General features: G+C 44.6%; 4 protein-coding genes across 5 annotated transcripts in view; 2 read left to right on the forward strand and 2 right to left on the reverse strand.

The window, feature by feature from the left end:
• The window catches only part of ccdc22 (CCC complex scaffolding subunit CCDC22), a 12078-nt gene extending 6910 nt beyond the window's left edge, over positions 1 to 5168 (reverse strand). The window contains exons 1-7 of the mRNA XM_084436435.1: positions 4774 to 5168; positions 4253 to 4430; positions 3019 to 3151; positions 2646 to 2752; positions 2148 to 2232; positions 1855 to 2024; positions 33 to 248 (exon numbers count right to left, since the gene is read on the reverse strand). Of these exons, the coding sequence (XP_084292561.1) occupies positions 33 to 248; positions 1855 to 2024; positions 2148 to 2232; positions 2646 to 2752; positions 3019 to 3151; positions 4253 to 4430; positions 4774 to 4823 (939 nt within the window). The 5' untranslated portion in view covers positions 4824 to 5168. The remainder of the gene's footprint in view (positions 1 to 32; positions 249 to 1854; positions 2025 to 2147; positions 2233 to 2645; positions 2753 to 3018; positions 3152 to 4252; positions 4431 to 4773) is intronic.
• Positions 5169 to 6252: 1084 nt separating this feature from the next.
• LOC311307066 (sodium-coupled neutral amino acid transporter 3-like) lies at positions 6253 to 25810 on the forward strand. 2 transcript variants are annotated; one of them, XM_084435814.1, is made up of 16 exons: positions 6253 to 6414; positions 12269 to 12438; positions 12776 to 12845; positions 13011 to 13126; positions 14008 to 14081; positions 18246 to 18338; positions 18821 to 18902; positions 19051 to 19133; positions 19645 to 19703; positions 21142 to 21258; positions 21582 to 21661; positions 21924 to 22024; positions 22278 to 22402; positions 22701 to 22845; positions 23594 to 23697; positions 23947 to 25810. In XM_084435814.1, the coding sequence occupies exons 2-16, from the start codon at positions 12377 to 12379 to the stop codon at positions 24049 to 24051; spliced, it is 1416 nt and encodes a 471-aa protein (XP_084291940.1). In that variant the 5' UTR covers positions 6253 to 6414; positions 12269 to 12376; the 3' UTR covers positions 24052 to 25810. The 2 variants fall into 2 exon arrangements, with proteins under 2 accessions (XP_084291940.1, XP_084291941.1); XM_084435815.1 differs by lacking the exon at positions 6253 to 6414 and having other exon boundaries at positions 12269 to 12401.
• A 708-nt stretch (positions 25811 to 26518) lies between these two features.
• LOC311307257 (actin nucleation-promoting factor WAS-like) lies at positions 26519 to 33136 on the forward strand (the record flags this gene model as incomplete). Its single annotated transcript, XM_084436054.1, has 10 exons — positions 26519 to 26623; positions 27957 to 28097; positions 28427 to 28513; positions 28809 to 28905; positions 29699 to 29894; positions 30275 to 30317; positions 30835 to 30988; positions 32121 to 32563; positions 32807 to 32912; positions 33078 to 33136. The coding sequence occupies 10 exons, from the start codon at positions 26519 to 26521 to the stop codon at positions 33134 to 33136; spliced, it is 1431 nt and encodes a 476-aa protein (XP_084292180.1).
• Positions 33137 to 36291: 3155 nt separating this feature from the next.
• On the reverse strand, positions 36292 to 55534 carry LOC311307258 (semaphorin-3F-like; the record flags this gene model as incomplete). Its single annotated transcript, XM_084436055.1, has 17 exons — positions 55414 to 55534; positions 41969 to 42129; positions 41784 to 41846; positions 41461 to 41580; positions 41148 to 41241; positions 40910 to 41029; positions 40585 to 40730; positions 40087 to 40201; positions 39878 to 39947; positions 39633 to 39777; positions 38972 to 39194; positions 38756 to 38844; positions 38610 to 38651; positions 38311 to 38468; positions 37114 to 37181; positions 36854 to 36984; positions 36292 to 36726 (listed from the first exon to the last, which is right to left on the reverse strand). The coding sequence occupies exons 1-17, from the start codon at positions 55514 to 55516 to the stop codon at positions 36292 to 36294; spliced, it is 2283 nt and encodes a 760-aa protein (XP_084292181.1). The 5' UTR covers positions 55517 to 55534.
• Between the last annotated feature and the right edge of the window lie 16217 nt (positions 55535 to 71751).

Below are 71751 nucleotides of genomic sequence, written 5' to 3' on the forward strand. Positions count from 1 at the left end.
ACCTGACCACACAAATGATACCGAGTGTTTACCTGGGTGAAGGTGAACTTCTGTGTGTGTGTGAAACGGGAGCCTTTGGCTAGGATGTCGTCGCCGGGGGCGGAGCCGCCGAATGACTGCAGCAGCTCTGATAGGTCAGAGCCAGACCGCTGGGCGCCGCCGGCGCCATCAGGGCGTAGCTGGGCCGCCGCGCGGAGCTGCTCTTCGATTCTCTTCCTCAGACGGGCACGCTTCCTCAAACGGTACTCCTGCGGAAAGATGAGGACACACGGATGGAGTCCATTCAGTGGCAGTTTGCATCTGCTGTATGGGATTGTTTACATATCTCATTATTAAATTACACATCATTATTGCTATTATCAGCACCATAGTGGCAGCTGGTGACTCAAAAAACTGAGGAGGAAAGGAGGAAGAGAGGCGAACTGCCCATGGGCGCCGGGGGGCACTTTCCCTCAGGTCAATTATTATTTGAAATATCAGCTTTAAAGTGGATTTACAGTCAATTTAGCATATGAAAAACTGAATAACACTTTCTTTAACTACATGCAGCCTGTATTTATCATATTCATGATAAAATATTACAAAACAACAATAAAACATTGTAAGCAATAGTTGTTGTAATGGATTGTACTCTTCTCTAAAGAGAGAAAATAATTGATATTGGTGAGGTACTGGAGAGGTTAGGTGATATATGATTAAAAAAATTGATTAAGGGACACTGAGGTGTGCTGGCTCTCAAACAGTTTGTTGGCAAACAGATTTCACAACTGGACAATGGAATACGTAGCACAGCAAATGCAGTATCCAACAGTTCGCTCATGGCTAGCTAGCAATGGTACAGCTATGGGATTAGCTCATTTGGGTTGCTGTCAAAGCTGCCACTCTTATGTTGCTATGCCTGACGTGCACCTCGTAGCTAACGTTACCGGCTATAGCCAGCCAGTGGAACTGTCGTGTTCAGACGGCTCTAGCTCAAAAAGTATTTATGTTATCTTAGATATTTAGATGGCTAGAATCAAGACAAATAGACGAACAGTTTGATGTATAATATGTCCCATAATACTTTCGGATGTATTATATTATGGAGCTACGAACACACAAAAAGTCTCCAATGGCACAGGGAAGAGAAACACAGACATCAACGCCGACTCAATCGGCCTTCACTGTGGTAAATCTGGAATCTGGAATGTGATTGGACTAACAAAATGTCAATATCTGAATCCTGTTCAGACAGGGCCAGAGTACTAGCCTCCCTTGCGGTAATTTTTCAGCGTTTTGGCCAATCACAAATTAGCAAGAAAAAAAACCTGCTTTATGAACAAAACTGAGATAATATTAATTATGAATAAATAAAATTCATATATTTATATTTGAATCCCTCTCTTCTCTCCAAAAACTGAGGAGGACTGTCCTCCCCTGCCTCAATGGACGAGCCTCCACTGCAGTACACCAAGTACACAAGCAGCAGAACACCACACTAGCCTGGCTCCAGACCCTGAATCTGAATTATAGAAATGCGATTTAGGGTCTGGAAAGGCTCTCATCCAGAGTGATTTCTCGGTTGGAATTACAACCAGGCCAATCAGCGTCCTTTGAATGTGATCACAGAATTAAACTGCGCAACGTGATTGGTTAGGGGATGAACTAATCGCTGGGGACTCCTTTGGCAACGCCCGTCTCGAAAAACGGCTGCAATGGGAGTCTGTTCAGAGTGAAGTGAAAGAAAATGGCAACGAAAGAGTGTCAGGCGAACACCACACACTATTGACAGGGGCATAGGGACAAGCCTCCTACCTCACCCGGCAAAAACACTACATTTGACCACCGTTTGAAATATTTGTTGTGTAAGCGTACCTCTGGTGTGAGGCGCGAGAGGAGACCCTGGCTGTTCCATTCGTTTTCCCACTCCTGGGCAGCGCTCAGATCGGCTGTATGCTGCTCTAGAAGGGAGGCTGCCACTGAGGCATGCTGGGAAGGCTGGGCGGTGACAGGAAGGAGGAAGTCTCTGTAATAGTCCTTTACCTCTGAGGTACAAGAAAAGAGAGGGAAAATGGATATACATTACATGCATTCATGCGTGTCCCATACAGGAAGCCAACCCGCGACTCAAGACGGCCGAGGCGACTGTGAAAAGGATTGTGATTTACCTTTCGGTTGCTTTTTCCCCTGGCCTTTCACACAGTGAGGTAGACTGAGGGGCTGAGCATGGAAGCTATGGGACGGTCCTGGGCTCTACAATGAAACGGAATAGAACTGGGTAAGAAACGACAACACACACTCATAATCCAACTACTCCAAGAACTCTGAGTGGTTGAGTAGTGCTGCATTAGTGCCAATAAAAAGGCTCGACCAAATGCTCGTCATTCTAGCTGAATCCAGACAAGTTTATCAGAAGCAATGATTCCCATTGTTATTGGACCAACATTTGCTGGTCCAGTGACACAGTTTCGTGAGGATGCCACGCTGAGATACTCCAGACTGAATAGCTGTTTTGGTGTATAATTGTTTTATGTACTGTTGACTGTTGTATTGTCTGTACCTATTGTATAGACCTACTGCTGCTACCCTGGCCAGGTCTCTCTTGCAAAAGAGATCTTAATCTCAATGAGACTTCCTGGATAAACGAAGGTTGATTGAGGCCGTACCTGTGTTTTGCAGAGCAGGGGCAGTCTGCAGGAGGGAGGGAGCCATGGAAGGGCGAGCTGAGCTCTGACCTGGGCCGCGATGGACCTCTGGAGGACCGCAGATTTGCCTGGGAGCAGTCGTAGTGTACATGAGGAAAGAGGATCAATTCATTTTTCGTTGAGAGTCTACAGGAAACTTTCCTTCACATTTAAACTGTCCAGTTTTGACATTTTTGTGACAAAAGTGCCTGGTCATGGGCCCTCCCACCCAATCTGCTCCCGGTTAAGTGTGTCTTTTTATTTGTGACAGGAAAAAAAAGTACAAAGGTGATTTGGTCTAATAAAAGACTAGAGATGAGGAATGTGCGGAGCCAGGGAGTGAGTAGGCGTGTACCTGCCGGCTGGTCCGAAGCTTCAGCGCTCTCTCTGGGCAGTTTCTCCACCAGAAACATGAGCAGGGAACGGATCTCTGGCTCGTTGCTGTACAGAAAGGTCTGGTAACCAATCTCTCCCTTGTAGCCAAGATCCTGCCAACGAATCCATGTCAGATTCAGCATGTTGACGTTAGCATAAATCCAAACAAATGAATCTGTCAAACACAGCTGCCCTCCAAATCCACATGTTTTCCCTATACCCTTCAAAAATATTTACTCAGTTATGATGACATCATTTCTAATTTAGGCACTGTATGGTTTTGATGCCCTGATGAAGATCCTTAGTGGGTAGAAACATGTTGGCTTTTTAACTTTACAAGCCATGTATTAATAAAGGCTTAATCCCTCCGTGAGTGCCTGAACCTACCGACTTCATTCACAGCAAGGTTTGTATTCAGACCCCACTGGCCGGGGATTATTGGACTTGATAAAGACTGTGAGAAACAGAACTTCATCTGATGGTAACTAGGCCCATTTCTGATTGCTTGTGGGCATATGTATGCACAATATCAAAGAGGAATCAACATGATTAGGCATGCATTGTTTAGGCCTGTATCCACTCACTGTTTACTGCTCAACTCAACAGTTATTTAAGCTGCTTCATGTGACCAACGAGCCAGATAAGTGGGGGAAAAGCCATATTATCCGTTTTTTTCTTCTTTGATACAAATAGCCCTTTATCCAGTCATGACTACATAGAATAGGAAAAGCGCACAACAAAATAACAACATTAAAAGTCTAAAAAGTCTAAAAATCTGAATTAAATGTGCCTCGAAATGCTGTTGGACTAAATGTCCCTGCTTGCTGTAGCATATTAGATAATCCAAATTTCTGACTCAGTGGTGTAATAACCACTGTGGTATTGTAGTGTTATAACCACTGCTGTATTGTAGTGTTATTACAGTGAACATCGCCCATTCCCATAGCACAAGAAGCAATACAATTACACAAAGAAATAAGCAGCCTTGCCATCATTAGCTTATTGGAAAATATAGGTAAACATAGGTACATGGAACATAGGGTTCACAATATGTCCTACATCAACCAGATGTACTATATGGTTTGATTACAATAGGGTTGACAGAGGCAAACTCATCCCTCTATATAGGGGTTAGAATCACAGAAATGAGAACTGGGGACCCACACTACTGGACAATAATGTGACTGGACCACTGCCCCCACCACCACACTCACCTGGCAGGCCTGCGCCAGGCTCATGCCCACTCGGAAGCGGGCCGACATGCCAGGGGGCAAGGACGGGGACAACCCACTGCTCAGGGCAGGGTCGATCACTCGCAGACATCTCACCACCGCTTCCACGATCAGCTCACTGGTGAACTGCTTCACACTTTGGACATCCTCACCCACATCCCTATGAACAAAAGAAGCACGAGGGGCAGGTGAATGGGGTTGACTTCATCATCATCACTTTCACTAACTGTACTCCCCCCACGCCCCCACCACCACCCCACCCACTCGCACGAGAAATAACTTGTCAATGGTCATATGACTCACTGATTAGCTGCTAGCAATCTGACAATTGACACAGCTAGCTACCTACCGTTAGGCAACTACCAGCCTGCCATAGTCTGAGACTATTAGCTAGCTAACAGGAGACACGGTGCAGTCAATGTAACGTTATAGCTAGGTAGGTAACTTAACGTTACACATCAAACTAGCTAGCCAATGTTAGCTACAGAGGTTTGAATGCTTACGTGCCAGTCTGTCTGAGCGAGTGAATTAAAATCTTATCAACTTCATCCATTGTTGAAGCGTCTTCAAGTTCCTTAAGCAAGTAAAGTCTAAACTTTCGTCAGAGACACGCGTAGTTCCTATCTCCTTTCAAAAACGTAAACCTGATTATGGCTAGCTAGCTCTCAAAACCACAGGATGAAAGCTAGCTAGCCTGTTGTTAGCTGGCGAGGCTAACGACACGTAGCTAGCTAGCTGTAGATGTCACTCTTCATCACACGAACTGAGAGGCGAGGCAAACGTCCCATCGTCGGTGATTGTCGAGCTAAATGTCTTGTAAATGGCCTTTCATCGTATTAAAGACTAGTGCAGTAATTAAATATTTACTACAGCTATCTAGCTAGCAACATAGGTAGGAAGCCTGACATTCTGCATAAGCAGGAAGTTGTATGGGAGGAGTAGCTGTGGTGTCTTATGGGATGAGGAGTTTTCCTGTTTTACGACGGTAGTGGAAAACAAGGTTGAGATTGTAGCAGCTAAAACTCTAATTCCCATGACATATTTACGGCTATAGTCGCATGACCAGTACGTTTTGGCACGTGCATTTTGGGACCAATAATATAATATAATATTATTAGACGTGTGTCCCCAGATTAGACGTGACAGCAGCCTGGAGGACCCGTGCTTTTGTTTTGAGCATTCCTGTTTCAATTTAGAAAGACATTAATCAGTGTACAGGGTATATAGACAGGCTTCGGTCGAGCCGTGAACATCCTGGAATCTTCACCTTGTTATAATGTAGCAGTTTTGATTTGAGATTCGGGGGTTTGCTCCCAAATATTTGTCACTCCACAAATAGCACTACGGGGCCAAGAGAAATTCAGATAGGCCTGATAATAAATCGATTTACTGTCAATCTAGCTTAGTGTGTTGTAGGCTGACCTAAACTAATGGTAGGCTATTCAAGGTGGTTTGATCCACATGCCTTAATATGATGTGGGGTTATTCTTAAACCACCATCCCAAACAACAGAATAGCCATGAGAATGTCTTCGTCCCTGACATCTGTTGCTGAAGCAGTCCGCGCTGACAGCAGTTTTCCGTATAGCGGCGGTGCCTTGGCATTTTCCCTCGCCAGTCTCTTGGGGGTCTGCCGTAGACTAGCTCACATACCGCCAAGCCAGACTGTTATGTAACGTCAGGTTACAGTAATAGCCTTACCATAGGCTATTCACCTCCAATGTCATTTAAATCCACAATAAGGGGCAATGAGTAGGCTAGTATCTAGGCAGGAAGCCTATAACCCTACCGTAGTTCTAAATAGGCTAAAAAAAGATTTCCCACTGAGCAATCCATCAAGTGAGATAGCAGCCCTCGCTTGTTTGTTTTTTTGACAGGGCAGGAGTGACTGTGTGACATCACAAGAAATCTGAGACCATCATTTGAACAGCCCTCCCTCTTAGTGCCTTTTGCTTACATTTGCTCCCCTCCCTATCCCCAACCCTTTCCCTTTAGGAGACGGTCCTCTCTCTCTCTCTCTTGGCTCCAAACTCGGGCCAATTACAACTCTGGAGCTATAAACAACACATTGGGCCAAGAAATAATTTCATTTCAAGATCCGCCTCACCATCTGAAGTTTTCTGAAGATCTCTTCTGAATTAAAAAGTAAGTTATTTGGTTGAGTGTTGTATTCACATGCCACGTGGGTCATACAAGAACCTGAGGCTTAAATACCAAGAAGACCATAGCTGTTATTGGTACAGTAGCATTTGTGGTACTTTGTCAATGTCAGTTTCAAAGCTTTGTTTTGTATTATATTTCAACACTTAAATAATTACAGAAGTGGTACATAATTAAGTTTATCTGCATGCGTTTCTCGCATATCGGTAGTATTGGTTTTCTAGTGACAGAGCTTGCAGTTTTGGAAGTATTTTTATTCCAATACAGATTGAGTACGTATAGCCTTGGTGTCACATGGCAAGTTGGAAGGCTCTTTTGTACATGGCCATTTATAGAAGTTACTGTCTAGTAGACTGATAGGTAGGCATAAGCTGATGCTCAATTCATAAACTGAGGTTATTTCAGAAACTACTACTAAGTTGAGTTATGCAAGTTCAGTCGTGTGAACTCAGTCCACAATACTCTGGGTCGTCCATGGACTCTTTGGATCACTGCTTATGGAATTACAATCTCACAATCACAAAATAAAACAAAAATATTACATAAGACGTACGTAACACACCTACGTACGTACGTATATAGCTTAATGGCCTTATGTTCTCTTTTTTTCCGTTTGGGCAAGAACCAGCTAGTCAGTCATAAACGCTGTTTTCTAATACTTTATTGCACATTAGCCACATTAGTACATTATGCCCCTCTCACAGGCATATGAGTACATTATGCCCCTCTCACAGGCATATTGAGGTACATTATGCCCCTCTCACAGGCATACGAGTACATTATGCCCCTCTCACAGGCATATGAGTACATTATGCCCCTCTCACAGGCATGTTGAGGTACATTATGCCCCTCTCACAGGCATACGAGTACATTATGCCCCTCTCACAGGCATATGAGTACATTATGCCCCTCTCACAGGCATATGAGTACACTATGCCCCTCTCACAGGCATATGAGTACATTATGCCCCTCTCACAGGCATATGAGTACTCTCACAGGCATACGGGTACATTATGCCCCTCTCACAGGCATATGAGTACATTATGCCCCTCTCACAGGCATATGAGTACATTATGCCCCTCTCACAGGCATACGGGTACATTATGCCCCTCTCACAGGCATATGAGTACATTATGCCCCTCTCACAGGCATATGAGTACACTATGCCCCTCTCACAGGCATATTGAGGTACATTATGCCCCTCTCACAGGCATATGGAGGTACATTTCTGCTGGTTTCCTTTCCAAACTGTTTCTTTACAGCTGCATGATCTCTGCAACAAGATTTCCCAGAAACCAAAGAAAGAGCAGATCTGATGATGATGATGATGATGATGATGATAACATTACAGGCTATGGAGTTTTCTATGACTCCAGGCTCAATACTCAAGATATGTTAATTTTCATGTATATGGTTCAAACACTAGGAATTTGATATATTGTTGTATATCCAAGTGAATTGGAAAACCAATTGATTTTCCATGCTATAGTTTTTTCCCACATTTTTTCAAAAATGTAATCTCTGACCAACACAATAGATTTACACATGGACTTCCTCCTGCACTCAGCGCGTTTCCTGGTTGGCTGCATTACAGCCACTGTAGTATCAGGTCTTCAACAGCAGTCAAGCTAGAGCCTGCCCAACCGCTTCCAAATACTAACGAGGTGCCATCATATAACATGAAGTTATAGGGTCACTTTAAGCCAGGGGCTGATAGAGAGAATAGGGACTGATAGAGATACATCCACTCATAGGGAAGCCCACATGTAGCCTACTTTAGCAGAGAAGACGTGAAAAAGGAGAGGAATGTTTGTTGGATGGGTGTGGCTACAGCCAATAGACACCTACTAGAATTTGGGAACAAATAATGACTTAATGTGGACATTAAAATCATTCCAGACGTTGAACATATTGATAACTCTAAAGATATTAGAACTGGAAATAAGTGGTATTTCAGCATAAACTCTCCTGAAAGCACTCACTTTCTCCATCACTTGCTCGCTCACTCCCTCTCTCTCGTTAGCTCTCCACCTCTTTCTATCTATCTCTCTGTCACACACACACACACATGCATACAGACATAGTGTATTTAGAGGAGGAGAGGTACAGTAGAACGATCAGTAGCTCTGAAAAATGATACATTGCCAGAAGACATATCTATAGGCATTGATCATGTGTTTTAAAATCCAGTCAAGAAGAAAGGGGCCACTGCTACAGCAGGATTCAAACCTACAGAGATACAAAATAGGGGCACTTTGGAAGATCATATGAATTTCATGTCATAATTTTGTTCCCACACTGCATGGTGGAGGACTGAAATACTCACATTTGAATCAGCCCTATTCTGAAAATTCCACTAGTACCTGTCTATGATTAACATCATAATGCTACGTGCATCTGATAGGTTACCTGCAGCTGTCGGTGAGTCATTAAATGTCACACTGCTCAGTAGACATGACGTTCATGTGTTATTTTGGCCCCTATACGACCCAGGTACGTTAGTTTGTGCGTGAGTGCGTTTGTGCTTCTGTTTGTTCTTCCGTCACACTCCCATGGGACACTTGCCACAGTTCATTTTTCCCATTGCCAAGTACATTTTACTTTGTACATCAAAACTATGCTTTGTGCTCAGAAAAAGTATAGTCTATTCTACTCATGGCCCGTCTACTTTCTAAATACACAGAGTTCAGAGTTTGAGGTGTTTAGTAGCTCTTTTGGTGTTTTTTAGGATTCTTATAGGTTAGTATTGAGGTTAGGTGCATTGTGGGTACAGTTATCATGAGTTATAGTAATTATATTTCACAACACAGAAAGTAGTTGGATCATGTTGGATAGATCAGAGATAGAGAATGGGACTATATGTGTCCAACAGTTAGTCATGCCCTCAGGACAGAAGTCTCTGTGGAGTGGGACAGGATGAAGAATTGTTCAGCACAGCTCAACTCAGCTCTATACATTTGAGTGTGACTTCACATGTGGCTTTCCTATATTACTGTTCGTTCAAAGACGGTCTTGTCTCTGGAAATAGTTCAACCTCTTCTAGAAGTTATCATCTGAAATGTCAAACTCAGTTATTAATGGAAGATCTAACCAACGACTCTCTGGCAACACTTATCCCTTGCCATGTTCTATGTGCTTATAAATATTACTGTACAGTAACACATTTCTTTCAAACTGGCAAACGTCAGTCAAAATAGCTCATTACTATCACAGACTTGGCAAATATTAGGCTTAGGACATAGAGAAACATACTGTGCAGATGGGATGTAAATGAACGTGTTTGTAAAGATATGTCCTTTGATCACTTTGACTTTCCCATGGTGAGCCTCACACTTTGTTGTCCTATTTAGAGTCCAGGCCTTGATTTTTAAAAAGCTATTTGAAAGTACTGATTGGTGCATGATTGCCTTTGTCTGACACAATGGAACCAATCGGCTTTTCACCAAGAAGCAAATCATTTCTTTACTGAACCTCCAGGCAGACTCAAGCAAACACTAAAGTAATTGAAAGGATTTCAAATAGTATTTTGACCCAGGTCAGGAAGTCATGCAAGGACACACTGATAGGCTGCCAGGTATTTTTTGTAGATAATCAGATCAAGAGCGAGGCTGAAACCAGCGTGTTGTTTGGAAATGCAGCTGTTACATAATACATTATAGACTGATGACACAAAGTCCATGAGACAACCGTTGGGGAAATTGTGGGAAATTGTGTTTGGTAGGTAAGATTTATTCTGATGACAAGATAATGATGATGATGATAATGATTGTAATGGTAAGAAACGATATAAAGAAAAGATATTACAACATAACTAACGTGAACATTTTTAACACAGATGAGGGTGATGATGACGATGATGATGATGATGAGAATGATGATGAAGATGATAATGTAGTTGGGGTATGCTATAAGTTAGCAGCAACTCTTTTCCTGTATATTTTGTGTGAGATAAGATGTCATGGTCTAAAACCTTCAGACCAACATTTGTGTCTCAGGACAAATCCCCCCCCCCTCTCTCTCTCTCTGTACCTGGCTGGTGTTTGTGTAGACCACATGTGATCAGAGTGCCAGTCAGTTCTTATCACACTCAGGTCTGAAACGGTGCTGCAAGGCTGAGATCCCCAGCGTCTGGCGGAGAGTTGCAGCTGGGTGAGATGTGGCCGGACTCCAAACAGCACTGGAGCCACATTTCTATTCTGGGGTTTAAAATAAACATTCTGGCTCATATATGAATGTGAATTCCAACGTCCCACATCATCGGTGCTTTTAGATCTTTTGTATATCTGTCAATACATAGGTTCTGTCCAAAAATGTTAACGGACAATCATGTTGTTTTAAGGGTGTAGGTAAAGTTCAGAAACAGAGAAACAGGTTATCCCGAACACTCTATTCCAACATCATGATGCAATAGACCATGGAATCCCAATAGATCATGGAATCCCTGTGTGTGTGTGTGTGTGTGTGCGTGCGTGCGTGTGTGTGCATGCGTGCATGCCTGTGTGTGTTCATGTGTGTGTGTGTGTGTGTGTGTGTGTGTGTGTACGGAGGTGTGTGTGTGTGTGCATGCGTGCATGCCTGTGTGTGTTCATGTGTGTGTGTGTACGGAGGTGTGTGTGTGTACGGAGGTGTGTGTGTGTGTGGGGGGGGGGGGCTAGTGGTGTGATATTGTATTAGCTAGTTGTGACTTTGTCAATGAAGCTGCAATAGACTTGCCAGGTCCCATACAGTATCTGAAGGAAGACTATACTCATTCAAAACACAGCAAATGCTACAGAATATAACGTGTAGCATTTCCTTCCAAAATGAGAGGGCACGTTTTGTCCTATAATAATAGCCTAAGTGTACTATACTGGTTATGTCAATGAAAGGACTTATATAAAGTTCAGATGAGGGTATTTGTTTAATTAAACAGTGTTTATTTTTGCCGGTCTCCCCTCTGCAGCAGAGGCTCTGTCCACCACTCATCACAACTAGCTCATCACAACTAGCTCATCACAACTCGCTCAACACAACTAGCTCAACACAACTAGCTCATCACAACTAGCTCATCACAACTTGCTCAACACAACTAGCTCAACACAACTAGCTCATCACAACTAGCTCATCACAACTAGCTCATCACAACTAGCTCAACACAACTAGCTCATCACAACTAGCTCAACACAACTAGCTCAACACAACTAGCTCAACACAACTAGCTCATCACAACTAGCTCATCACAACTAGCTCAACACAACTAGCTCATCACAACTAGCTCAACACAACTAGCTCATCACAACTAGCTCATCACAACTAGCTCAACACAACTAGCTCATCACAACTAGCTCAACACAACTAGCTCATCACAACTAGCTCAACACAACTAGCTCATCACAACTAGCTCATCACAACTCGAAAAAATCAACATCAAATGTGTGCCTGTGTGTGTGTGTGTGCCTGTGTGTGTGTGTGTGTGTGTGTGTGTGTGTGTGTGTGTGTGTGTGTGTGTGTGTGTGTGTGTGTGTGTGTGCTGGGAAATAGACATGTGTCTGACTGTACAGTACCGTAGCAAGAAGGCAACATGGCGAGTCCCTCCTCCCTCATGTTTACAGACTGCCACGTGGAGATTCCCTTGGTAGACAAAACCTTTATCATTATGTAACTGGATTTTTGGTATGCTGTGCATTCTTTGGTACTTTTTCTTCTTCTTTTTTTACTACCCGGTTTTAGATAGTACTATTTTGTAAATACACTGGCAAAAGTAATCTTCTTTGATATGTTATTACTAATCTTTTTGTCATTTTGAATAAGATCCAGATAATCTAATCCCAGATCTTTATCATCTTCTTCTCTATTCCAGATTACCTCTGTACACCCAGTGAGCCTTCCTGTTTGTCACCCAGTCAGTGAATAATCTGGCCTCTGTCTCAACACTCCTGCGTGTCTGTATAGCACCAATCATAACACTATGGAACTGCAAAAGCTTTCAAATGGTAACCACCACCATGACTTTGCCCCTTTGGAAGAAGGGTATGTTTCCTTTTTTGACTGAACACATTACTATCAAGCATGATTCATTACATTGATTTCCCTGTGTAGTACACTGGACTTATCATTCTTTCCATACAGTATATTAACAGCATGCTATTTATTGAGATTCCAAAAACGGGAAGGATGTCACGTTTGGGACTATTGAATTAATTGATTGTTGCTTTTTTCTGGGGTAGTAAATATATCCACGATGCAGCTGAATTTATGAGGGGGATATGAAGCATTATATTGCATGCCATTGGTTTGAGACACTGTTGAGAATAAACCTATGACAATTTTGCACCTGGTATTTTTCTGCCCTTGGGGAACACCACAGGGTTCCATCAGAGCAAGAACAGTTCCTGCCACACAAGAGTGACGGGACAAAAAGGCCTCAGTTTACAGATGTGAGTATGAGAAGACCAATAACTACCATAGCTGCCAGCCAATAATAACAATCAATACTGTAAAATAATCACTGTACTGTAGTCATAAGGAGTTCTTTGTCATGCTGACATTTCTTGGGATTTCATGAAGTCATGAGCAATGAAAACAATTTCTGCTTTTGTCAGTTTGAGGGTAAGACGTCATTTGGGATGTCCGTGTTTAACCTCAGTAACGCCATCATGGGAAGTGGAATTCTAGGATTATCATATGCCATGTCGAACACAGGGATCATTCTCTTTGTGTGAGTATCACTGCACACACACACATGCACACACACATGAGGTCTGTCCCTTCATGATTGGCTGAAAATACAACCGATGTGCGCCGCACCACAAAGTTAAATATAACAAGACCTAAAAAAGTTTGGAATGAATAAGTGGTTTTGGTATTTATATAGTGAGCAGGTTGTAGCAGGTCCTCACAACATAGTCTCACTCACACTATGCAACACAGAACAATGATATAAAGCTGGAAATGTTGAATTGAGCCCGACATTTACAGTATAATTATGATCACTGCTTCTGAATGAAGATCTACTGTAACATAACCCCAGCTCTTATTCCTGAACGTGCGATTTGAGACACGAGAGGCTCTTCTAAATCCGATTTCAGGAGTTAAATATAGTGTGGAGTTGGGTGGTGAAATGGAGGCCGGGCTGTTTTAAGCCCAGCCGGTGTATTTCCGACATGAATCACCAGGTTAAGGATAGAGCCCTCAGAGCCATTGTATCCATGTCTGTGATATGGTCGTTCAGAACCCATTTGCACGTGCTTGAAAATGGAATATTCAACATTAACTGTGTCCTTACACTGACGTTTTGCTACATCAGTAATAAAACTACTGCACAGACACAAGACAAGGGCCAAAATGCAGACCAAATTTTCTCACTAAAAACTAGTAATTGATATGAAATCATATTATGCAAAATCACTGTGTATAAAACAGTTTTCTAAAAGATGAAAACAATCATTTCAGAGGTAGGCAGAAGATACAGTGTATTATTTGGTGGTAAAGAGGTTTATGTGTAAAAACAGTATATTTTCCCCTGAAACCGCATGAATGCATGTGATGGTAATTATGCTGCATACTTGCACAAGTGTCTGAATATGTTTTGTGTTGCAGAATCCTGCTGATATGTATCGCCTGCCTGTCCAGCTACTCTGTTCACCTTCTGCTTAGAAGTGCTGGAGTTGTGGGTAAGGATTCCAAAATAGCATAAACAGAAATAGCCTGATATGCTGCCATCTCTCCATGTCAGTGTCTGGGCAGTGCTAAATCACAAATCAAATTAAATCAAACTGTATAGCACATTTCAGACATGAATGCAACACAATGTGCTTCACAACAAAATAAAATGGAATTAAAGCTGCTACGCAGCGATGAGGCGGGGCCAGGCAATTTCATGCAAGTTTAGGAGCAATAAGCGAGAGAAGTTGACAAGAAAGTTGACATTCCAATGTTCATTTTGCATCAGTTGAGGATTGAAATTGTAACCTCTGACACCAAGCAACATCCTCTATCTCACTGAGCTAATTAGCAACAACTCACGTTTGGCTTCACAAATTGACTAAGCTTGTCACCAGGGTGCATGATAAGAGGTTATAATCTGTTTCATCATAAAACACTGAACGTGTGATATATGTAAAAGCCCATGAAAAGATGTTTGTTGATTAAAGTATACACACTGAAACAAAGGATATAACAATAGAAGTTGCATCATATAATGATGGTATGCCCTTCAAAATGTGGATGAGTCGCTGAAGTGATCAGAGTCTCATAATATACAACAAAGGAAAGAGTACAATACTGTGTATTGTAAAACATGTTGATGCATTGTCAGCTCAATTTTGATGACAATCAGTTTGTGAATGAAAGTCTGAAGATCCAGTGTAGCAAGTTTGGTGTTAATTGATTGAAAAATGTGAGATGAGATATGTTTATTCATTTTTACAGGTTTTGTTTGCTTTTCTTCATAATTGAACATTAACTTCAGCAGCTGTGTGCTCAGTCAGTGGCCAATCAATGAATTTAGTCATTGTAATCCTCGGCGGGGGCTGGGTAGGGTTGCCAACAGCGATGTCTCCGATTGGTGGAGCTTGCGTTGGATTGTGGGTAGTGTAGTTTTCTCAGTATGAAGTGTTGGTTTCAGAGGACAGAATTAAACTTTTTTTTAATTTTTTTAACAATTTTTTTGATAAAATTCAGAAAAAAATCACAACACATCTACTCTTTCATGACAATTTTGCCCAGATTTTTCATGAACATTGGACATTTATTGAGCGAGAATTTGTAGTAAATGTACAGTATTGCTAATAGTAAAACATTTTGATGCATCATGCGCTCAGTTTTTGATATTTCAAAAATCTGTCAGGATCGTTTGGTGTGGGCTGTCTGATGATGCAGTGTGTGCATTTTGGTTGCAATTGGAAAAAAAATGTGTGAGGAGTTAGGTTTAGATATGTTCTTTTCCATTGACCGTTTGAGGGTATAATTCAGAATATTGTAAAAAAAAAAAAATTTTGACATAAAATTCTGAAAAAGATCACACTACATCTTGGATATGTTGCCGATATTGTCACTTTTTATGAGGATGATCAGACATTGATTTGGCAAGAATTCGTAGGAACTGTATACAGAACTGTTAACAGTAAAACATTTTGATGCGCTGTGGGCTCAATTTTTCATATTTAAAAAATCTGTGAGGATCCTTTGGTAAGGACAGTCTGAAGATACAGTATATCAATTTTGGTGTCAATTGAACAAAAAATGTGGGAGGCTATAGGTTTGATAGGTTTTACAGTTTATGAATAAATCAGAGTGATGGACTTCAAAATTCCTGCAAGGTCAGAGCGTATGAAAGTTTTGTCTCACTTGGGACTAGTGACATTTTTTGACACAAAGTTTTACAGTGATAGCACCTATGGCTGATTTGTTATGATTTTTTAAAGTTTTAAACCTTAGACTGTTGCTGTAGCGCCACCTTCAGGTTTATTGACCTACAATGCAGGTTGAGTACTGGAGGTATGTGCAAATTCTGGTGATTTTTTGTCCACGGGAAGTTAGACTTCAGTGGAAGATGGAGAATAATAATAATATAGGCAAATACAATAGGGTTCTGGCAGCTACGCTGCCTGGCCCCTAATAATAATATAGGCAAATACAATAGGGTTCCGGCAGCTACGCTGCCTGGCCCCTAATAAATGAAAACAAATAGGCCACAAGACTTTTTTTAAACAAAAAAGTAAGACATAAATAAAATACATATTCAAATAGTAAAAATAAAGAATGAAACTGATTGTAGAAGAGATTAACATGCTAAGAGCATCCAAAAGCAAGACTAAAAAGGTGTTTTAAGAACCACAGTTTGGTTCCCCCTCAAGCTTTCTGGCAGGCTATTCCAGAGGCTGGAGGGCATAAAAACTGTGGGACCCATTACTTGGGCCTACTGATATGCTGTATATGGGAAATGGAATTAAGAAACACCAAAAGTAATTTAGATAGTGGAACAAATGTGCCTGGTATTTCACAATATGGCGTTTAAGTGTTTTTTTTGTTTGTTTTGTAATTATTATTTGGGAGGGGTTGTGTTGTACATGCTAAACCAGGCCAGGTCCAGCCAGGCTTATGTGCGTGGCTGGCTTGTTTCTGTTCAGGACTGGTAGGACGGAAGCTAGTCATGCCACTGAAATAGCTGTGAATTGAAATGATATGGAATAATGTCTGATAAATTAAGAGAGGTCTTGTCGCCTGGACACATCAGTTCCAATGCTTCCAATGCTAATCCATCACATAGGAGAGGTAGGGGTACACAGGTTTCCCCTGTGGAGTGGAGGTGAGACTCCACCCCCTTGGGACAGAATGGGTCAGGGGCAGTGCAGAGCCCTCCGGGCAATTTCCATGCACCCACCAGACTACTCAGGGGCTGAGTTGTGGGGTCTGTAGCGTGGATAGGGGCGTGGTGGCGAGACTCCACCCCCTCGGGTCAGAGCAGTTCAGGGTTAGTCCAGTTACTTCCGGGCAATCTACATACACCCACTGGTGAAAACCGTGTGTCTCTAGCCCGCTCAGGGGCTGAGTTGTGGAGTTCAGGGCATGGATAGTGGCGTGGTGGCGAGACTCCGCCCGCTTTGGTCAGCGCTGATTGTGCGCAGTACAGTGACCTCTGGGCAATCTCCATGCACCCACTGGCAAAGACCGTGGGTCTCTAGCCCACTCAGGGGCTGAGTTGTGGGATCCTTGGCGTGGATAGTGGCGTGATGGCGAGACTCCACCCCCTCGGGTCAGAGCTGGTCGTGGACAGTATACCTCTCTCCAGGCCACTCACCTGCCCCCACCAGTGAAGACCCTGTGTCTCTAGCCCACTCAAGGGCAGAGTAGTGGGGTCCGTGGCGTCGTGGTGGCGAGACTCCGCCCACTCGGTTCATATTGGGTCGGGGGCAGTGGAGCCCTCTCCGGGCTACCCACCTGCCCCCACCGGTGAAGACTGTGTTTCTCTATCCCTCTCAGGGGCAGAGTTGTGGGGTGCATGGCGTGGTGGCGAAACTCCGCCCCCTCGGGTAAGAGCCAGTTGGGGACAGTGTAGCCCGTTGAGCAGTAGTCATAACTAGACCACCGAGGATCTGAAAAATGTGCGGTGTCATAGAGTTTTTGTTTTGATGTTCTGGGACCACTGCCTCTTGTGGTAGCAAACATAGAACTGCAGTTTCTGGGACCACTGCCTCTTGTGGTAGCAACATAGAACTGCAGGTTCTGGGACCACTGCCTCTTGTGGTAGCAACATAATTGCAGGTCAACAACACGACAGAGGAAGCCAGGGAGGGAGAGAAGGAGGGAGGGAGGGAGTGACAACCGGACATTTGCTATCATTGGTGCGCTGGCTTACAGCCACACACAAAAAAAGTAAAAATCTTAAGAGTCACCTGTGATATTTTGAATGTTGATCTGTATATTATGTACTCTTTGAATAAAAAATAATAATTAAAAAAAAAGTCAAAAATATATATCATTTAGCTAAAAGAAATAACAGAAGATTAGAGATTTGCCTAAATTTCCAAGTGCTGAAGAATCTAAATGATGTTTCTTGAGGAGGGGGTTTACCAGGGCACTTATAAGAGCACTTGGGAAAGTGCTACTGAACAAGGAGTGATTAACAATACTGAGCACTTCACCAGACATGCAGTTAAAAACTCCCTAGTGGGAATGGGGTTGACGAGGCATGGTATAAAATGTATTCAGTGAACATTGTCTATAAACATGCAATTTATGGGATTGCACCATTTATAAACCTTTCAGAATTCTCTTTAGCTTAGGTTCTCCCGTAGTAGTGGTCCGTAACATTATTTTCTCGTTGGTCTTTTCAGGTATTCGGGCCTATGAACAGCTGGGCCTTCGGGCTTTCGGACATCCGGGAAAGATATTAGCTGGCGTCATTATAACCCTTCATAACATCGGAGGTAAGTCCCTACTGACCTTTAAACTCTTACATTACAGCTGTGTCAGATGGCAGATGTGTGTGAGCTCTAATTACGGGGTTAGATTAAATTGTGTCTTCAACTGTGGAAAAACAAATGCAGTGTAGGCCTACTGTTAGCGCATCATAGTTGTTGACAAAAGGAATGTTTGCGAGCAGTTGGAACTGACTGTTTTGCACTACTTTGTTAAGTTAGGTGTAAACATGTGATGTCATGAGGACAACCACATGGGCACCCACATTCCTTGTATGTTCAATTTGCTGTCAGTTAAAATTGGATTCAGTGGTTTCGAACAGCTACCCAAAGTTTTGTGTGAAATTGCTCAATCTTAGACAAACTGTGGACATGGCATCCATAGGGTACCATCCAGGGTGGATATTTGTTTGTGTTTTTATGTTTGTTTTATGTTTATTGTAAAAGTACAAGCTAGCTAATCTGAATTAATGATTTCTTCATCTCCCCAGCTATGTCCAGTTACCTTTTCATTGTGAAGTTTGAGTTGCCACTGGTCATTCAAGCCTTCCTAGGCCATACAACTTCCTCTGAGTGAGTCCTGGTGACGTTCTCCATGTATAATCCAAAACAAAACATAGAGATACAAATACAAATGTATATTCATCTACAAAAGAATGCTTAAGTAACTTTGAATTAAATTAAAGAGTTTTGTGTTTGACTGAGTCTGTTCCCCACCTAGAGATTGGTTCATGAATGGAAATTACCTTATCATCATCGTCAGTGTCTGCATTATCCTCCCTCTTGCCCTGATGAAACAGCTGGGTATGTCACTGACCTCGCATCCTTTCAACTCCTCCTGTCACCTCACTGTCTATCAATCCCTGTTTAACTCTCACACTCAGCCATTCATAAAACTTAAAGGTAGACAGCAATATCACACTCTGGAAACTCTACAAAAAGTATGACTAGCAGGTAGTATAGTATAAATATATATTATACTGTAGGTATAATGTAGTATAAATTATATTGACATTAATGGATACATGTTATTAAAATTCCATAGAAAAACAGTAGCCTATGTTTCTGTATTTTGTACACTTTTTAAGCTAATCTAGAAATTACTCCAAAATTGCAATTGAAGAGGAATTTGTTTTTTAATTGAATAGCCTGAATAAGCAAAGGCTAAAGGTTTTGTGTTTACTCGTTGAACTGACATTAATGTACAGTGCTTGCTAAGAATATCATCCAGCAAATATTGTGTGTAAACCAGGCCATGAAAATAGTCCTGAGATTGTGGTTGTGGCTGTAACTGTGTTTTGGTTGGATCTTGCAGGGTATCTGGGTTACACCAGTGGCTTCTCCCTGACCTGCATGGTCTTCTTCCTGTCCTCTGTGAGTAATGGTCAGGATTTACTAAATCCTCAACGTTCCAAAGACTTCCTCTTTCTATCACATTCACTATTTATGAGCCTAGATATAAGCTACCCAACTTCACAAAGCTCATTCTGCTGTTGTCCAGTTTGTGAGGCCTTGTTCTTACTATAAGGTGTGTTATTTGCTAATGAAGGATTAATGTTGCTCGCTGATGTAATTGTAGACATTTCTCAGTTGACCATGCAGGTCATTAATGCCTCAATAAATGCTATTTGGTTGATAGTAGGGCTGTCAATTTAATGCGTTCATTAGATTAATTAATTATTCAAACATTAACATGTTAATAAAAATTAACACAAATTAATCACATTCATCAATTTCATCCAGCTGTACAGTAGGTGGCACAGTTGCTGCATCATTGCCTGATTTAACATTATTGAAGCAACAAACTTAATTTGAACCTGAATAACCCCTTTGGCTACATCACACAAAAACATATTTGCCTTCAAACCAACTCGTGGGGGCAAATGATCAGTTTGCTTGGCCCTCTAAACGGAAAGTTGACTTTAAAAAAAAAAAGGTGTGCGTGGTCATGTGCAATATCTGCAAGAAAGAGTTTGCATTCCATCTGAGCAGTTTTATCCTAATTTATCATCTCAATGCTAAACATGTTAAAAGCTGTCAGCCCCAGTAGCCTACTGTACTATTGGACTTCGCAACCCACACTCACTGAGAGCAGGCTCCGAATGAACAAGTCTACCTCTGAAAAATTGACAAACTCCATCGCAAAGTGGGTTGCTGTGGACTGCAGGCCAATTTCAAAGGTAGAGGACAAGGGTTTAATGGATGCATTTCAAATTGCTTCCTCCGGTGTAACTCACAACCCCTTCAAGAGGCACTTGTAAGTTACAAGTGTTAGTAGTTACAAAAATCCACCAGCTGTATGATATGGAAAAGACGACAAGAATGGAAGTAGGCCTACTTGCGCGGGCCGAATACATTGCTCTGACTAGGGATCACTGGATGGCAGTCAGTAATCACAATCACAAAGCCACAATAATGTACAGGTAATTTCTTTGAATTGAAATATCTTCATTTTGCCAGCAAAAAATGGATATGCCATCAATTTGCGATTAATCGTGATTAATTCATTACAGATCATGTAATTAATTAGATAAATTTTTTTAATCGTTTGACAGCCCTAGTTGATAGTTTTGTTGAATATAATGCATTTAAAACCCTGCAATCTTGCTGGAATAGATTCTTCCCAGAGTGCACCAGATCCAAGATACAGTGTTGAAAGATTCCAAAATGATCATGTTACATAATCCATTCACTAAAGTGGAGGGGATGTTACTGTAGACGAGACTTCCCAAGTTATCCAGGTTGTCAGCTTCGGTGTGTTGATCTGTACCTCTGACATCTCTCACCCTCTTGTTTTTGATCTATATCAAAGGTCATCTACAAGAAATTCAACATTACTTGCCCCCTCGAGGCATTCAGCAACTACTCTGTGAATGCCACCATCCCTGATGAAGAGTGCGAAGGCAAAATGTTCACCATCAACCCGGCGGTGAGCGAAAAGTTGTCCTCACTTTATAAACCATGGATATCATTTCTAACACAGCTTATTAGTGTTTATACACCGGTCCCGCCCATTGGCTCAAAGTGTTATCCGACCATATATGGTCAGGGGCTATTTAGAGACAAGGCTCGGGTCATTCAATATGTTAATGACTGTGTGCATCCCGTAATGTATCATGTTACCGGGGGCAACAGGTTGACCACGTGTGTTGAAGTTGTCCCCGTAGTGCCCTCGGTCTCGGTCGCTTCCTCAGGCATGGATTCCCTGCATGCGAAGCAGCTAATTTTAGTTAAACCTCTACACGGTTTCAGACGGCGTACACAATCCCCATCTTGGCGTTTGCCTTCGTGTGTCACCCTGAAGTGCTTCCCATCTACACCGAACTGCGCAAGTAAGTTGGTGAAGCCCAGAAGAGTTTCTGTCATCCTCCGACCCCACACATCACCGGACGCCATGATCCCATATGAAATATCATGCCTACACTCGCACATGCTGAACACTGTAAAACACAATAGTCCTCAAACGAGTATTATCATTGTTGGTCCTCTATTGAGGTCATGTACAGTATGATCAGACCCGTATCTCACTCATCAACAAGGTAACTGTGTTGTGCAGTACATGTATGATGTGTGTGCTCTCTGTCTCCATTAAAGCCCGACCAAGAGACGGATGCAGAATATCGCCAACGTGTCCATCCTCAGCATGTTCGTCATGTACCTCCTCACTGCCATTTTCGGTTACCTCACCTTCTACGGTGAGACCAAGTCCTCAATTAACTTATTTTTGTACTAAATGTATTTTATTCAACAATAAATGTATTTTATTACCATGTTTCTCCCGATTTGGTAGCTAGTTGTACTCAACATATTGTCAATTTGCCCCATTAGTCCTCAATGAGTTTATAGAAATATGCATAAATGCAAAACACCAATTGATTGTTATTTCAGCATTCACAGTGACTTGAATTGTATTCTAATGAATTGTGTGTGTTGCGTATGTGTGTGTAGTGAACACAGAATCTGAACTCCTGCACACCTATAGCAAAGTGGACCCCCTGGACACGCTGATCCTGTGTGTGCGTCTGGCCGTGCTGGTGGCCGTCACTCTCACTGTCCCCGTCGTGCTCTTCCCCGTAAGACATGTTCACTCTAATGGATGAGCCAGCCACACTTTGCATTCTATCTATCTATCTATCTATCTATCTATCTATCTATCTATCTATCTATCTATCTATCTATCTATCTATCTATCTATCTATCTATCTATCTATCTATCTATCTATCTATCTATCTATCTATATATCTATCTATCTATCACTATCACATCTGCACTGCACTGCTTAGGCTACATTCTAACCTGCCCTGGGCAGAGATATGGTGTAAACCTGCTAAATTCCTCTCATATTGGGTGGGTGTTGTCTGCTCCCTCAGATTCGACGTGCAATCCTTCAGCTCCTGTTCCCAGAGAAACCGTTCCACTGGATCCGCCATGTCGCCATCACTCTGTGTCTTCTCTTCATAGTGAACCTGTTCGTCATCCTCGTGCCCAACATCCGAGACATCTTTGGCATCATTGGTGAGCAGCTGGAAGTGATAGTACAGCAAAGTACAGTATAGCATATCAACTGTTCCACATGTTCACACTGAGCTGGGCCGGATGTTGCTGTCCCCTGTGCCTGGAACACCCTCCAGAATGACTTTGGCCTGGATTACACTATTGCGTTTTTCGGCGTTTCCCCAAAAAAAGACCTACGTTTGCGCCTAGCAATTACACTACCACGGCCAAAACGAAGCTCGAACCCGGAGGCGGATCGATACGGCCGGGACTACGTTTTGGCGCTCGAAATCCGGAGCTGCGTTCTAGTGTAACGGGGGGATCCGGAGGATTTTGGTTTGATTGGAATAAGTAGGCTATCTTTTTGGATTTGAGATTATTTTGAAAGCAGGGGAATGTGCATCAGACATGGAACACAAACGGGGATGGATGTTTTTGCTGGTGATTGTTGGCGTTAGTTGGATGGCTGGAGAGCTGCATTTTAAACTCACAACATTCTAGACTATGCTACTAGCCAGAAAAAAAAATACCCTTGACCTGTTTGATATGCTCTTTAATGGTGGTGTGATATGCATTTTCGGGTGTGTTAGTGCAATAAGAGATTTGAACAGATCTTATAAATAAATAATATATAATATAAAGATATTGGTTCAGTGTAATGTAGTTTAGTATTGTAGAATTACAATGTAGTACAGTAATGAAGGTCAATCAGGCAACAGACGTGCTGATGGGGAGTGTCAGGTGTTTGACTCCTCCTCTTCCTGTCCAGGGGCCACCACCGCTCCCAGCCTCATCTTCATCCTCCCCGGCCTCTTCTACATCCGCATCGTTCCCACCGAACAAGAGCCCATGAACTCCAGACCAAAGATCCAGGTAGCCTTCACCCGACATCGGTCCATCCATTCATCCCCCATTGATCCCCAATCCCCATTCAGACACTTGACCAACAAGTGTATTGAGCTCCTGCTAAATCGTATCCTAAGTGTGATGTCTAAGTGATGGCTGCTCCCTGTCCTCCCTGCTCATAACAGCACAGTCAATGAGAAACACTGTTTTAGTAAAATCAGGCCTAATTTTGTGAACTGACTCCAACCTCTTTTTTTTCATCATGTGTGTTTCCAGGCGGCTTGTTTCACGGCCATGGGCTTCATCTTCATGACCATGAGCCTGACGTTCATCGCCCTCGACTGGCTGAGCGGAGAGAAGCGAAGCGGTGGTGGCCATTAAAGCCCGTCGATCGACGTAGGGGGTCCGAACGCCAAGAACCGGGCGCGCCCCGTCGCTGCGTGCCACTCCTCAATCCCGTCCAGATTCAGGAGAGAGTTCAAACCACCGTCGAAAGGCTTGACCCACATTGTCTAGTGTTTTGCCACCCCGCGCTGTGGTAGAACAGGTTTGCCCACCAATTCAAATCAAACGCTTCTCTTCCATGGAGGCTAGAGTCTTTGAGGAATCCAGGATGCCACTTCCTTTTCGAGGTAGGAGTTCTTCGGGGATTGCAACACCGCTGAGCTGACGAATGCGTCGCCCATGGACACCCCTGAACCACACACACACACCGCGTGTGTCAGAGCGCTAAAGCTGGAGCTGTGAGCGGAGAGCGTCTTGTATGGAAGGTCACCATGAACGATCTGGAGGTTCATTATCTCTCTGAAAAGGGAAGTAACTGGAATTGCCCAGAGAAGTAGCATCTGTGACCCAAGTGCCAAATCAACGCCTCCACTGTTGTTTCCCTGTTAAATCTCAACTGTGATTTTATTGACCAGATTTAAGGGGGGGTGGGGTGGGGGGGCTGTTGCAGGAGACGTTTTAAGGGAACATTATTCAAAAACATATTTTCTTTGTGACATTTTACCGTCTATTAATTTCTATCTGTTCCCCTCAGCAGCATAGCTGAAGTAATTTACCGCTAAATGTTTACATAATTCACTCAATTGGCAACGATTCTATTTTTGACAACAATAATAATAATAATACAATCAAATTGAATCAAATGAAATGCATTTTTTTTCAAAAAGATTTATATACTTTCATGTATGTCACTTTCTTGCAAAATAATGTATTTTTGTCAAATAATTTATCATGGAGTAGTCATTGCAATCATTGCAACAAGAAAGATGTACAGTAATTGATATGTTAAGCTTATTCAAATTGACTTAATTGACAAAACCCTGTCTGTGTGACTCTGCAGTGTGGTAAACTGGACGAAGATATGCTGCCAAATATGAATTCAGAGCCGACATGAAATAAGTGAACGAGACAACTGTGAACCCCAGCTTCTTACCATAGTAGTGTATGAACCCCCACTTCTTACCATAGTAGTGTATGAACCCCAGCTTCTTACCATAGTACTGTATGAACCCCAGCCTCTTACCATAGTAGTGTATGAACCCCAGCCTCTTACCATAGTAGTGTATGAACCCCAGCCTCTTACCATAGTAGTGTATGAACCCCAGCCTCTTACCATAGTAGTGTAATTTAGTCCTAATTCCTCCGCTTGTTACACTTTTCACACTGATGTAAACATTAATTCACTGGTCATGTTCTGTATTGCCAACTCTGACATTCAACAATGCAATCGCAGAGCAGATGAACTAAGTTCTGCTGTTTCTTATTGGACTTGTAAGATTGATGTACTCATGTAAGGCATCACACACCAACTGGCCTCTCTCACTGATTTACATAATGTAGTAGATGAAGGGAACAAGGAATTAAGTAAAATATGGAGGGGATATGATAAGGCTGAAATGGCATACTCTTATGGAGAACATTATTATAATAAATGGATTATGTTAAGCTTATGGCATCCATTTGGATGGGTGACAGCTAGCGTAGAAAGTACATGGTTAAATGCTTTGGGAACACCATTATAGAAAGGTGACAGCTTTTTGTAATGGCACCAGTCTTTTTTTGCATAGCACATTTTGTGTTTGACATGGTACCATTGTGAATGGTATTCATTTTACAATAAAAATGAATGGTTGTCATTATATATATCAGGAAGTTCCTTCTTTGTTCATGCTTGTCGCAAACTGATTCAAATGATTGTTGATTCAAACTCACAGAATCATGCAATTAATTAATTAATGGCCCTTATGAAAGGGCCAACAAATGTGACAGCAGACAGGACCAAATGTACTGTACTTATTTCTGCTTTTGTTTTGGATTGAAGCATTTACCTAGATCTTAATGACAGGTGGTGTGGAGGTTCTGTAGGAAGTTCTTGGTGTAGTATTATTATTCTCATACAGTAAGTCAAGCTGCCAGCAGAGAGAAAATGTGTGATGTACAGTATACTGTATTCCCACCACCATTCATTTGTCACAGCTCTTTCATAACATAACCTCTTACAGTGTGTGTTGCATTGCGTCAGTATATGATATTTACATCACATATAGTTGCACAGAACCCTAAACACAGAACTCCAGTCATTCTAAGGACTCAAACCTGATCTACAACACCTTCATGGTCCACAGCTCGGATTTCGAATGTTCCTCATTCCGCAATGAAGAAAGGGAAGTTCTAACCTTTTGCGGTTGAGAACTTCCTGCTCTCTCTTGACTGTATTGAACTGACATCACGCAGCCCAGAATACGGAAGCCGTTTTCCAACGCCTGCCGTCTCCTCCATGAGAAGGTCTGAGGGGTTCTGAACATCCTGCCGTGCGTCGCCCTCCTCTGTCCTGCGTGTCAACATGAGCCGAGCATCAAGGTCTAAGGTGCAGGAGAACAGCCCGAGTGTCCTTCTGAGTGCTGAGGAGAACAACGCTCTTGTGCACCTTCTGGGGCGGAGATGTGTGGTGAGTCTGCGGACAGTGGTCAACACAGGACATTGTGGACAGGCCTGATTTTCTGTGATTTTAGCTACAGTAACAATCCTATCCTAAACTTACTTGAGTATGTCAGTAGTATGCTACTACTACATGTTGATTATTCAATGAATTACTGTAATTGATACAGAACTGCATTCATGTTTTGGGATTTTGGCCATAAAAGTGACATGTATGGAGAGGTGTAGAAGAAGAAGTTAGATTTTCTGGTGTCAGAGATAGAAGCTGTGCTAAAATGCTCCTATTCAGCTGAGACCAGCTAACTCTAGGCTATAGGAATTAGCATTTTCTATAAGCACATGCTGAGAACAGTCACGCCAGTTGTTATATGGGCGATGACTCATTGGGGAACTTACCAAGATTTCTTCCCCCTTCATGCTGTTTTAGAACTAAACAAACAGCAGCGTACACCCCCTGTGCTGTAGTAGCCTACTGAAGCAGGGCTCCAGTATCTCAAACTGCAGAAGTAAAAGCATGTCTTTTGGGGTGATGATCTCATGTGGTTGATTGAACCTCCAGTGTGACACAGATTACACAAAGAAGTCGCTATGCAGAGAGGAGCAACAGGAAGTCTAGCGAGAGGCCACTTCCGGGGGAGCACAGAGGATGTTGCCTGTATAGGGTATAGGTACAGGGTGGTCTCTTAGTTTTACAAGTCACTCGGCTCACGTTTTTCCCAAGATTCAAGATTCAAGATCTGTTAATTAGCCATGTATGGTTCACACATACTAGGAATTTGACTAGGGTTGAGGCATACGCTGTTGCAGATGACATAGGACAGGACAGGACAGTGCAAAGACATGACAGTGCAAAACAGCACAAAAAACAGTGCAAATACAAAATACAAAAAAACAGTGCAAACAAAATACAGTGCGATGTGCAAATTACGATGTATTAAAAAAGGGGTGAGGCACAAATGTCATATAGCCTACAGTAGGCTATATAGGCTAGGCTACTACAGAATGGAGTGTGGTGAGTGTATGTACTGTGAGTGTGCAGATTTGTACAGTAGAGTGTGATGTGGTGGATGAGCAGTGTTAGGTACAGTGTGTGCGATGTTGGGGAGCGTGGAGCATCAATGTGCTCTAGCAGGGCTGAACGCTAGTTGAACACTACTTATAGCAAGAGACGTTACGTGTACGCCCACAGCTTGGTGTCTTTAGAGGAATAAAGAGATACCCAAATTCCTCCTGCAGGAATGTTGCTATCGATCGAGATATCAGAAACGCTAACCATTCAGTTCATGTGAAACACTGTGCAATTTGTGTGCGTTGCTGTGAGAGTGATCCCGACTCCCATGCAGACACTGTCGACGGCGGTGGCCCAGCTGTGGATGGCCTTGCCTCACAGCCCGTCTCAGTGGAGTCTGCAGCACATCGGGGTGGTGTGCTTCGTTAAGGACAACCCGCGACGCTCTTACTTCATCAGTCTTTTCGACATAAAGGTTCTACTTTACTTTTCTTCTTTGCCTTACTTTATCTTACAGTCTAGCCTGTTAAAGGTGCAAACTTCTCATTGGATTGTACCCATGCAAAGCTCATCTACAGCAGCTATTCAGTGGATACGATGTTCTGATGCACCTTGAAATATTTGTATACTCCCTTTGAATATTGTGCATCTTTATTATTAAGATATGGACTGAAGATGGACAGACCCACACAGAAGGAAGCCCTAAACAGATGTAGGGAACGTGTCGTGACTACAGCCTGCGTCATCCCCGGGCAGACTGGGACTGTGATAGTGTGTGTTTGTACTGTGCTGTGCTCTATCTAGGAGGGAAAACACATCTGGGAGCAGGAGCTGTATAACCAGCTGACATATCACAGCCCACACACCTTTTTCCACACCTTCACTGCTGATGTGAGTAACACAGTACTGAGCACGAACAGTATGTCCTCCCACTGAATTCACATGACTTGAGCTTCAATACTAAATAGACTGTAAGATCTACATCAAAAACACTGATGAAATGTGTAATTGGAAAAAGGCAATTGTTTTTCACACAGAGTTTTGATCACTATTGGGTTTATTTGTTCCAATTAAATGTTAATTTTTATATAGAAAGGGCATACAGTATAAGGATCTGTCTCTTTGTGTAACTGGCCCATCTGCATAATTGTCTGATCAAGCAACCTTATGTGATCCGGAACCACAGGATTGTCAAGTGGGCCTCAACTTCTCCAGTGAGCAAGAGGCCGAGGACTTCAGATTTATAGTGGAGGAGAAGCTCAACTTAAGAGCCAACCGTCAAGGCAAGCACCTACTGTATTCATATTTTGCTACTCTTGCACTGTGGCTTTAGCACTAGATTATGCTCTTAGTCACTTGTTTAGAAAGGAGATGCGCTTGTAAGTTCTGTTGAGTTGTAGTACACTGACTTCTTATGTTAAATGCAATTATTGTAAGCCGCTTAGGATAAAAGCGTCTGCTAAATGATTGTAATGTAATGTAATATACAGTAATGCAAGTGAAACCCTCACCCCAACATTAAACATAACGCTGGACTCCACTGTACATCTGGCAGTACAACCCCTAGTGATACACAAGGGTTACGTCTGAAATGATAAAAAAGCAAAACACTGATGACAAATAGTATGAATTGCAAACTCTTTTTCAACCTGTTTGCTCATTCACAGGAAGAAGACCAGCAAGCCATGGTACAGTAGGAATTCACACATTTCACTTGACTAAAACCCGATGAGAATTTTTATTTATTTAAATGACCACCACAACCCTAACTAGTGATGTAACAATGCCGATGAATCAGACACATAACAGAGTGATCCAGCAGTCATTTCAGACACCTCTGGATGCTCGTATGCCTTAATCAATAGGCTTGCTTTTCTCTGCACAGAAAAAATAGGACTACCACCATTACCTGCACCAAACAGTAAGTGCTATTATCAATTCAGTTGCAATCAATTCAGTTACGTTAATGATCAAAAGTGTAAAACACAGTCTGACACATGACGGTGATGAATGGCATACAGTAGGTTTGATGCTCACAATACTCACCAAATCTCATCTGTATTTATGGACCATCAGCGCCAGTAATGCATCCTGGGGGCATGGCGACCGTGGATATCCAGAACCCTGACATCCTGGCATCCCGCTATCGCTCCCCTGCCCTACCCACCCCCTCCTACGCCGGCATGTCTTTTAAAGGCAAGAAGGAGAAGAAAGGAAAGAAGAAGGGAGCAAGGCTGACCAAGGCTGACATAGGAGCCCCTAGTGGCTTTATGTGAGTAGTACCTCACACTACTACACTGTTGATTTATGAGTACCTCACACTACTACACTGTTGATTTATGAGTACCTCACACTACTACACTGTTGATTTATGAGTACCTCACACTACTACACTGTTGATTTATGAGTACCTCACACTACTACACTGTTGATTTATGAGTACCTCACACTACTACACTGTTTCATCATATTGTTGATTTTCTAAATGACTCCACTTGGCCCTTTACTTTCTCTCTGGATACCTTTGAATTACGGCTTAATGGATGCATAAACATACCGTTAAAAGTTCCATTCAAGTCAGTTCAAGTTCAATCTAAATGTATCTATTCTTTCTGAATGTAATATTTTCATCTCATTGTTTCCTGTTTGCAGGCATGTGAAGCATATTGGATGGGATCCTAACGCAGGATATGATGTAAGATGACACTGTCTGTAAAAGCTCATGTTTTAAGATTATTGAGCATGAAATAAGATCAGTCCTGCCATTTTGCTAAATCTGTTTTTGTCATTTTTAAATGTACAACTTTTTATTTGAGAATATTGACCCAAAAAAGTGAAGCATCACCTCACAATGAACTCCTTGACCCCTTGATTGGCCCTCAGTAGCTCCTAAGGTTTAGTTTTGTGGTGGATAGAGCATTGGCTCGTACAGTAGTCTAAAACAAACAAAGTTAACCATAATTGTAAATGTAACCATATATTTAAGGTTCTGGCGATACCCACTGAATTCAATTGGTTAGATTGGCAAACAAACCCATCAGTTTACAAATGGAAGTGGACGTTATAGACGTTACTTGTTTAGAGACTCTGTATTCAAAGTGTATTTTAGGGTACAGATTCCTCTCAGTATGTGACTGCAGAGAAGCTCAGGCCTTCATAAACCAGACAAACAAAGAGTAAGAGTTGACATGGTGACAATTCTCTGATTCTAGACGACTAACCTGGACCCGGACTTGAAGAAGCTCTTCTCGTTTGCTGGGATCAGCGATGACCAGCTGACAGACGCAGAGACCTCCAAGATGATCCATGACTTCATCGAACAGTCTGGGGGGATGGAGGTCGTCAGGGAGGAAATGAGGAAACAAGGTTCATGCAGTTTCTCAGTCCTTCTTCAAAGTGAAAGTTGTAGATTCCTATTTACAGGTAAAGCTTAAAGGGGCAGTGTGCTATTTTGGACATCTAGCCCTATTTGTAGTCTGTCTACCATGAATTTGAAACATAGAGACCATACAATGTAATTTCACTGATCCACGGGAAGCACAGGGTGTATTCTTACCAGTCTCAGTATGCTATCCTGTGAAATGTAGCGCAATTCTAATATTTTGACATGTTTGGCATGTAATGCCAAACACCTAAAAATATTCAGATCGCAATACATTTCACAGGAGAGCATACTGAGACTGGTAAGATTACATCCTGTGCTTCCCACCTTGGAAAAGTAGACTACATTTATCATAGATTTTCCCAACACATTTACGGGTCCCCATTGACTTCCATTGTAGCCCAATGAGAGCCTGCCAAAAAAACGCAGCAAGCTCAATACTGGAGGGAGCAATGAAATCATGGTCTCTTTATTTCAGGTTCATGGTAGACAGACCAGAAATCGGGCTAAATAGCTCACTACCCCTTTAATACTGTTTTGGAAATAACCTGAAAGTCAAGTTTATGACTGGGGAAACAAGTTTCTGGCAACCCTACTTCACTTTGTAGAAAGGCTAACTCTCTAGTGCTGTCACAACTTCAGCTTTCTATAGGCCTAGACCACATCAATAGAATTTTCGGTCACTAGGGCAACTGGTCCAAGCAAACTTCCTGTTTTGAAAATGAACATTGCATGAAATGGTTGTTTCAAAACAGGAAGTTTATATGGACCAGATGCTCTAGTGACCGAAAATTTGAAATTATCAATTAGAACACTTAAATAGCAACGAAGAATGGTAAATGGTAAATGGACTACACTTATATAGCGCTTTTCCACCTTAGCGGCACTCAAAGCGCTTTACAATGGCCTCTCATTCACCCATTCACACACACATTCACACACCAATGGCGGTAGCTGCCATACAAGGTGCTAACCTGCTCATTGGGAGCAATTTGGGGTTAGGTGTCTTGCTCAAGGACACTTCGACATGTGGACAGTCGGAGCTGGGATTCGAACCGCTGATCCTGAAGAAGAAGAAGCTACAATTCACAAAACAGCTGTCATGTTTTATTCCAGGGACTGCACCCAGCCAGCCGCGAGGTCGACAGGGCCCCCTCCCCCCTCTCCCTGGGGGGTCCTCTGGACGCTCTGGCCCTCTGCCGCCCATCCCTGGAGCTCCTCCCTCCAGAGGCCGCCCATCCCGCAGCCCCCAGCCCCCTCCCAGCCGGGGCCCTGTCCCGCCACCACCGCTGGGGGGCAGGAGTGGAGCTCCACCTCCTCCACCCCCTCCTCACAGCCGCTCCGCTGGCCCGCCTCCGCCTCCTCCCCCGCCCTGTGCTCCCTTCTCAGGGGGCGGACCACCACCGCCACCCCCTCCCCCTCCCCCACCCCCTCCACCTGGGCCATCGTCGAAGCCAGCGACGGATCTTGGGAGTCGAGCTCCACCCAGCGCAGCCCCAAGCGGAGGTGGCCGAGGGGCTTTGCTAGACCAGATACGCTCAGGAACCAAGCTAAAAAACGTAAGATCAACCACATGTTTTTGTACTTGCAAAAATGGTCGCAACTTGGAATCCTTCCTTTCAGAATGTGTACATGGAAATGGCCATTTGTTCTTAGACACTATTGTTTTTCATGTACCCTACTCCCAATGGTCAACCACTTTACTTTGAGATAAGCACAGTAAAATATGATGGTGTCAGTATGAATAAACCTGTGTTTGTGTGTGTGTGTGTGTGTTTGTGTGTGTGTGTTTTGTGCCTCAGGTCACAGACTGTACAGACGCTGCCCCACAAGAAGAGTCAAATGTGGGAATTGTGGGGGCGCTGATGATGGTCATGCAGAAGAGAAGCAAAGTCATCCACTCCTCAGGTACAATAACTAGAATTGGCATCTAGTCTTTAGGTACAATAACTAAGAATAGAGCTGCCATCCATTCCCCAGGCTCAATAACTAAGAGGGATGCCTGAGTGAAGGACTGTCTGATATCTTCTTAGGACATACCTGTATTTGTTCATGGTTATCTTTTACCTGTAGATGATGAAGAAGACGATGGCGGCGATGAGGATGAAGATGATGATGAGTGGGACGACTGATTTCAGAAGCTTCTCTTTTTCTTCTGCATGAATGTACAAAAACAAAGCAATCATTGCTGTCAGCAGTGCTGTATACTGTACATGTAAGTAAGGCCGCCCCCTGCTGATGAGTCAGGATGGGGAAGATGTCAGCATGTTTCTACTGCATCAGGGTCATCACCTATAACAATAAAGAGACTTGACATTATGATCAAAGTTGTGCTACTATAATAAAATAATGTAAATCAATGTCAATGTAATAATGATAATAATTATAATGTAAATATCCTGCAACTGCCATTTTATTACCATGACTTACCATGTCATATATGAATGGCACAAAGACTATCATCATGGTATTAAATTATGATTTCAGAAATTACATGAAATAACAAAGTGACAGAACAAAAAAATTTAAAAGGCCATACATATAATAATAATAAAATAATATTTATTATAAACAACCATATCAATGTAAGCTATCACAAACACGTCTACAAATAAGTAAAGAAACACTGTCGTTGTTCAGTGTCAATATCAACAGCAACAGCAACAGCAACAGCAACAGCAACAACAACAACAACAACAACAACAACAACAAACACAACCCCAAAAAGAGTGAGACAAATAAAAGCTCAATACACAGTATTCCTTGTCAGAGTGGTTGTGAAACGTGCTCAAATCCATAATGACATTTCAATCTGCAGTTCACCATCTTGGTTAGGATCTGCGGCCCTCTCTGGGCTGACTGGTTAGATACACACAGCATGCAGACGACACGCTGGCGTCGGAAAGGCCAGATAATGACGTTTCAGCAAGGTTTGCACCTTTTCAATTTTAAGAAGCACACCTCAATATCAGTGATACGTAGTTTGCCAAAAACCCAGGAATATGGTACCAAGCCTGGTTGACTGATTGTTGAGTCATTTGTTTTGGTAAGAATGATGTCCCACAGAAAGGGCTAAGAGAGGTAGATTTGTCAGACAAGCGAGAAGCTCTGCTCTGTCTATAATACCAAGAGCAGTTCTGTCTTCAAACAGCCAAATTGGAACATCCTGTGTGACTAAACCGTTGCTGTAATAATTGAGGTTCACTTCTTTAGGTTCACTAAAGAATCTGGAAAGGTGCTATATACTGTAAATTAATGTGTTTTTGTTTTATTATTATCACTTCTGTCAGCAAGCTTCCAAAACGTCTACCCCTCCTCTCTGCGCCTTTTTCTATGAATACTGGTCCTGTCAATCAAAACACCCCATAATACCCCCTCCCCGCCATAGCCCAGCCCCCACACCCCCACCACCAAAGTGCAGAACTTACAGGAATATGTACAGTCTCAAAATAAATATGTTTCATGGCGTGGATGAGAGAGAGAGCAGTGGGATCATGAAAAGGTCCATAGCTAACATTATGGAGATCTAGTACTCCATGTCTGGTAGAAGAACATGACAAAAGACCACAACAGATTGTGAATAAGGCAAATACGGCTGATGTACAGTATATGAGTGTCTGCGAGTACAACGATAGTTATTTAGTGATGACCAATGTAAATAAACACTCATTGTGCCGATTGGATGCATAGAAAGGACATGTAGCACAGGGTGGAAGTGTGCATACTGTATACAGTACAGTAAATACATGGTAGGACAAGACCGTTCCACTCCGTCCACAGGCTATACTTCCATACGTCTGCCTGTACAAGGTGTTTAAGTAGTGTTCATGTACTTCAGATCCCACAGAAAAGGAAACATGCACTGCAATTTCAAATCAACAACATACAGAAAACACCTATACTAACATGTTCCAGTTCGCTTTCTTTCTCCTCACTGCAATAAACAACACTACAGTATTGGATTTATTTATTTTCTAAGCGAATACTAATTCAAACCAAACATTATCCATTTACATGTTCCTTTATGAAAACCCTATTATCTTGGCTGAAGAATGGAACAGACTTTGGTCCGAAATTGTGTCTATGGCTAAAAGAGAGTTGAAGTGCTGAGCAGAATGAATGAAGAGTAAAGTGATTGCTATGAGTGATTAACTCGAATGTTCCTTGCATCATATTAAAGTATTGGTTTCAAGCCAGACTTCAGCCAGTGACTTCAGCACTTCTTCAGATAACAAGAGCCCAACCAATAAAAAGAAGCAAAGCCTCGTTTGGTCAGCTCCTACGAACACATACGTTTGGTCTAACTGGGCCGGGCTCAAGGGTTTCTTAGAATCTCGCTATATTTTTTGCGGCATGTCATTAAAACAACGTAAAAACAATGCAAATTTGCAAAACCCCAAATTTTGATTAGATTCTTTAAAACACATTTTTGTGAAAGCTAGCTTGACAGAACCCTTTTTTTTCTAATTCTAACAGCAAGATAAAATATTTACAGTGGAAACGATACATCATCATAGGTAAGATTTGTGTTCAAAACGCATTATTTAAAAGTGAAAATTTCAATAAAGGTGTGCTTGTTGGACACATAAGGTTGTGGCAGAGTATCTCCACACCCTGTAACAACCATGGGTCGGTTGGCCTCGCTTATGTAAACTTACAACATCTGACACAGAGAGTGACAATGCTATGTGACGCAAGATAGGAAGTGGTCCAATTGACAATAGATTGTCTTAAAGAGAAAGTGTGTTTTGGGTGAACTGTCTCTTTAAGATAATATGAGGTCCAACTTAATTATAGCCAAGGTAATAAAAGAAATTCTAAACATTTCACTTGCTCTGCAAGAATGCACATTTGGACAAACAATATTACAGTGTGAAACAGAAAGTAACTCAACAGCATTTTCAACTCAAACGATGACTCTTGCGGTAGAAACTCATGGTAGACACATACAGTAGTAGAAGCCATTCTTTCAGGTACTGGGAACTTCCGATCTACCGGAGTGAGATGAAGCAGGCTTCAGGAGGGAGGAGCCAGCCCTGGTTCTGTAGAGCTGTGACTCTGCAGCCCAACGCCTCAGCACCAACCCTTACCCCCCCGGCTCCAAGTCAGATTAGTATCTCTAGAAAGCTAGAGATAGATCTTCGAAAATTAAACAATTTTAGAGTCCAAGCTAGGTCATTTTACCTCAAGTTAGTGTCTAATCTAAAGACAGGGATAAATAACAGCAGGTGAGAATGTGGCAGTTGGCAATGTGAGGCCAGAGATATGAAGCGGGTGAGGAGGGGGTCTAGGGACCACCAGGGTTCTCCTGCCCAGACGGGCTCTCCGCATGCCTGCGACTGGTGCGCTTGGCGGGCAGGTCGGGGTTGAGCTGCTGCCAGTAGGTCTGACAGTACTGGTTGATGAGGCGGATCTCTGGCTGAGAGGAGAACTTCGGGGGCAGGATGTGAGGCGGCGGAGGGGGTGGAGGGGGGTGCTGGCGATGGTGGCGGTGGTGGTGACGGTGGTGGTGGGGGTGTCGGGGCTCCTCGTCGGGGGGCACGTCCGGGTGGGTGAGGGCCTCGACTATCTCCCTGTCCAGGATGCGCAGCGCCACCCGGGCCACGGTGTGTTTGAAGTTGTTCTCGGTGGCCAGGCAGTGGTACAGCCCGTCGTCCGCCTGGACCAGCGACTTCAGCAGGATGCCGTGGGCCGTCTTCAGCACCTCACCGTCGCGGTTCAGCTGACATGAGTCGAGGGCAAACCAAAGATTATTACTATGTATACAACAGGGAGAACAATAACACATCAGTTATCACACGGCTACTGCTAGACGATCTAAAACGGTCATCAGTCAGGCCTGATCTCACCACTTTCCTCCGGCCATCCTTCTGGCTGTAGAGCCACTTGACGGTAGCTTGTGGAGATCTGGGCTGGCACTCCAGGAACGTGCTGCTCCCCTCCACTCCGAACTGTACGGTCTCACTCAGACGTTTCTCCACTGACACAGAGAGGAGTATGGCACAGTGTCAACTCTCAGAGCACTGTTGTACTTGACTTGAATTAAAGCGTTAATCGGTTTTCTACTGCAGAGGCCTGACTTTAAGCATGCTGTTATTGTATGAGGTACCTTTTGCGTTGAAACCCCGACACTGTCTCAACGGGTCCCCGTGTTTGATGTCCTGTCTTCTGCTCCGCCTGAGAAAAAAAACACACAACATAGACGTTTACTAATCACCACATTCAGATTTAATTTGTCACATCCATATATATATGTGTGTGTGTAATGATGTACTCAATTACAAATAATTAGAAATTGTACAAAAACAATACAAATAAAGTCATGGATGTATTATGTACATTCTATAAATATAAATAATCCCAGGGATCCCGTACTGCCATCTGTCATATACTGTACATACTGTAGTGACGCTATATACACCAGATATACTTCTGCTATATACACTAGATATGGTGACACACATAGCTCCACAAGTGGAGACACGCACAGCTGAATGCTTGGCTGACATCTCGGAGTGGATGGTGACACATCACCTCAAGCTCAACCTGGACCAGACTGAGCTGCTGTTCCTCCCGGGGAAGGGCTGCCCACACCAGGACCTGGCCATCACCGCTGATGACACAGTGGTGAATGCAAGGAATCTGGGTGTGACCTTGGCCTGGACGACCAACTGTCATTCTCCGCACATATCATATCCGTCACATGGTCTTGCAGATTCCTGCTCTACAACATCAGGAGGATTCACCCTCTCCTCAATGACAAAACGGCATGGGTGCTCATCCAGGCCCTGGTCATCTCCCGCCTGGACCACTGCAACTCCCTCCTTGCTAAACCCCTGGAACTTGTCCGGAAAGCTGCTGCTCGCCTGGTGTTCAACCACCTCAAGTTCTCCCACACAACTTCCCTTCTCCATTCCCTACACTGGCTCCCTGGCGGCTCGCATCCAGTTTAATACGCTGGTACTAGCCTACAGGGCAATGACAGGAACAGCCCCCTATTATTGCACTTTGCCTTCAGCACTATATTATGCTCTTAGTCACTTGTTTTAGAAAAGAGATGCACTTGTGAGTTCTGGCAAGTAGTAGTACATTGGCTTTCCTATGTTAAATGCAATTATTGTAAGTCACTTTGGATAAAAGCATCAGCTAAATGACGGTAATGTAATATAATATAATGTAATGACACTACACTAGCTAGAGTCATTCAGGTGCCGGATGGCCTGGGGGAAGAAACTCTTCCTGAGTCTCTCTGTGTCCGCCATGTGGGCGCGGTACCTTATCCAGCAGAGGCTACAGTAGGACTCACCTCTTGGTGGAGGGGGTGAAGGGGGCGCAGGTCTCCCCGTCCCAGGCACAGTAGGGGTCCCTGGCCAGGCAGCAGTCTGAGCAGGCTTTCCCGTAGACGGCACATCTGTGCAGGGACACCTGGGTAAGACCCTTCTCTGAAGACACATACAGCTGTTGCTGTGGGTCCAAGAAACAGAAAAAATCCATTGAAATGATGGATTGTATTTGTAGTGTAATCCCATTTGGCCTAAGCCGAACATATCGTATCAAGTCATTGGAGAGGTTACATGAGGGTTCATTAATTATAATGAATCCTACCCTTTTTGATGATATCTTCATAGTTTTGATAGGAGTTGGAGTCTGCAATAACAACAGCCAACAGCAGAGTAACATCTCTGATAGGAGCATAGACTTCAATATTTAAGAAATGTGAAATATTTTATCAATATCATTTTGTCAATTACCCTGAACACCTCCACCTCCTCTAACGTGAGCTCTTCTGTGGTGCTGGTGTCTTTAGGAAGTACGATCACTTTTTGGACTGTTCCACGATCTGAAAATGGGGAGAGTGGGAGGCTGGCTTAACAACGGTTCCAGCTGAGGTGAGAAAGTACAGGGTGGAATTCCATGGGGGATTCCGGGGATTCCAGGGTGGATCTGACATTCTGTTGGTGACTCACCCGTGCCGAGGAACAGCACCTCGTATCTCCCGTCCACAGCGTCCACCAGGTCCACCACTATGGAGGTGAAGCGGTAGTCCACCCCTGTGCGGACCACCAGGGGGCGCTTGTGCATGGGGTAGACCGGGTGGTACATGAGGGGGTGTGCCCGCACAAAGTTCACCGCCTCGTCAGAGAACTCTTTGGTGGAGCGAAGGCCAGGAGTGAAGGTTCCCCCGGGACACTGCGCAGCAGACAGGGACAGGAAACAGCCCTCGTCAGACAGCTGGAACATCATTTCTTCATCGTGTATCAATAAACACTTTTCAATGTAATCATAAAAAAAATAAGAATACGAGTGTACAATGTGATCAGTCCCACTTAGTCTGGAGTCAAGTGCCACAAAACATGGACAGAGGGGCGGAGCCAGCGCATTAGCCTACCTTTCAGATCCAGCTGCATTTGAACATTATTTCATCTGGAACTCATGACTAAATTATTATTATTATTATTATTATTATTATCATTGTTATTATTAATAATACTATTATTATTATCATTTTTATTGTTGTTATTATTATTAAATTATGTTATTGTTATTATTATTATTATTGCCGTAGCAAGAGTTTCTGGGTACTCAGAATAAGCTCCACTCTACGAGGGTAATTTTAAAAACACAAACCGTTCCTGGCCGGGGGTAGGGGATCTTGCCGGTGTAAGGGGTCCACTGGTAGTTGTGGCCATGCTTGTGTGAGAAGGGGCCATTGAAAACATTGCGGATGTCGGCCATGGAGTACACGCAAACAGCGGAGCCCTTGAACACTGACCTGGGGCGGAGTGGATAGAGTCAAAACACATCATCGTGATGGGGTCTGGGCACATTCCGCCAGGAAGTGGAATATTGACATTTTTAAAACTGCTACTCACCCCGCAGTGGAAAAGACGGCGTACACGACAGGGTTGCGCTCGTCTTGAGTCGGCTGAATGAAAACATCCCCTGGAAACAGTGAGCAAACATGTCGGAACGCTCAGAGACAGATCTTATTCTCATGAGCTCTCTTTTCCCTAGTTGTTCAAGCGAAGGTGACCACTCAGAGAACTATAAGAGTCGTGCTAAAACAAAGAAGCTGTCTTACTCAGCTCGTCGAAATACGTCTCCACACCGTCGCCCCCGATCACCGAGCACACCAGCCGAGCCTTCAGGAACGTCGTCCACTTGTTCACCAGCGACCTTTGACCCCCATCGTCATTCTGAGCAGAAGGGACATACACAGTTCCAGCTAAGTGTGTGCAGTGGTCATATGATGATGTGACTGTAGTGTCTCAGGGTTCAGTCCAGGGAGGGTACTAGTCACGGGAGCAACAGCTCCCTGTACAACACACGTACGGACCAGACAGGGCCTCGCAAACCTCCAGTACGTGCAGTGATCATAAAACCCATGTCGTCATTGCTGCTAATGATGATAGCCTAAAGTCATGGCCTAACGTTACATGACGATGGAATGATGGCGCCTCAGTCTTTATTGCTTGTTGGTGGTTAGGGTTTATCTCAAAAAGGGGCCTCAGGGCCTCCAAAGGCCTAGAGCCGCCCCTGGGACTAGGAACGTGCAGACGGCCCATGGAGGGTCTCTCACCAGGCAGACGCGGCCCACCCTGGACAGCACACTGGGGGTGCTCCCCCCCGCTGCGTCCAGGCTCTTCTCCCGGAAGAAGAAGTAGAGCTTGTCGTCGTTCTTCTGCGAGCTGTCAGGGATCTGCTGGATCTTCACGAAAACGGGCTCTGGGGATCGACGGAGAACAGCCAGAATGAGGTACCAACGTTTAAGAACAGGAGAGGTGGAGAGAGAAACAGAAGAAGAAATACAGTACGGTGTGCGTGTGTGTGTGTGCGTGTGTGTGTGTGTGTGTGTGTGTGTGTGTGTGTGGCCGCGCCCATGTCCGTGAGTGGCGAACACACACCATTCAGCCATCTGGAGTCGTACTGCTCAGTCCTGACAGCCGGCCTGTCCCCCAGGGTCCTGAAGATGGCCGGGTCCGTGCCCATGAAGTCAACATGGACCCCTGCGTACAGGTTCCCATCTGGACCGGACAGAGAAACACAGCGTGCCGTGTGATTAATGACCGTGGTGGAGCTGAGGGCGACGGGCTGTCGCCGCTGGCCGGGATGTGACGTGTCCCTGTCAGGGCGGGGTCTCACTGCTGAGGGCGGCGGCGTTGGCCTGGCGGGGGTCGTAGGAGCATTTGCCTTTCCCCGAGTCCACGTAGCCCGGCACCAGTCTGAACAGGTACTCCTGCACAGGGGGAGTGGAGAGAGAGGATTAGCAGGCAGACGCTGTGGAGGAATTTGTGCATATTTACTTGCCTGTGTGTGTGTGTGTGTGTGTGTGTGTGTGTGTGTGTGTGTATGCGTGCAGGTGTTTGTGTGCGCGTGTGAGTGTGTATGTGTATGCATATGCGTGCGTGTGTGTGTGTGTGTGCGCGCGTGTGTGTGTGCGTGCGTGTGTGTGTACCTCAGCTCTCCATCCTCTGTTGATGAACGTGCAGATGGGTTTGTAGGCGCCGGTGCCACAGGTATACAGGTGGGTCCGGTTCCAGGGTTCGATCAGACGCACAAAGTTTGCACACTCGCCCTAACGAGGAGGCAAAGTGAGAGAGTACAATGTGACACCTCAATATTACATCAATCAACTGTGCTGTATGTACAGTGAAACGCTGCATAAGAGAGCACATTTGTGTTTGTGAAACTGAGGTACAGTAGCCCACCCCAAACCACAAACAAAGACAAAATGTAGTCTCAGTAAGTCTGAGGTAATCAAAGGACAAGAGTACTGACCTGCCCCCCCTTCCCAGTCATTCTACACTCTCCTTTCCTCTGGGTAGTGGCTGGCCAGTGGATCTGAGGTAACAAACAAACACACAAACAAACAACAACAATCTTTCAACAGCAAAGCGTTTTCACTCCACATCCCGTATCCTCCACATGTGCTGGATATTGATAAGTGAGAAGTGGTCTCCTACTATGAGGGGCTCCTTGTTGATGTTCTGCATGTCCAGGGCCACCAGGTACTCCCGGCTGCCCAGGTAGAGGCGTCCCTGGTCCTGGTCCATGTGGAGGATCCGGTAGTCGCTGGTGTTGAAGGAAAAGGAGAAGGGCCGCGCCGTTCGCGTCTCCATGAGCTCTGGATAGATGAGACAGAGAGGCAGCCGGACGCAAACGCAGTGTGAGCTTCAGGGACCCTAGATGTGTGGTTATTCGAGAGCTTTTGAGTCGACTGCACTGTGGCTTTTCAACCAGCAGAGGGGGTCAAACTCCCAGCAGCCGTGAGAGGAGCCCCGGCCCTGGGCAGGTGGGGAGGTGAAAGATAGGGTTCAGCTGGTTCAGGACCAGACGGATGTGTGGAATCAGAGGCCCCATCAAGCTTATCGGACTGCTTCTCTATCGCCTCACCGTCTTCCCAGTGCGCTCCGGTACACGACGGGGGAAGGGGATCCAAGAATCCAACTGAATGAGTTAGGGTTCATGTTTAAGGGCTCGTCACTACGGGCCGGATAATTCCAAGCTTCACATTCATGTGACCTGGATGGGGGGGGGGGGGGGGTAAGGGGGGGTAAGGGGGCGGGGGTTCGTTGACTTTAGCTGTAAATCTAGCGTGATGGGGACGCGAGGACAGCACTGCCCTCAGAGTGCTGGAGCGGGCGCTGGTCTGGTGACGGGGCTTGGAGACGCTGGGGTAGTGAGAGGCTGGGGTAGTGAGAGGCTGGGGTAGTGGAGAGGCCGGGTAGTGAGAGGCTGGGGTAGTGAGAGGCTGGGGTAATGGAGAGACTGGGGTAGAGGCTGGGGTAGTGAGAGGCTGGGGTAGAGGCTGGGGTAGTGAGAGGCTGGGGTAGCGGAGAGGCTGGGGTGGTGAGAGACTGGGGTAGTGGAGAGGCTGGGGTAGTGAGAGGCTGGGGTAGTGAGAGGCTAGGGTAGTGAGAGGCTGGGGTAGTGAGAGGCTGGGGTAGTGGAGAGGCTGGGGTAGTGAGAGGCTGGGGTAGTGAGAGGCTGGGGTAGTGGAGAGGCTGGGGTAGTGAGAGGCTGGGGTAGTGAGAGGCTGGGGTAGTGGAGAGGCTGGGGTAGTGAGAGGCTGGGGTAGTGGAGAGGCTGGGGTAGCGGCCACACAGACCAGATCTATAAATTACTCATGTTAACGTCACGCCAGCACCACTTTGATCTCACAAGGTATGACTGTGCACCCGCTCAAATACTAACCTGTCTGGGCTGCCGGGTCTGAAACTTGGAAGTAAATAAAAATAGCGTTAACCACGGTTGCGAGAAGGTCACAGTCTGCTACCGTGGGCAGGCTTGTGAGAACAGGGTTTTGACGATGCTAAACGGGGGCGAGTCCTACTTTGACCTTAATCGATTCATCTCGAAATTTATCACCGAATATAGAAGCAGGGCCTTTTTTGCATCTAGCAACTTTTTGCAAAGCTGTGCTGCATTATTAAAACTGTGCTGCAACATTATTATTTGCCATTCAAACAAAGAAATCTCAACTGCCCATTTTATGCACCTTGATTGTGTCTCTCTCTCATGTACTACAGTGGAGACTATCCAGTACGTAACCTACTTGTAAAAATACCTTAATTATACTTAACTATACTGTCATCAAGAAAGATTCAAATGTTTTGTCTGTCTGTCAAGACTTTTATTCATGTCACACACACAGGTGTTACAGTGGTTAATGACAGCCGTGTGTCACAACTATATAAAGCATGCATGTACGTGTCAGCTAATATCTCAATGAATGCTCATACCCGTGTGTACGTACATGTTACCATAGGTGACGGTCTAAGCATACCGCTGTGTTATGCGTTATCGCACATGTGTGTACCGTACGTGCACACGCAAATGCGAGGCGCGTGCGTGTGTGTGAGCCAGGGGCAGAATGCGCCGCTGTTATCTGGGGGTCTAACTAGGTGGCGAAGTGTGGCCGTCTGTCTGTCTCTCTAGCAGCTGCGTGGGTGATCCACAAATAATCCGCAGAACTCCGGACGTCACCGCGCCGCGGAGCGCCGGGGATTCTGTGGGCCCGGCGTGCGAGCGGGAGGACAGCGGGAGGAGTGGGTCTATTCTCAGAACTCCTCTCATCCCATTTCAAGTGGCTTTACCCTGGAAATCCACTATCTTTGGGCAAGGGTGGGACAGAGGGGATGACGCTCTGAAAATGGACGCACTTACAGTATACTTTAACCTACATTTGAGTATCAAAAAACAATGTTTAAAATCAATTAAACTACTATTAAATACATAAACTGTTGAAATAGACAGAACATACATTGAGTGTAGTTTTTAGTTACTAGTTAATTTACAGTATATAAATCGGTCCTACAGAAAAACAGGCATATTTGAACAATAAACTAAATTACATTTTGTGAAATAACCAACAGCAACATTGACCTTGTCATCAAATTAGCTTCTTCCGATTGTACACAAACAGTGAGGTGTGACCTATGTGTAGCGAGCGGCTTCAAAGAGAAAAGGCAGTGTTGAAGCCCTGTGTCCTCCACCTTGTGTCCCTCTCTCTGAAGCCCTGTGTCCTCCACCTTGTGTCCCTCTCTCTGAAGCCCTGTGTCCTCCACCTCGTGTCCTTCTCTCTGAAGCCCTGTGTCCTCCACCTCGTGTCCCTCTCTGTCACTACTGCCTGGGGCGACCTGACTGACCACCTCCAATATTAGCACAAGAGCTCACAGGATGCTGAAGCTCAGCCCACCACGGCTGAGCTCACAGAAAGCCGGCCACTTAAGCGAAGCTAGAGGAGGCCGAAGGGGCAGCTTCAAGTGAATCTCCAACTTAACATGTCATTGTTGTAATCCATTAACACCACTTGTTCAGCTTTCAGCACAGCACTGCCAGAGCAATCTGTACAACACAAACTGTGCATAGCCAAAATAAGGTACACCAACTGTCACTAGCTGAACAGTGATCAACTGCAGAGTTGATAAGAAGCTGTATACTGAGGCACTGTTATAATTACCGAGTGGAATTATATTTCTGGCAAAACACTGTATACAGTATCAATGCTTAAGTATGTGAGTACAAACCAACAGCGTTCCCGGTCGTATAACTGTACCAGTATGTTACAGTACCCACAGGGGAAAAGAGAGAGGTTTTGGGGAGTCCCGTTACCACAGTGGAATCTTATTTTGTTGGCCAATTGGCAATGGCTGTTTGTGTGTGTGTGTGTGTGTGTGTGTGTGTGTGTGTGTGTGTGCGTGTGTGTGTGTGCGTGTGTGTGTGTGCGAATGTGTGTGTGTGTGTGTGTGTGTGTGTGTGTGTGTGTGTGTGTGTGTGTGCGTGTGTGTGTGCGCGTATGTGCATGCGTATGCGTGCCAGGGCCAAAAAAGCTGCCAGATAGACTTGTAATAGGATTTATTAGCGAGGCACAAATGGTCACATTTTCCGCTCACAACAGTAACTCTGGGGTAACTATATGAATCAAAAGTACAAAACCAGGCCTTTCTCCACTGAGCTGCTAAAGACAATGCTAGTATAGCCAACATAGATCTATGCCATCCGATGGTAACCTATGCCAGAGCTAAAACGTCACTATGGCACATTTCTGCGTTGGTACAGGAAGTTCGGTCATGACAGTGTTGAAATAGCCAGGGGATAGCGAGGTGAATATGTAACTTGACAGGATGGGCAGTGGAGGTCGGACGGACGTGACTAATCCTGCTCTCCGCGGGCAAAACAGGAAGCCAGCTGGGCTGATCTGGAGGGCAGGTGCACGTAACAGACAGGGCAGAGGGGACAAGAAGGGAAGACTGGTGTGTGTGCTCACAAGTGGGTGACTTTTAAACAAAACACGGTAGTTTCTTCTTCAGGTGATGAGGACTTTGGGGGGTCACTCACAGCACCCCCTAGGGAACAAATACAGCATTCTGCCTTCCTACCATTTACTGTATCTCAATACTTTTACGTTCTGAAGTCCAGCAGTCCTGGTTCTCAAACCCAGCCGAGTCTGGTTCTCCTCAGAACCTACACTGAACACACATACTGTATAGAACCTGGTTACCAGTGAAAGACGACATCACGTGTGCCTCTTGAAACGGTGTATTTACGCTGAAACAATCGACTCAGTCCTTTAAAAGTCTTGCAACAGTGATAGAAGCATCAATATTTATCAGTAGACAGGTCTTCAAATGTCAATGTCAAGGGCCGATGCAGTATGAACTAGACAAAAGGAGACAGTAGCATAAAGGTCAATTTACATGTATGCTTGGTAAGACAAGTTTCTCTAGCTACTGTATGCACAAGCGTAGTTCGTCTACAGCTTGTGCAGCGGCCAGAAGCTTTCATAGTGCAACCAGACAATCAGTGACGGCGTCTGCGAACGTAACAAAACTCAGAATACACAAGACAAGGTCTGCGACACACCAATCAGACATAAAAGTGTCTTGATTGCCGTTGTTTTTGTGTAAAACGTGTCATACGACATTTATCTTGCGAAGCAAAACTGGCCTTAGTGAGCAGTGTGTACAGTAGCCTACTTCAAACCCTCTCTGCTTTCTAGGAACCTCAGGGAAACGTTCAGTAATGTTCATCTGGTGTCTGCTCCTCCTCAGCTCTTAGCCAAATGAGAAAACCCAACAGTGTATAAGACGCCTCCCTCTGCTGCCACAACTCATTTCGTCTTCAAAAAACAATAGGCACTTTGGGTTGAATTAGTGGCTAGTAGCCAAGTATCGGCAGATGGCGAGATCTCTAGCTCTATGGTACAGGGACGTTGGCTGCCACCAGGATCCTTCAGAGGCTGACTTTTACCAAGGCTGAGCCCTGTCAAGTAGCTCTTTTAACAAGGCTGAGCCCTGTCAAGTAGCTCTTTCCAGCAGCGTTTCTCAAACGTTCTCAAGGGAAAGCAATAGTAATCAAGTACTGCTCGGCTCTCAGCCCTGCATTGAATGTCTACTTTCTGTCCATCAACGTTCCATTGGTCAAAATGGAGCATTACCTAATGTAACTATTTGGCTCACAAAACAGATGACCATCAAGGAATAATTAAAAACTGCAGATCAGTTCTGGCCAACTACAGCTACAGTTCAGGAATTTAATAAAAGCGGGTAATGACCACTAATTCATTGGATCCAAGCTGTAAAGTGATGTCATTGGATTCCTGTTAAAAATGCAACCACTGTGAAACATTATTGAGCTTCAGCAAGCTTAAAAGCTAAAAACCACATCACAGAACTACAGGTCTTATTTATAATACTCCTCTAAGAATACTAGTGCAGTGCCCGTCTGGGCCCGGGCCATTCTGCATGTGGCTGTGCAGCTTATAACAAATTCCACATTGAATCCCCCGACACAATTGCAAGGTTAACATTGCTGCATCCTGGACTTAGCCCCGCCCAAGATGATTGTGATTGGTTTAAAGAAATACAGTACAGTGTTTTTTCCAGTATTCCAGAGTGATAATGGGTTGCAGCCAGACCTTTGTCCAGCGCTGGCAGTGGAAATAGGTCTGGCTATGCGTATTCTTGCTATGGCAAGAACTTCTGGGAACAAGCTATAATATTCATGGACACCAATGAGAATCCAGTAGGGATGCTGATTGGCCTGCACAGATAGTGGGCTGTGAGGAAAGGCTGATTTTGCCTCTGATTGGTCTCTGACCACAGATTTCCACTTTTTAAGTATTGCTAAGGAAGCCCGGGGCCCTCGTCTGGAGCCAGGCCCAGACAGAGGGCCCGCCTGCAAGCGCCTGGTGGCCGGGCTTACCACGGAGCCCGGCCGGACCCAGCCCGAAAAAGCGACGTGGAGATACCGTCTCATCCTCCATCCCGTGGACCCACGACCCGCAGGAGGAACTGTCGGGATCGGGTGCGCTGTCAACTAGGTGGCAGTGAAGGTGGAGGGCACTGACGGTCCGGACCCAGGCGGCAAAGGCTGGCTCTGGGGACATGGAGCGTGACCTTGTTGGGGGGGAAGGAGCCGGAGCTTGGGAGAGAGGTGGAGCGATACCAATTACACCTGGTGGGGCTTACCTCCACACACAGCACCGGCGCCAGAACCAAACTCCTGGATAGGGGTTGGACCCTGTTCTTCTCCGGAGTTGCTCACGGTATGAGGCGTATGGCAGGTGTGGCTATACTAGCTAGCCCCCAGCTGAGCGCCTCTGTGCTGGAGTTCACCCCAGTGGACGAGAGGGTCGCTTCCCTGCGCCTTAGGACTGTGGGAGGGAAAACTCTGACTGTGGTTTGTGCTTATGCACCAAACAGCAGTTCGGAGTACTCTGCCTTCCTGCAGACCCTAAGTGGAGTCCTATTTGGGGCTCCTGCAGGAGACTCCACTGTCCTATTGGGGGACTTCAATGCGCACGTGGGCAATGATGGAGACACTTGGAGGGGTGTGATTGGGAGGCATGGCCACCACGATCTGAACCCGAGTGGTGTTTTGTTGTTAGACTTCTGTGCTAGTCACGGTTTGTCCATAACAAACACCATGTTCAAACACAAAGATGCCCACAAGTACACCTGGCATCAGAACACCTTAGGCCGAAGATCGATGATTGATGATCGATTTTGTTATCGTATCATCTGATCTGAGGCCATGTGTTTTGGATACTCAGGTAAAGAGAGGGGCAGAGCTGTCCACTGATCACCATCTGGTGGTGAGCTGGTTTCGATGGTGGGGGAAGCCTCTGAACAGACCTGGAAAACCTAAGCGTGTAGTGAGGGTGAACTGGGAATGTCTGGAGGAAGAGCCCGTCCGGAGAGATTTCAACTGCCACCTCCGGCGGAGCTTCTCAGGTATCCCTGTGGAGGTTGGGGACATCGAACATGAGTGGTCGGTGTTCAAAGCCTCCATTGCTGAAGCTGCGGCTGGGAGCTGTGGCTTGAGGGCCATAGGTACCTCAAGGGGCAGTAACCTTCAGACACTTTGGTGGACACCGGTGGTCAGGGAAGCCGTCTGACTGAAGAAGGAGGCCTTCCGGGATCCGGAAGACCCCAGAAGCAGTTGCAGGGTATCGATGGGCCCGGAGGGCTGCAGCTTCGGCCGTGACCAAGGCAAAGCAGCGGGTGTGGGAGGAGTTTGGAGAAACCATGGAGAAGGACTTTCGGTTGGCACCAAGGTGTTTCTGGAAGACCATCCGACACCTCAGGAAGGGAAAGCGGGGGACTATCCAAGCTGTGTACAGCAAGGATACACTGCTGACCTCAACTGAGGAGGTCGTTGAGCGTTGGAAGGAGCACTTTGAGGAACTCCTGAACCCGACTACATAGAACCCGCTTACATAGAGCGTAGGCCTGTTGTGGTTCTTCACATGCCTCTGTTATATGATCTTTAGAAACGTCTTTGGACACGAAATAGCTTCCTCACTTGCTCCAGCACGCATGCGCACAGCATGCTGGAGCAACGATTGCGCGCTGTGCGCATGCGTGCTGGAGCAAGTGGGGAAGCTATTTCATTTCGAAAGACGTTTCTAAAGATCATATTACAGAGGCATGTGTGAAACCACAACAGGCCTACGCTCTATGTAAGCACAACTAGCGATTCATAAAGACAGATTGATGAAAACAACCATTTCGCGGCAGAAAATAGATTTTTAGAAACTGCATTCTCGGTGCCCCGACCACCGCAATTACATGGATATACTAGCTCGCGCTGGATTTTTAATTTCTTCTACATGCCTCCGAACTACATCAAAGTGATCTTGGTGAGTCAAACGCCTTATAATATGTCGTAAATAAGGTCCTGGTTGTCAAAAACGAGCATTGTCCTTTAACATTGCGTGGAAGTCCGGGAGTGACCGACTGGGGTGGTGGTCCCAATATTCAAAAAAGGGGACCAGAGGGTGTGTGCCAATTACAGAGGCATCACATTACTCAGCCTCCCAGGGAAAGTGTACTCCAAGGTGCTGGAAAGGAGGGTCCGGCCGATAGTCGAACCTCAGATTGAAGAGGAACAATGCAGATTCCGTCCTGGTCGGGGAACCACCGACCAGCTCTTCACTCTCGCAAGGATCTTGGATGGGGCTTGGGAGTTTGCCCAACCTGTCTACATGTGTTTTGTGGATTTGGCGAAGGCTTACGACTGGGTCCCTCGAGAGGTCTTGTGGAGGGTTATGCGAGAGTATGGGGTGAGGGGGCCCTACTTAGGGCCATCCAATCCCTGTACACCCAGAGCGAGAGCTGTGTCCATGTCCTCAGCAGTAAGTCGTTTTCCTTTCCGGTGGGGGTTGGCCTCCGCCAGGGCTGCGCTTTGTCACCAAACCTGTTTGTGATTTTCATGGACAGGATATCGAGGCGTAGCTGTGGGGAGGGGGGTTTGCAGTTCGGTGAGCTGGGGATCGCGTCGCTGCTGTTTGCAGATGATGTGGTCCTGATGGTATCATCGGCCTGCGACCTCCAGCACTCTCTGTATAGGTTCGCAACTGAGTGTGAAGTGGCTGGGATGAGAATCAGCACCTCTAAATCTGAGGCCATGGTTCTCAGCAGGAATACGGTGGTCTGTCCGCTCCAAGTAGGAAATGAGTCCTACCCCAACTGAAGGAGTTCAAGTATCTGGGGGTCTTGTTCACGAGTGAGGTAACCATGCCCGGAGAATAGGAGCAGCTGGTGCGGTTCTGCAGTTGCTCTACCGCACTGTTGTGACGAAAAGAGAGCTGAGCCAAAAGGCAAAGCTCTCGATCTACCGGTCTATCTTCGTCCCCACCCTCACCTATGGTCATTAAGGATGGGTCATGACCGAAAGAACGAGATCACGGATACAAGTGGCCGAAATGAGTTTTCTTCGCTGGGGTCTCCCTGAGAGATCGGGTGAGAAGTTCAGTCAACCCGGGAGAGACTCGGAGTAGAGCCGCTGCTCCTTTGCGTCGAAAGGAGCCAGTTGAGGTGGTTCGGGCATCTAGTGAGGATGCCTCCTTGGCATCTCCCTAGGGAGGTGTTCCAGGCGTGTCCGTCTGGGAGGAGTCCACAGGGTAGAAAGATTCCCCAGGCAGAGTTGGTTGATGCTGCTAGGGAAAGGGATGTCTGGGGCCCCCTGCTGGAACTGCTGCCTCCGCGACCTGAGTCCTGCACTCTAGCGAGCTGTCGGTAGCATATCTGGCACACAAGGTGCAATTTACTTGTAAATGGTCCTACAGTATGATGGTGGTACTGTATAACTGCTTTGTCTCCATAGCATTTCTAACAGTGGATCATAACCCTATCTTCAAGCTCTGTAGATTAGAGGTCTTCACGGGTCGGGTAAATCCGAGAGGACCCGAACTGGACCCGAGACCCGTACGGGTCCGGGTCCACATTTCCACGCTTTTATTATGGTCAATTGGGTTCGGGTGGATCCGATTCTATTACCTCGGGTCTCGGGTCTGTGTCATTATGCGTAATACCCGAGAGAAACGCATGACGCAAATTCAGTGAGACCGCGGGCGCGACGCGAGCGGAGACACGGCAGCCACCACCAGTAGCCTACCTTGTAAAAAATAAGCTGAAAGAAAATGAATATAAAGAGGTCAAACCTAGTGGCAGCTTTGTGTAGCCTTATTTATTTACGGCCGTTTCATTTCCATGCTGCCACATCACAGCCTGACAAAACAGCGATTGATCCTGTCAAGATTGAGAGGAAATCGCAATTCCATCAAACTGTGATGCAACAGCATGCAAGCCAACAGCCGTGACAGCCTAAGTGATTAATGCTACTGCTACTTGCTACTACTGCCTGTCGGATCTGTAAAATACCCGATCCGACTCGGGTCTCGGGTCTCTGTCCTACTCCTGCTCTCGGACAAAATCGGGTCCGGTATACATATTTTAAAAAATGATCAGATTTAGTCGGATCTCGGAACAAATGTCTCGGGTCCATCTCGGTTTCGGGTCCACATTTTAGACCCGAGAAGACCTCTACTGTAGATAGCTACATTTGTTATCTATTGGGAGGACAGAACATAACTACAACATTTGGTTCTAATTTATAGCAAACATATTGTTCGTTAGGTATTTTGATGTTTCTTTATTCCTACAGTCGGCTAGAATGCTTTTTGCAGGCTATCTGTAGCTAGCTCCTGGTAGCATTTACTGTAAGACACACCTTGGTTTATGCTGTTGACCTTGGCATTGGACTGGAGCGTATCCTGCCGCAGGGAACTACTTTTTTTTTTACCAGAAATTTGAGAATCACTCATCCAAACAACTTCACACGGGACACTGCACTACATAGATAGATAGATAGATAGATAGATAGATAGATAGATAGATAGATAGATAGATAGATAGATAGATAGATAGATAGATAGATAGATAGATAGATAAAGAGTATGCCTAGTAGCAATAAGCATAACAAAGAGGACGAACAGGGTCTATATGTTACGGTCAATGTGAGAAAACGGGGAATGTGAGCTTTTCCCGGTTATTGCGCACATTCCCTGACCTCGTGGGGAATGTAGGAGAAACATGTGCGTTTCTCACATCTCCCGGGTAATGTGCACATTCCCCGACCTTGCGGGAGATGTGAGAAATTGGTTAGTATTTCTCACATCTCCCGTACGGTCGGAGATTGTGCACATTAACCGGGAAATGCTTACAATTCCCGACCTTGCGGTAAATCTAGGAAAGCGCAACCGTATGCAAAACTTCTGCGCAGCCGGGTGGTGGGAGAGGGCTTATGTGACGCCTCAAAGGGCGTGCACCATAAGAGGCACGCACGGTAGTTGGGCTAACGTTACTGGCACACACCTGTGAGAGATTTTTCGTCTTTTCGTCTGTCTTTCGGCTAGCTAACGTGTAGGGTTCCTTTGGAGGTTCCCACCTTCCTGTTGTTGCAATGTTCCTTTTGCGTTTGTTAACTTGATCACCAGTGTATCCTCCTAATACTACTTACACTGTGTGCAGCATAGGCTATATTACTGTTCAAGGTAGACCACAGACTGTTATTAACTGTAGGGGAGGACCGGGACGAATGAAACACTTTTTGGTTTGATCAGATTTACACAGAAATTAATAAAGATGGAGATTACATTTTTTGATGACAAACAACTTGTACATGTCCTTTACTAACCTATTAGTTAACCTATAAGTTTCGTTCTGTGGTGTACCAGTTCAATTCAAGACGGCCGAGAACAGAAGATGTGCATTGGTTCTCTTGTCCCTGCCGTGCGGGGCGAGTGAAACAGATGAGTGGGACGAGTGAAACAGTGAGATTGTTTTGCTTATTGTGTTGCGTAGCCTCGCGGCTTGTAGGCTAATTATCTTAACTTTCAAAATATGTATAATTAGACCCAATTTAATGTTTCCATTAATGCAATTGATGCTATGTATTCGAAAACCATGGGCAAAATGTCAAGCGCCTCTCGTTCTAAGCGCACGAGCCCTCTCCCACCACCCGGCTGCGCAGAGGTTTTGCATACGGCTGGACTTTGCTAGATTTACCGCAAGGTCGGGAATTGTAAGCATTTCCCGGTTAATGTGCACAATCCCCGACCTTGCGGGAGATGTGAGAAATACTAGCCAATTTCTCACATCTCCCGCAAGGTCGGGGAATGTGCACATTAACCGGGAGATGTGAGAAACGCACATGTTTTCTCCTACATTCCCCGCGAGGTCGGGGAATGTGCGCAATAACCGGGAAAAGCTCACATTCCCCGTTTTCTCACATTGACCGTAACATATACATCCATATGTACAGCATGTGTACAGATGTACAGTATAATCCCTTCATATAGTGTCAGGTTCTCGAGATAATCGTGATAGAAACAAACACACATACAGAGATGTGTGGCATTTATAGTTAGATTATCCAATCCAAAGATCATAGAACTAAATACAAAGGAACTGTATTCCAGAAGCATTATCCTCTTAGCCTAGGTTAGGGTACAGGGTCGTGTCAAGTTCAGGCTTTTACACAGAGCTTTCCACAAAGTTGTTTAAATCCACTTCTAATATATTAGAATGTGTTTTTCCTTTCAGTGAAATTAAATATCTTGTTATTCTTTCCCATTTACAGTATTTCCAGGATTTGAAGACGCGTCATTGTTGCTCAAAGGCTGGAGGGTTCTGGGAGTGGAGCCCAGTTCCTGTATACTGTAGCAGCTAGCGTGGTCTATGTCTCACCAAGAAGGAACACGGGCAAACGACCCAGAGAGAGGACATAACGGTCAGTGGGTTATTTCAATAGTTAATGGTAGAATTGGTATACAAGAGACGGTCGTATCGAAGGAAAATTATGCATTTCGGTAACCAGGGAGTGGGAGAAACAAACTGGTAGTTTTTCACAAAAATAATATATGGTTTCACAATGAAGATTGATGATGATGATGATGCCATTGTGTGACTGCTACAAATAGTAATTAAAGTGAATCAACCAGGCAACATGAGCGGTCAGCAGCTATCTCTGTGTCCTCTGCTGCGGGGGCGGCTGTCTGGGGGGGGGGGGGGGGGGGATGACAGGGCCGCCCCACATATCACACAGCGGCTGTCTGGCATTTTGGAGCAGGTTGTTGGAGCAGAGCCCTTGCGTTCTTCGGGGGGCTTCCCTGTGCGTTTGCCGAGGTAAACACGGCAACCATGGCGAGCTATTTTTGCCACGATAACACCGTCGCCCTATCCCGTTTCTCAGAAGAGGAATCTGTTTCGCCGTCACCTATGCTGACAATAACCCAGGACAACCCAACCCCTGTCAACTCTCTTTCTCTCTCTCCCACAGTCTCCCTCTTTCACACACACACACACACACACACGCACGGACACGCGCACACACACACACATACACAAACACACACACACACAAATACTTGCCTCTTTGTCTTTGCGTACCCCGTTCTCGTATCTCTTTCTCTCTATCTCTATCTTTCTCCCCCCCACTTCCTCCCTTCAACCCCCCTCTGTCCCTCCGCCCTGCCTGGTCCTGGTTCCATGCAGAGCTCAGACCTCCTGGGACCAGGGGGCGCCACCACAGGACCACCGGGCCTGGCAACTAACCAAGTCCCCCGTGGAGGGATTTTAATGTCTCTCTTCCTCTCTCTCTCTCTCTCTTTCTCTCTCTTCCTCTCTCTCTCTCTCCCTCCCTCTCTCTCTCTCTCTCTCTCTCTCTCTCACACACACAATATCTGTCTCAAATACAGGCTCAGTGACAGAACATACATGTTTTGATGTGGTTTTATTATAGTTGTTTATATATGTTTAATTGATGTTTTTCCTGGTAAGCTACAAAGGTCCTTTACATAACATGTAAATGGGAGAGCTTAGAGTGCATTCCAATTTAAGTGTATGAATTATAATTATCCTAAGTGTTGTAGAAAATTGCTGGTGGATAATTCTCCTAACTCAGGCTTCCACTGCATACTGTACATCCACCACCATTTCCTTTCAATATAAATTGCTAAATATGTTCTTTTTGAATCTATTGTAAATGAAAAATCAAAAAAGAATGGTCAAGATAATCCCTGTCAAATGAACACTTACTGAAGAAAAAAAAAACGACTCACCTTTATAAGACAGATGCACTCTGGGAGCAGAGCGTGAGTTGGCATGGCAACTGCAGACACAACAACCCAAGAGAAAGAGGAAGAGGGCTTGGGTGGTCGCCATAGCAATGACAGCAGAGTTAACCTTTAGATTCCTACAAAAGGAGAAAGGAGACGTTTAAAAAGCAATAAAGATCAACTCAACATCATCTCCAAAATCTCAACACTCGAAGCTTACACGGATTCACGCTAGTGGCAACGTCAAACACTGAAAACCAGTTTCACATGTCCACATTAAAAAAGAATGAGGCGTTAGAAGAGATCAGCTGTTTAGAATAAGTTGCTAGTCCTGTTTGAACTTTCCCAGAGAATACTGCATTCACCCACTCTGAAGCCTTGACCCTTAATAATCTGTTTACAGGTCAGTGAGCAATACAGCTTTCTTTGTCCAAACTGGAGTTAAGAGCAAAATTATCTCATTATCCAGGGAATGTTTACTGTCATTACCATGTCAATAGCTGCAGTTTCAACTTCAAGAATAAAACTCTCCACAAAATAGTGGTCCCAGTAAATACATTTTCAACAACGCTCTAAGGCATCTCACCCGGGTCTAATGAGGGTGTCTATTTACCACCCATGGATATTGGAACTAGGCTTACTCTTAGCCATTACACTTTTAGTTTAGGACACTTAGCTTTACCAAGGTTGATTTATATGAAATGCATTAATTAAGGCCCAATCAATGGCCTCCAAATGTCTTGTGGAATAGCTTCATAGATGGATTGAGAATGCAGAGCGAGCATCCCACTTTCTGAGCCATGCACCCTCGTCCATGTCACTCTGACAGTCTTTGAAGAAAAATAAGTTCTTACAAATGACTGCCAGATCCTGTCAGCTAATGCAAATCCCTGTCACATTGTCTCACTTTAAATCTTCATCTCTAAATAAAGAGGCTAAGGGTCTAAAGAGAGTCTAAAGGATCTCAGACTGAATTAAATCAGGTCTGTTTAACTTTAAGGATCCAGATAGATAAATAAAGTAAACTCGCCCAAATGTTTGTCCTTATATCGCTGTGTTCCAACTGTTTGTGCAAGATCTTGTGTTAACTTAAGTAACTTTCTAAGATGATCACATATCACACACAAACACGCACGCACACACGCACACCACGCACACACACACACGCATACACACTCACCGGGCAAACCATCACCACCAAAAGCCTGTATTCATCCATAGAATTTCTCTCTTATTTCTTAGAACCTCCCAATGTACTGTTCATAAGACAGAAAACAGTCTCCTTTGTCAGTGTGTATTTAATGTTATGCGTACAGCATCAACGTCTTGTATGTTCCACTAGTTTTTAATTAAGCTGTGACAGGCCCCATTATGTCCTCTGGGTCTTTATTGGGAATATGTCAGTGACAGGCCCTTTGGTGCCTTGCTCAGCAGCATTCTCCACTGTCTGTTGCTTCTGTAAGACTCCAGGGCTCGACATTTGGACGTCTTTGAACACGACACCCTGTCCCAGCAGGCCTTGTCATTGTCATTAAAGGTGCAGTAGGTGTTTTGTCTCAGAAGCACTTTTTGTTAAGATTTTTTCCTATTCTTATTACATCCCGATAGTAATCAATAAATAAATTACTAAAATGAAATAAATCTGTATTTCTGTGGAAATATGGACGGAAAGTGAAAACATGCGCCCCTAGCGGATTTGTTCCTATCGGAGAGGAGTTTCAATGTAAACTCCCATAGGCCGGATTTTCTAATAATGACTACGAAGTTATCAAAACAACGAGTGTCTTTACAGTAATAACCTACTAACTGTGAGAATTTCAAACAGTATTTCGCCTTCTTTCAAATTTTGGAAATTGCTCCATTCGTTTCATAAATGGACTACAAAGCCGGGCGCACTTATGTACCTCACTCATGAGAAAAATGCTGTGCTTTGCGCCAGATTGCTCCCATCGGTATGAGACGAATGGTTGCAAATTCTACTCATTTCCAAGAGATCCCAAAGAGCTGGAAAGATGGATATGAATAATAAGTTGAGGTGAATTGCATATGGACAGTGCTACGTTGTGAAATGTCATAAGCAAAGCCTCCTATTAACGTGAGCTGGTTAGGATGGTATTAGCTGGTCAGACTGGTCTTAGCTGGTCTGATCCGCAGGTGCGCCTGGCTATTCTTACTGGTCCGTAACCCTAACCTTAACCCCTCACTGTAATATAGGCTCACTTATGATGCTAACTCACCGTACAGCCTGGTCTCACCCGGCAGACGTCAGAATTCGAAGTTTGTCCATCGCCTCCAAACGTCATTTCTTGACGGCATCATACAGTTATAAATGTCGGCAGACGACGTGGGGAATGCCTTAGTTTTTGATTGGTTGTTCTCAGAGTTTTGTGGTTGGTTGTTCACATTGGAACACGTGATGGAAGAGGGGTATAAATTTGCGGGCGCTTTTGCGGGTGGGTCAAACAACTTTAGTGAGACAACACTAGTTGGCGAAACTAGCAAACAACAACAACGTTTTACAAGCAACTAGCAAACAAGACTACTAACAAGACTACTAGCTAGCCAACTACCTTCTTACTGTCATTATTATTAGCTAGCATTAGCTACTGTTCTTATAGCTCGTGTTCTAATGTGGACACAGGGATCAGTCAAATTTACGAAACTAGACCCAGGAGTGGAGCTACTCGGACGGCGCTTAGTGGGCGCGCTCCGCATATCACAATACCCCTGCGCGGGCACGCAGGCCTGGAGGCGTGCGGGCGCGCAGGGGAATTGCTCAATGCTCGCTGCCCGAGCGCCTCCACGCATATACATTATTTGCATCATTTGTATGATGCCGTCTAGAAATGACGTTTGGAGTTGTATGATGCCGTCTCAAAATGACGTTTGATGCCGTCTAAAAATGATGGACAAACGTCGAATTCTGACGTCTGCACCGTAACATGACTGGTCCTTCATGCTAGCCCTGACGACACCTAACAGCTCCCCGTAATTTTTCTACATGGTGCAGATCCCAAAATGATTGTCAGCACGTGGGATGCACTTCTTGTTATTGCTGAAGTATTCTGCCAGCCATGCAATGCATATCGGCATTTTCGGATGTGTACTGATTTGTAATTTGTAATTTGGTTGTATTGTGTTAGATGTTAGCTGGTAGAGTCAGCAAGCTCGCAGAGGCGCACAATATGACGTCATGCATGCCATATGTAGTTCTTTACCACCTCGTTACAAAAAATATATACATAATTCGGATTGTGATTGAAAATTAACTATGATCACCAGAATCAATAAAGTTTGTCTCCAAGTATATCATATTTAATGCATTCTACTAACCTTTCGATGTAGACCGAGATATAATTTTTCAGAAAATGTGCTATGAGAAATCCCATTCTTTCTCTCGGCATTAGGAACACTACCGCTAGGGGGCGATGAGATTACTTTCCCTCCCTAATGCAGGACTGTAATACGTATGTCCAAGAGTTGCCAACTTGAAATGATTGGATGGCTTACCTGCCTGTCAACCTACCTACCTGCCTAGCGAGTGCCATTTGTTTTCCCCCAGTTTGGAGGAGGGGCTTTGGAGAGAGGCCTGAGGGAGGGGCGGGATTCTGTCATTGCATTTTCCAAATGTCAAAAATTAACAGGAAATCACAAACCACATACTGCACCTTTAACTCTCAATGTGTTTTTTTTGTGTTTTTTTTTGGGGGGGGACTAGATAGGCTAAGCAAATAGTACAAAACCCACATTTTTTAGTTTGATGCCAGACTGAAGACTGACACAAAATAATTGGAAGTAGATTTGGCCCACATGTCTGGCTGGAGACGTTTGAGACATTTGCCAAGGGATGCATGAATCATCATGAGGTTCCATGGCAGGGTGGAGTGGAGACCACTTAGCATTAATTCTGAGTCTGCACAGAGCACTAAGCCTAGCCTCTAATCAGAACCCACAGGTGACTGAGAGCATGTTATTATGCCCCAAGAGCGCCTTTATCCAAAAGAAGAAACTCCACCTGCATACTGAAGATGGGCCTGGCTAATGCTAGCAGGTCCTAGCCTGAAACAGCTTGCTGCAGTGCTGAGCTGGAGGTGAATAAAACACCATGTTAAAGAATGAACAAATGACATTTGCTTTGCAGACAAAGCCTCAGAGGAAAAATGAGAACATGTAATCTTTTGTGCGAACATTAGCGTGCCCTTTACTGAGAACCGCTCAAAATGTTGTTTCTGTCATTGCTTTTGATCAATGATTAACTCCAGTTGTATCATTTAGAAACGTCTGGGCTTTGATTTGATCCATGAGCATGTTTTAGGGAGCATAAACAGATTATTTTTCCCTCTGACATGAAGGCCAGCACAGTGTAAGCATATCTAAACCACAAAACAAAAGGGAAGGAGAGAGTCCAAAAACAAAAGTCAGAGAGAAAGAGAGAGAGTTGCTGACAGAGAGTGGGAAACCTGCGAGGGGGAGGATGTGAGAGAGGAGTGGAGCATGGCAAGCTGGACACTAAACATGTCAGAGAAAAAGAAAACAAGCAAGATTTTCAAGATTGAGTCATGAATTTGGGCTTGTGCCCACACGAGATAAACGACAACAATTTGATTAATCCCAAGTTCCTCGCTCCACTGCCTCAGTAGCCCTGCCAAGTGTGAGCTTAAAGCAATAGTTTCAGACCCATTTTGGGCTGAGGCATCCAGAAATCTTCCTGAAATGGAAAATGTAGTTTCCATGAGAGAGGTGCAACTGCCAGCAGTGTGCATTCACCCCTTCAAGTGTTTGGATAGCCGAGGAAGTACTGTATGTCATGGAGAAAAGAAAGGAAGTCGATTTTACTTCACATTTGGTCACTTTTCAACAATAAGGGTCAGTTCTAGATGGAGGGAACATCGCAGCGGACAGCTAAGCACAAGCTGTGCCCATGATGTCACTGAATCTCTCATGTGGTCAAACATGACTGCCTAATAGGCAACCACTGACCCAGGGAGATAGGTCCACAGGGGATTCTGTGGGAGGTTCACAGCTGTATTTCAAGGGTCAGTTCCAAATGACAAAACTATTCTCTTTAGAAGTCTAAATAGGGGTGGTCCTATCAATGCAGACCACAGTTGCGACAAGGAATGCGCGGATCCACAATGAGACGCTAACAAAAGATCACCTCACAGGATCCCAGGAGTGGAATGTGAGGAGAGGAATGGAAACACAAGATGCTACATCAACCATTTACCACAAATGTGGAGACAGAGAACGGCTTGCGATTCAATAGGGATTTGTCTACAAACTAAAACTTTGGAAGTGTGCAAAATATGTGTCTAAGACAACGACTTGGCATCACAAGAAGTATTTAATCCTTTCTGTATTGCTAGCAGGTCCATACAGACCAGGGTTGGCCATGGTTCTTTAAAACATGTCAACATGTCTACTAAACTCCCAACGCCAACTCACATCTCATCTCACGCTGCAATCAGAGTGGTTACAATGGTGTGGAAAGATTGTTGTGCCCCCTTCTCCCCAGAGGAAACATGTTGGTGCCTGAAAAATCATAGCAGCTAATAGAACTTTTTCACAGCACTGTTGTCCATCAGGAGGTGGGACACTGCTGGTCAAGCTCATCATTAACTATTATGTCATTACTATAACAAACTGTGAAACGTCATACCGTATGTAGTGGCATAGCTCAAGAGACCAGACAAAAGAGTGTCAGCTAAAGGTGAACACACACTAAACAAACCTAGTTTACCACAGGTGGTAGACACATAAGACCACATGCCTATTCAATGTGTGCACGAGTGTTTATTCAAGCTCTTTGTGGTTTTCGTGTCAACAAAAGAAAGTTGATACATTTTAATTCAGCATGATTCGTATAGTATCAATTCTACTTTGTGATGGGGCTTACTCTTTTTTGGGGGTATTGGGATTTTTCTGAAGACATTTTTCTGGTGGGAGAGTCTGGATATAGAGGGTAAAAATAAAGTAAGTGGTTACGTAAGTGGGTCATAAGGCTGTTTGCAGCCTTTCTGCAGATTGAGTGCAAATAAGAGCTGGTGGAAGTGACATATTGCCTCTGGTTTTCTAGGACACACGGTCGCTAGGGAAATGGAAGGAGGATCAGGAGGTTATCGTCTCTTGAGTATCACCATTCAGAGTAGCTTTCAGGATCTCCATTAGCGAGTTCTGGGCCCTGATATTTTACCCTGTGCTTGTGTTCTTTCTGTCTAAGGATTTGAGTTATTGGATTGTCAAGTCCCTAATATATTATTTTAGTTTTTTTATTGGCCACTCACTCTTTGGCAAACGTGTTTCTTTCTGGTCTATACAACAGACTAGTGTCTAAGTCTCACCAGGGTCCATAGTGCTATTAAAGCTCTGGGGGATACTGGACAGACAACATGTGGCAGGTTTTATGTGTACCTGTACTTTTGTATATCAACCAGAGCATGCAATACAGGGACACTGGTAATAGTAAGAATTCACAATGGTGCCCTGGTCTAGAAGGTCTCCCTAGACAGCACCCTCCAAACTTGTGATACTCACATCCATAACCTTAAAATCCTTCATCCTGTATTGTATTCCTCAACCTATGTTTCCTAGAGCATGACTTATATAAGCCGTGTCAATCGTTAATCAGTAGCGGTGAGTTGGTAAGGACACTGGCGCGAGTACTTGGCCGCCCCTCGATTAGTTCCTGATGTGAGGCCCAGAAAGGCCGTCCGCTCCACAGGCGGTGATCGGAGGACAGGGCTGTCAACGTGAGAGCTCATTAGCACGGCCTCTTGGAAAGCAAGCTGCCACAGGCTTGGACCACGGCCCCCGGAGGGAAGGACCGCACCAGCCACGGTCAGCGGGGGTCATGTTTCCACATCGTCTGCAGAAAACACAATCGTTGTTTACCAAAGCCCAGCCCCTGTTGTTAGCGCCGCCGCAACACCAGGTTAGGCCCCCTCTCTCACCCTCCACCAGCCTGACCCATATTGATCACAGGATAAGGATGAAGTCAGCCTGACCCAGGCTGATCACAGGATAAGGATGAAGTCAGGTCCTGAAACTAGTTAAACATTTACCCACACCATCCCGTAAGTGCTAACTAGCAGGGTCTGTGCAATACATTTACACGATATCAGCACGTCTTTACACATATTTAATTATTTAGAGAATCCAGCTGCACACACACCTGTTCCATTGTCATGACTACGGAGGTCTTGAGTTCTGACCTGACCATTTCTGTGCCTTTGTCAAGAGATCTATATCAGTTTCTTGGAGGGGGAAAAAGTTTCTTCAGAAGTCTTGATTAAAACTTTTCTTCTAATACAAGGTGCGCCTGTGGGCATGTCTTCCTCTACTCCAACAGTGCTACAGGTGCTATTCTTCAACTGGTTCCATGTGACTAACACCTAAACAGAGAACCAAATCATGGGTTTGAGGGGAGAAGAGTTCTGGTCATAGGGTAGGGTCCTTAGGTGGGTGTGTCACTGTTCCTCTCCGCTAGCAGCAGCTGTAACCGCCTTGCCTTCACACTGCTTCAGGGTTCAATGTGTAATCCAGGGCCAAGTGATGAACTTTGGAATGGTCCGTTAAGCTTCTGTGCTCCTGAATACCGGATTCGGCACTACGCTTCAAAGGCTGCGAAGCCCACGCCATCTTATCAGCTCGTCTTTGAAGTGGTACACTACTTTCATGACCGCCCGTGATCATTCCCCTTCACTGTAGCTCCACAGCAGGAGTGTCACACAGCACAAGACTTTGGTAAACAAATTAGTGATTTTCTCTGAATTTCAATTGGAAATTCAAAAACAAAGACAGAATGTGATACAGTAAACATTGCCAAGCCTGTCTCCAGCCAGGCTCCTTCACTGCATCGTCAACAAACTGACAAACCAGCTTTTCGCTTCGGCATTCCTCACAATTAAAAGGGGCCCCCGAAGAGAGTCAAGCTGTTCAACCCCTCTACCAATTCAACCCCTCTAACTGGAGCGACGGTGATGGATGGCTGAGGGGGACGGGGGAAGCTCTCCCTTGCAACAGCAGCACCAAAGGGGATCTTTTACGTCACCCCGCATTTATGCAGTCCATCAAGGCCCTCCAAACCCCCGAGCCTGTCTCCATTCGTAATCCTGCCCCCGAGGTCCTGCGTGCTGTAATGGTACAAAATGAGTGAAGGAGCATTAGTGGGCTATTCTACATGGAGGAGAAAAGCTGGCTAGATCAACCAACTGCTTTTCCTCACACTCCCATCACATTCCAACACCTGTTTCATGGGCCTTTTTCTCTCTTCGTTTTACACAATAAACGGCGGATTCCTCTGCAATTACCAGAATTTCTTACACCCTACTATTTATACCCAACAGCTGTTTTCCAGCTTCGGCCTCTGACTGAACATACTTCTACACTGATGTTTTTCTTGTCTTTTTTACAGAATGCGTGCTTGATTGTGCCTGACCCACATCCATGGTTGATGCCGTTCAAAACAAACAGACCTTTGATAACTGCTATGTGTTTGCCTTTATTGGACACAGAAAGATCTGTAACAAGTGGCAACCAAATGTTCACTGACAGACGCCACGACTCACAGCCATAATCTCAGTACATCGTGACCTGCCTGTGGAGGCTGCCCATTCTCTATTCTAGGGTCATTGGTAAGCTGCTTAATCTTATTCTAAGAAATTTCTCTGGATATTGATCACAGTATTCGTCACCAAAAATAAACGCAAAACAAGTACTACATCCACGTCCCAAAAAATAGCTGGCCTGGCCAGGAGGGCGGGTGAACACGCCTGTAAAAGTGAGACAAAGCAGGCGTACCGTACACCAAGCCAAGGCGGCAGGCATTCCATTCGGGGCAGTACTGCCATTGGCTACTTCTTCACAATGTGACTGTGCAGCACCTTTCGGGTGTTCAGAATGCTCGCCCCTCATCGTACAGAGGAATACAGTACTGGGCCCTCCATGCCTGTCTGAAAAAGCCTGGCTCTACCTCTGGCAGGGGTCCAAGAATCTTCAGAATGGAGGCTTAATACCCCGCGGGCTGACAGCTGCATGGATTAGCTCCCCTTGCTCGGTGTCATTGACGCCCCTGTATTGTGCCTTTCCCTGTAAAAGCAGCACCAGATTTAGGATGGAGAGCCAGGGAGGGAGGGGTGTGGAGCCTGTAGGGGTTAACATTCTAAAGTCAAGTCAGGTGCTTCTGCGTTTGAAGTCTTGGTGACATGCACAAGTGCTTTGTGGCTTGCGGCCTACAGTTTTTATATGGTATTAATAGTATGTCATCAAACTGGCAATATTTCCCCACTGTCAGTGGGCTGATATCCATAACTAAAAAAGAATAACTTTGTCCTTGCTCAGACACATATCTTTACTGTATCTCAATACTTAACTTTGTTTCTGATGTGGTCACAAAGACGTGGTAACATGTTGGGGTTTGAGAGGTCCATAGTAATAGCACAGGTTATGTCTAGTGCCTATACAGCAGATCTGGCATTTTTTAATAAGCCACAAACAAATTCTGTGTAACCTCACCAAAAGTAACCTACTGTACAGTACTACTGTATGAGGAAAGAGACATTTTCTTCCCTGTGTAACTCAAACAACAACACACATTTAAAAACACTACACCCAAAATAGCACCTGTAGCATAATTTCAACTGTGCAAATCTTCGTGGTATGACCAATTATCACTTTCATCTCTACTTCCCGCTCCTTTTGACCTCCTGGGCCCTGCCTGGCCCCCATTTGACCTTTGGAACCTCATTTAGGCTGTCATGACAACTGTCTCAAGAGACCTGTTGTATTTGTGGGGACTCGGAGCCTGGCAACGGCTTGAATGCATCAAATCCTTGATGACAAATTGAAGGCAGGGAGAGTGTCAGGAAGTGATGATGAACGGTAGCTGATCCCTGTCTGAGAAAAAACAAAACAAAGTGACACCAGCTTTGTGGTTGGGTTTTGATACGTAGAGGATCAACTCCAGTTGCTTGCTTATATCAAATGTCAAGATGGAACATTCAATTAATGTGCTTATGATTTAGGCTTGAGAGTCACTAGTTGACAAGCACTCACTAGTTTAGTTTGCCCCGCTGTTCATAGTGGGGGACCCTGTAATGAATATTCACTCCCAAGGTCTTGCTGAAAACTTGCCCAGACTTAAAGTGCTGTAGCTGTAGATGTTTGATTACATTATGTTTGCTGTGGTGAATAAATGTTGAGAATGAACTCATACTTGTGGTCATGCATATACTTAGGAACCAGGAGGATTAACAGCATAACATTAAGACATGTCCCTTTAAGGGCCATAATCTGCACTTTCACCACAGTGAACCATTTAGAAAATACACCATTACTACAAGTACTTTTTCCTGCTGCCTGCAACACATTTAAAATGCAAAAGCATTAAATGGCTTTTCTAAAATGGTGTCCTTTTCCTTTAATATTTAAAAATGTAGCTGAAAAGGGTGAAAACTGCTAAGAGCTTTTTCATGTTTCTCCCTCAAATATTTGTCAAGACCTTCTCACCTAGCTAGCACAACAAGAAACTGGACAGTTAAAGTAGAAAGAGCAGCCAAGCATTGATGTTTTAGTGTATTGTGTGTTTATAAAAACCCAGTGGAATCGTGAAATATATTATTGTATCTCTGGCCTGTATCTCTCTGTTGGCACCACAAGAGGCAGTAGTCCCAGCCAGCGTTTCCGCTGGTAAGGTTTTGCCGTGGCGCACCGCCACGGCAAGATCCTTGCCGCCACACCAAACATTTGATATCAAAACCACTGTCGCGCCCACATTAGGACTATTTATTTATCTATTTTAGTTTAAGACTAAGAGCCTATATGCCGCGCGCTCTGTGCCGCTCCATGCTGCTCCTTTCTGAGGTGATCGGAAGACTCGGCGCGTGAAGGGATTTTTTCTTCAGTGAGCGGCATGAGGTTACAACGAAACATAGGTAGGCTATTGACGCTCAAATATTACCATAGTGTTAACCCAAACACTGGTGCTGGCCCCTAGGCCTACTCCTCAAAATGCCTAGCCTACTGTCTGAAATACATTTATGTTAGTAATCTAAGTGCCGTTATAGCTACAGTTAGACGTGCCGACAGCTCCTGCCCATCTCAAGCACGTTGGTAAAGCCTTTTGTTTTATAATTCCCTGATGATAACTAGCGGATCCTATAACCTAATATATTGTTACAATTTTCCAGATGGGCATACAACAATTTTTGAAGAGGAAGAGAGAGGAGAATGATGAGACCAGTCAGGTAGGCTAGGTTATTGAAGAGGAAGAGAGAGGAGAATGATGAGACCAGTCAGGTAGGCTAGGTTATTGCCGGCTAGCCATGATTCACATCAGGGGGATTCAGGAACAAGGCAAGCTACCTGTAGGCTAACAGTTTTGCCCGCTTCCCAGGGACCAGTAAACTCTGTTTGGACAAGAGGAATGCCTCATGCAGGTGTCTGATCAGACAATTAAAAAAATGAACATGATAAATTGGCCTTGTGTTGCTAACGTTACCTAACGTTATCTGAAAATACAGTTTGAGCCGAAGCGGAGCCTGCTCCATTTGAGCTACGCGCTGCTGTCTGTCAGTCGGTCAGCCCTTCAAGTGAGCGTTGTCAAGGAGACATACATAAACCACAAGCGCAAGTAGGTTCTGCAACTTTCGTGCGAGTCAGGCGCAGCGCTGCCTGATGGATTGTGCGACCGTCTTTTTGGCTGGCAGAACTAACACTAGCTTGCGTAAATCTTCCTCCAGCCACCTAAAATGTGCCAATCAAAATAACAGAAAAAGCAACACATTATTTTAGGCATGTTTAAAGACTATCTTACCTTTTTATTTATTTATCTACAGCTGCTGTTATAATGGTAACCTACAATACATTTGATTAAAATATGTCTATATGATTTATTAAGTGCTTGTGTGGGTTTATTGTTTTATCCCGTCCAGTTACAGGTAATTAATTACATTTTAAGCTCTAGGACTTTACCAGCCTTACAAGATAAGTTAGGCCATCTTTATAGATCTACTCTTCAGTTAATTGTTTTTTTTAGGCAGAGGCAGGGATTGTGGTAGGAGAGGACAGGACTGTGGCACAGGCACAGAGTGGAGGCACAGGTGAGAGAGAAGAGGAGAGAGAGGTTGTTGAGAGGAGCGCAAGAGAGGAGAGAGGAGAAGGAAGGGAACAGGAGAGAAGAACAAGGGAGGAAGAATGGTGGTCTCCGATCCCCCGCTTTTTCCGTTTTGAAATCAGACTCTTTTTTTTTCACACACCACCACACCAAGAGATCAGTTCCACAGGAAACACTGGTCCCAGCACACCAAAATCAAGAAGCACAACAATATCAGCCCAGCAATCTCCACTGCACAAGTAGAGTAGTGGTCAGAGCATTGGACTCCCACCCGGGAGTCTGGGGTTCAAGACCCGGTGGGGATGACTTTATGGGACTATACCCCAAACCTCCACATGTTCAATCTTTACCCCTTGCCTGTCCCAACCCTTATTCTAACCCCAACCCTTATTCTAACCCCAACCCACACTAGGAACTGGAAGAAGAACACCAAAACCAACCCACTGATCTCCACTGCACAAGTAGAGTAGTGGTCAGAGCATTGGACTCCCACCTGGGAGACTGGGGTTCAAGACCGGGTGGGGATGACTTTATGGGACTATACCCCAAACCTCCACACGTTCAGGCGATAAGACCTACATATATCTTAATTTATCAGACATTATTGTATGTCATTTCAATTCACAGCTCTTTCAGTGGCATGACTAGCTTCCGTCCTACCAGTCCTGAACAGAAACAAGCCAGCCACGCACATAAGCCAGGCTGGACCTGGCCTGGTTTGCTTAAATCTGCATATAACAACAATAGGCCTACAGTAAATGCAATGTTGTTGTTTTTTGCTTCAAGTGCATTGGGACTGGGAGTGAGTTGTGAAAAGTACTTTTGTAGCCTAAAGAATACAATAGCCAGAGATTAGACCTGCAGTACTAGTAAAAGGTGTGTCCTTTTTGCAAGCACCACAGAGCCTTATTCTAATCATATAGCCAGTAACAGAACTTATAATTTGTTCTGACATTATTTGAGCAGGGGCAGATAGGTCACGAAAAGTGTTGTGCTTTTAACAAAAAATGCATTATGTATAGGCTAAGCACTTAATACCAGGACTGTAGAGTAGGCCTAGCCTATGAATGTATAGGCTAAGCACTTAATGCCAGGACTGTAGAGTATGAATTATACATTAAAGGAACATGCGCATTTGAAAGCTAATCCTTCAGTCTAACAAAAGTTTAACAGAAGCAATTATCATTTTAGCGACAGTTGCTGATTTGAGTATACTGTAACATGTAGCTACAGTAGGAAGAAACGACAGAGAACCACTTATCAGAAGTCATAATTCAAAACCTTATAAGGACATTCCCAGATAAAAGATGAAGATGGAGTGGAGTTGGGGGCAGGATGGAGCGCACAGGATCGGGACAGACACGTTTCTCATCGGGGCTGGTCTAATAAAGTTTTAAAAAGCTCTAGCCTATTTGTACAGCGTAGCCGATTAATTCTGTAGGCAACATGAAAGCAAATGCGAAAATACAAACTTACTTAAAATGCAGGTAACTCCAGTCAGCATCGACACAAGGCAACTGTAGAAATCACATTCCGCGGCGTTTGCTTCCACGGTGATTTTTGATTGATTTTTGAAGTCCGAAATTCTGCTTTAAATAAATCTGTTCTAGTAAACCTAAACTACATTCATTTAGCTCTCTTTGCTTATTGGTAGTCTACAGTTTTGTAAGTTGGTAAAAAAAAAGAAAAGAAAAAGAAGTTTGCTTCATCCAAAAGAGCAGCTTTTCCTCAAACTGAAGTAGCCAGTGGAAAGTAGCCAATGTGATGTGATGCTGCAGAAATCAGTCACGTTTCCATGTGAAGCTTTCTCTCGTATCTCACAGCAGTCTGCGTCAATAAATAAAGCCCACGCGCACTAACAGACCCAGGGCTCGCGGGTTCTATGGTCAGTTCTGTGGCAGGTGTTGCACGCGCACTGACGCCTACTCCGCTCTGGCGCGAGGCAGCAGGACCACTGAGCCGACTGTTCCATTCTCTCTACCTCTCTGTAAAACCAAGCCAACCGTGTCATAGGCTGGTTAACTACCTCAGTGCTGGAACACAACACGGCCTGGCACCAAAACTAATATTACCCCCACGTATGTGTTGTTCTGTTTAGAATACAGTAGAAACAGGTCTGGTTAGAATTAACTTTAAGAGCCTAAAAAGGGAATTAGAAAACATCTAATTTTCCAAACCTAAATCACTGCACAATCACAATTTACCTACCCCTTACCTATGGATAGCTAGTACTAGTAGACTATACTGGCATTAAAGGAGTAGTAAAGGGAAAATGCATGTTTAGCCCTGTTTTAAGGTTACTTATGATCATATACAATGGTTCAGATCAAAACGTTGAAGAAACTAGCACTTTTGAGAAAGTCTGATAATACTGTAAGTCATACAATGGATGTGGGTGGGCACCTTGAAAAATCATTCAAAAACATGTTAAACTCTCGATTTCAAAGACAAGAAGCTCACCGAGGGGGTAATTGGTGTCCGTTGGTGTTCTGACATCAAATTCGCTTCAAAGTATGAATCCTGTAGGGTTTTATTGATTATTTTATGAAATCCATTGACTTGTAGGATATTGAAGCTACCGTTGTAGATCAATCCACAGAGGGGATTCAGGAAGCGGAACTACTTACGGTAGCTATTGTTATTGTTTATGTTGCTAGGCTACCTAGTTTGCGGAAGTTTACACACGTATGCGCTGCGACTAAATAGTTATATGCTAAATATTTTAAAAAGCCTTTCCAGATTAACTAGAATCTTACTTTATGGCGAATTATATGTCAGAATGATTTTTCAAGGTGCCCACCCACATCCATTGTATGACCAAAACGGTGGTAGAGCAATTATCAGACTTTCTCAAAAGTGCTAGTTTTGTCAACGTTTTGATCTGAAGTATATGATCATAAGTAACCTTAAAACAGGGCTAAACATGCATTTTCCCTTTACTACTCCTTTAACAAGTCTCTGTTTCATGAGTTTATAAGGTTGAAATGTTGTTTAGGCTACATTGTAAGTCTACATGCTGGATAAAGGGACCACTTTTGTGTAGCTTAACCTTAACCACAATTTGTCATTCACCGGGAATTGGGCCAAAGTGAAAGTAAGACATCCTGCAGGCCTATCTCTGCGTGAGGTGAATCTGACAATGAGAAAGAGAAGAAGCTGGGAGAGAGAGGGTCGACTAGTGAACTCACGCTGGGCAATTCAAGAGAGAGATGTCGCTGTCGTTTTGCTGTGTTGTACTGCAAGGCACTTGGAAAGTGCCTGGGAATTCCAGGGATTCCAGGCTGGCCGACTTGGTGGCACACAAGGCAAGGCAATGAGGCAACCATGGGGGGGGGCATTCACATCCCAGACAAGCCAGTCCTCCCCTGCCCGTGTAGGCTACTCACAAAACAAACTGTCTCTCTCCCTGGCCTTTGTACAAAAAGGACACCTCCCCAGTCACTAAAGAGAGCTGTCACTCCCTCCCTCTCTGCCATGCAACTCAAAGGATTCAGATGATTCTAACTTTAGTTTACTATCTGGAGTAACATAGAGAACGAGTCTCTGGGATATAATATCAGACGGTCTGGCCTTTTTTTCATCTCTTAACTATCTTGGGGTTGTTTTTGTTTTACTCCTATTTATAATAATCAGTATTTAGAGACATTACACAGAAATAATGACTATAAAGATGAGTCATCATGGCAGTAATGGATCTGGTTTGGGTACCCACCCTGGCCATCATGCGACCAGTCCCAGGTGATGATGACACATTGACTTCAAATTGTTCTTTGCTGGGAAGTCAGCTTTCCTTCTGTGGAAATGACTTCTCCATTGAGGATACAGTTCCTAACCTTATGTAAATACAGTACTATACAGTACCATACAGTACTATGACTGAACCTCTCTCATTTAACATAGTTTATCTTGTCAGCCAATTCCAATGGAATTCCTCTCACATGCATTTTATTTTGACTTTTGAGTTTGTTTTTGCACAAGGATAAAAGTTCACATCTTAGGAGAGATCACTCTAACAGTTTGTTTTACAATGACTGACCAATGGCCTTTCGGGGCATTAGTGTGACTGGGACATTGACTATATACTGTATGTATATATAGTTCAACAACTTTGAAAGATAAAATCACCAAAGGGAGGCACTCCTGCTAATGAATTATACATAAGCCTACTGTATGTCTACTCCTCAGGACGACAGACTCTAGAGTCACGCAATGACTGTTCTGATCTTCCT

The sequence above is a fragment of the Borostomias antarcticus genome, assembly GCF_949987555.1.
Source record: "Borostomias antarcticus genome assembly, chromosome: 3".
In the NCBI taxonomy this organism is placed as follows: domain Eukaryota; kingdom Metazoa; phylum Chordata; class Actinopteri; order Stomiiformes; family Stomiidae; genus Borostomias; species Borostomias antarcticus.

Bases quoted from the DNA above. Each gene is read 5' to 3' on its own strand.
- LOC311307066 (XM_084435814.1), top strand. From the start codon at position 12,377: ATGGAACTGCAAAAGCTTTCAAATGGTAACCACCACCATGACTTTGCC. The intron at 12,846-13,010 runs GTGAGTATGAGA...TGCTTTTGTCAG, and splicing joins AAAGGCCTCAGTTTACAGAT to TTTGAGGGTAAGACGTCATT. The intron at 13,127-14,007 runs GTGAGTATCACT...TTTGTGTTGCAG, and splicing joins ACAGGGATCATTCTCTTTGT to AATCCTGCTGATATGTATCG.